We start from the raw sequence: 71,828 nt of genomic DNA, 5'->3' as shown, positions 1-71,828 counted from the left end.
CGTAGTTTTGATGTCTTCACTACTATTCGACATTGTAGAAAATAATAAAAATAAAGACAAACCCTTGAATGAGTAGGTGTGTCCAAACTTTCAACTGGTACTATATATATATATATATATATATATATATATATATATATGTTGCTTAATTATTTGCATTGATACGAATATTAAACAAAAGGGATGACAGTATAACAAATATATGGACCTTTTGGGGGATGCCTCTCATAAAAAGCAGATGTTTTTCCCAAATGAAAATATTATGAATACACCTGGCCCTAAGATGTATCACAAAAAAATATAAGAAAGAAAAAGTGAACTTCTAATACCTCACAGCTGAAGTCGAGGCTGGACAGAGAGCATTACATTAAACTGGTTGTTTGTTCTTCTTATAAGACATTATGTAAACTAAACATCCCAATATCCCAAAAGCAAAGACCTACTATTTGCTCTTGGCAGCTGTATTTACATGGTCCTAATAGTCAGTGGCTGGTTGCATGACCTATGCTTGATGGATGCAGAATACACTGAGAGCAGACTCATACTATGAATGCAATGATAACTCATTCTTACTTGGCTGGATGAAAAGCCATGAGTGGCAATGTCAAATTATTACCTCAATATGAGCATATTGAACGCATGTTTACCAAAATATGTTTGGTTTGTATCATTACTGTATCCTAAGAGTGTTTATGTGTGCTTTAAATGTAATTATGTTAATCAAGTGGATAAACTGCATGTATTTAGTGCATTCGGAAACTATTCAGACCTCTCCATCTTTTCCACATTTTGTTACGTTACAGCCTTATTTTAAAATTCATTAAATGTTTTTATTCACACAATACCACATAATGACAAAGTGAAAACAGGTTTTTAGAAATACCTTATTTACATAAGCATTCAGACCCTTTGCTCTGAGACTCGAAATTGAGCTCAGGTGCATCCTGTTTCCATTGATCATCCTTGAGATGTATTTACAAAGTGATTTGAGTCCACCTGTTCGTAAATTGAATTGACTGGACAGGATTTGGAAAGGCCCACACCTGTCTATATAAGAGGCATATTTGACAGTGCAGGTCAAAGGAATTGTCCATAGAGCTCCGAGACAGGATTGTGTCGAGGCACAGATCTGGAGAAGGGTACTAAAACATGTCTGCAGCATTGAAGTACCCCAAAAACACAGTGGCCTCCATTATTCTTAAATGGAAGAAGTTTGGAACCACCGAGACTCTTCCTAGAGCTGGCCGCTCTAGGAAGCGGCCAGAAAGAAGATTCTCTGGTCTGATGAAACCAAAATTGAACTGTTTGGCCTGAATGCCAAGCGTCATGTCTGGAGGAAACACACTGCTCATCGCCTGGCCAATACCATCCCTAAGGTGAAGCATGGTGGTGGCAGCATCATGCTGTGGAGATGTTCTTCAGTGGCAGCAACTGGGAGACTAGTCAGGATCAAGAGAAAGATGAACAAAACAAAGTACAGATATCCTTGATGAAAACCTGCTCCAGCGTGTTCAGGACCTCAGACTGGGACAAATGTTCACCTTCCAGCAGGACATCGACCCTTAAGCGCACAGCCAAGACAACGCAGGAGTGGCTTCGGGACAAGTCTCTGAATGTCCTTCAATGGCCCAGCCAAAGTCCGGACTTGAACCCGATCTAACATCTCTGGAGCGACCTGAAAATAGCTGTGCACTGATGCTCCCCATCTAACCTGACAGAGCTTGAGAGGATCTGTAGAGACGAATGGGGGAAACTCTATCCATATACAGGTGTGCCAAGCTTGTAACATCATACCCAAGAAGACTTGCGGCTGTAATCGCTGCCAGTGGTGCTTCAACAAAGTACTGAGTAAAGGTTCTGAATACTTATGTAAATGTGATATTTTCATTTTTAATTTGTAATACATTTGCTAAAAAATATAAAAACATATTTTTGCTTTGTCATTATGTGGTATTGTGTGTAGATTGATGAGGGGGAAAAACAATTTCTCCTTTATTTTGGCAGTTACATGTATGTTCCAGGTTCACTCTGCCTTTTTTATTTAACTAGGCAAGTCAGTTAAGAACCAATGCGGGCCTACCCCAGCCAAACCCTAACCCAGATGACGCTGGGCCAATTGTGCACCGCCCAATGGGATTCCCAATCATGTCTGGTTGTGATACAGCCTGGAATCGAAACAGGGTCTATAGTGTCACTTCTAGCACTGACATGCCGTGCCTTAGACCGCTGCACCACTCTTGGAACGTAGGGTGAATAGAGTTTGGTTTGAACAGAAATGGGTACATATTGAGTACCAGATGGATTGGTCCCTGGACAAACATGAAATGTTAGGGATATACAATATCAAACCCTTGTTGAAATGTATTGGGGTCAATTGGAGGATGGTATATAATCCTGTTCCACAACATTCTAGGTGATGTGTTGCTAGGCAAAGAATATAAATAACAAATTACTTTCAGTTATAAAAACAAGTTTATTTCTCCATACAAATATATTCAATCCAAAGCATAAAATAGTACATTAAATGACTGGTCTTAGAGTTTCACATCTCCATAATTACCATGGCAATAACACCATAATAACATGATCTCTTTGAATCATTCATTATTTCAGAAGAACCATCTGTTGATTCCAGTTCATTGATCATATAGGGTAGCATTGGGATCATAGGCAAGAATCTGTCAAGCTTCCTCCATTTAGCTAAGCACATAATAAAGACACAATAGGAAGAAGTACAAAACCTGTACAGACTATTTGACACATTGGCATCATTAGACATGCTAAATCCTATGCGCATGTATCCCTTAATGGGATGTTCAAAATGTAGCCAAATGTCTGCGGTCATGCACTTCTTCAACCAGGAAATACACAGCTCTCAAACATACAGTATGAGGTAATAAGTTATACATCAATATTAAATACAAGTATAAATATGCATGATATGTGTACCACTTGAGCTGAACGCATGGGTCAAGGTGTAACACGGCTCATAAAACATAGACAGTGCGCAAAACAGAGTGCAAAACAGGGGGTAATGGAACCCAGGTATACCACTTGGCAGTTCAACCACAACATTTCTTTGGATCAACAAAGTTTAAATATTACATCTCTTTTTTTCTTTCTCTCTCCATCTATTCAAAAGAATTTCATAAGTAATAGACTATTCAGTTCAACTCCTTTGCACTAAATAATAAAACATCGATCATCAGGGAATGCGGGTTCGCTCGGGTCATTACGCTCCACTTTAGTAGCATCCAATGCCGATCTCCTGCTTGTAGCGGTTGGTGAGAGTGTTGGCCTGTTGCGTCAGCTTGGACAGCACCCCGTGAAGCCCTGTCATATGGAACTGGAACTGCTTTTGCAGGTTAACCTCGTCTTCCTCGGACGACACCTCCGATTCTTCTTCCTTGGATTCAATCCGAGAGCTGGGACCCCGGCTCTCCTTGAGCTTCTCGGCGCGCATCACTCCCCACTCGATGTCGCAGCGGATGGACTTCAGGAGCTGGTAGTAGCTGTACATGTCGCCGTCCTCGATGTCGCTGTTTCCCGAGCTTTTGAGGGCGGCCATCTCCCTCTCTTCTTCCAGTGGGACGTCCCGCAGCAGGCTGGGCACCATCACGGTCTGGTCCATGTTATTGACGGCTCCAATGAAGCGATTCATGGAGTTGAACAAGGAGTTCTTCTGCAGGTGGGATTCTGAGATTTGCATCATTTTCTCGACTCTGTTGTTGATTCTCAAACTTATTTCAGAAATAACATTTATAACTGTCAATCGGAGCTGGATAGTTTGTTTATCTATTTGTGCAACCCTTCTCTAATTATTTTCTAATCGCTTTGGAAAGTGTCCCCTCCTTTTTTAATGCTGCAGCAGAGACTGATTGATGTTTTTTTCGTGTCAGTGCAGCTTTCCGTGTTCCAAGCTGTGGGAGAGTTCGGCAGTTATCTTGTTTGTTCTTGTGCCTGTTCCTTTTCGTTTTTGTTTTGACTCTCTATGGTCCTCGGTCGGATCTTTATAAAGCAGGTGGTTTCGTGTCCAAGGGCGTTCCCAGCAGCTCAGAACCTGTTTGTAAGGAGTGTTCTTCATCTACAGTTGTAACCGGACTCCAATGACCTATAATAGCACATGTTTTGCATGGTTTGCATGAAGGGGAGCGGCCTCCAAATAGAGATACTAGTCAACCCAGACCCTGCCTGTCCCCAATAGCAAAGAAATGCATCTTCTACAAACCAAATTATATGAGTTTAACTTCGTTCAATGCCCTGCGGTAAAATGTGTTAAATGTATCCAATATCTATGTGCGCGCAATTGTCAGTGTTGCCCATCAACCTATGAAACGCAACACAATGGTAGGCTATGTACTCTCTGAAAACATTCACACATCAAGCACACTAAAAACGAATTATAGTTTGCCTTGCAATCAAATGCGAACTTCATTCCAACCTGGTCTCAGAACATTTCGTCTGTATTATCCGAGACACTTCATTTTGTATATGTTACGTTTTGTATGGTATGTATTAATTTGTGGATGTCCAGCATTCAATTATTATGGTATGTTACAAATTACAATTCGTATTATATGTTAAGAATTTGGAAAATGCCAAGGAATGCCAAGCTTCCCCCAACAATTGACAAACTAAGTAATAAAAACAGACAAAAATGATTTATCTTTAATCTCGCAGTGCTTCATACATTTCCTTCAATTTGCAAGAGGCTGATTGTATCTCACCAGAGAAAGCATCCAAGTGAAGGAAACTGCGTCCCTCTGTCTCAGTATGTGTAGCTTATCTATCGAATGCTGTCTGGTCAAAATGAGTAGGACATTGTTGCCGTCAGTAGCATTGAATTCAAGGGAAGCCAGCGAGCATTTGGCCTCCCTTGATTAAAAAAGTATAAAATAACAGACAATCAGCGTTGAGCTAAACAGATGAGCTCAACTGTGAATGGTCCTGGCTCACTGTAGTAGACTAATAAGCATATGTGATTGGATGATGTTGAAATGTTGAAGTTGAAATGGTGCTGGAATAGTGGGAGCAGCGCCTGTTTTCTTTGCAACTTGTGGTAACTCTCCATGGTTCTAAATCAATAGTTTTTTAATATTCAGAAAATGTCAGAAAATGTCAGAAACATTACCTTCCTTGACCATGCTGTAGGTCAGTGGTTCCAAACCTTTTTTGGTCACTTCACAAGCAACTGAATGTTGCTTTGCCCGGATTACCCCTGAAGTACCCCCTCATGTGCATTTTACTAGTAAGCTTATGTTCTCATGAGTCCTCTCAAGTACCCTCTGTGGATAGGCCAAGGACTCCCAGGTGTTCTTGTACCCCTGGTTGAGAACCACTGCTGTAGGTCATGTAACTGTTGGTTATAAGCAATATGTTTTGTGGATCTCACCGGACAAATGTTGCTGTCTGTTTTTTTATGAAACAAATGTGTGGTTGAATTTATTCTGTCACAGTGTCTTCTTATTGTCTTGGCCTTAGGCCTATATATCACAGTGTCAAGGCATATGAACTAACAGGTTGTAGATTAAACAACACAATTAACACAACAGATTGGTTGTAATATGTTGTTCTTTGGAGGGGAGGGGGGGGGCTTCGCCGGTGATTTTACCCAAACACCGCTACTGCCCGCAGGCTGTCTCTGCACTTATGAGCTATGTTTGACAAATCAGTGAGTGACTGGGGGAAGCGAAATGATGGATTCCTGTCATTTGGACAACAGATGATTTAATTAACCCAATATATTTCACTTGACCCTTTAAGAGAGACTTTCTAGTCCCCATGGGTTGTAATGTTGGGGTATAGGACAGAGTATTGATCTGAAATCTATTCATCCATCTCCTGTGATTCTCCAGATTCCGCTCAAATCTTATGCTTCACAGTCAAATGAAGTTTAGAAACAAAGTTATTCAATTGTATTTGGTATTTTATTAAGATCCCCCATTAACTGTTGCGATAGCAGCAGCTACTCTTCCTGGGGTCCACACAAAACATGAAAGATGACTAATATACAACAACGGCTCAAGGACAGAACTACATCATTTTTTAAAAAGGCACACGTAGCCTACATATCAATACATACACACAGACTATGTAGGTCAAATAGGGGAGAGGCGTTGTGCCCAGAGGTGTTGCTTTATCTGTTTTTTTAAACCAGGTCTGCTGTTTATTTGAGCAATATGAGATGGAAGGGAGTTACATGCAATAATATCTCTATATAAAACTGTACGCTTTCTTGAATTTGTTCTGGATTTGGGGACTGTGAAAAGACCCCTGGTGGCATGTCTGATGGGATAAGTGTGTGCGTCAGAGCTGTGTGTAAGTTCCGTCTCTCCTCAACTGTAGTAAAACGCCAAATGGATCTACCTCCTGGTCCTCTTCCCCTGTCTCACCCACCAAGGGTAGAGACAGAGATGACCTCGCCTACTGAAATGCCGGATTGGCCAAAACCACCAGAAGACGACTCAAGCCAACCAACTATTGAACCTGACTGGTGTCAGGAAGAATCACCCTCTGCCTCAAGTGACACCTCTGAATGGGAACAGCTGATAGACTCATTGCTGATAGAGTAAGGGCACTGTCATAACCAGAGGCCCATATGCGCACTGTAAGAAAAGTGTTTCCTCATTGTTGCTAGAGTAATGGGCTCTGTCATAACCAGAGGCCCATATATGCACTGTAAGAAAAGTATTTCCTGTTGTAAGATATGTCATCACCCTCTCTGCTCTGAGGGAATGGGAGGAGCAGCGGATCGGGTGCAGAGAATCAAAAGGTATATAAAGAGACATCAGAGAATCTTGTTGATCCCTGCTGTAGAAGATGTGGTTATACTGTTTAGTTATTGTTTTTATTCTCTTTACGGTTTAGTTATCAATGATCTGGTCGGTCCTTTATTTCATTTTGTGAAACTGACATATATTTTTGTTTTTAACCAGACAAAACTTACAGGGTTTTGTAAACTACATTGTTATGTATATACAAGCCAAGGTTCTTGATTTTTAAGTAGCCTTGCTAAAACAACCAGAGGTATTTGTAATGAAACAAATGAAATGAAATTAAATTACAACACATTTTCCAAAAAGTAGTAGCATTAGTCACGTAAACACAGAAATAAACAAATGGCACATTGGATTCCTAATTTAAAAAATTATTTTGTCTTGCCATTACTTTGGCGCTGACTTCTTGAATTCTGAATTCATTTAGCCAACCATTTGACTTCGGGTAAATTGACACCTGACTCAAATTACTTCAAGATTCTAACTTGTTGGATCTGAGAAGGGACTTTCCAATATACCGTTTAACTATTGAACAGCTGTTTTGTCGCATATTGACCAGGTGCGTGTGTCTCAGAACCTCGGCCTTGTTGCGTGCCACGGACGCTGCGGTAGTTCAACGGGACTGAGAGTCCCTCTAGTCCTTAGTTGATCTCTTGTTTATACCTATGGTTATCTGAATTGACCCTGTAAGCATATTGACCAGGTGCGTGTGTCTCAGAACCTCGGCCTCGTTGCGTGTTACAGACTTTTTGATATTCCATTGGGGCAAGGGATCACCAACGGGTCCTCTCATCCAGTCCAAACTTGAATCTCTAAATTTAGTAAACCACCAACTTCAAGTCAACCTCTCAGCCAGTAGAGGGGAGTCGCTACTAACTAAATTCTAAAAGAACTCTGACCAATTGAAACTCTGCTCCTGATCTCGTGGGTCTCCTCGTCATCTCTCAAAGGTAATTAAATAACTATTACAAGTATTTAATATAGAGATAAGTGTTATCATTGTACCAGGCATTTTATAAGAGCATTAAGTCAATTGCATGTTTTTGATTAACGCTGTGTGTGACCGAGTAACAAATAGTGTATTTTGAAGTGTGTTTGATTATAAAAGACAAAAAACAGAGTGTTTTCAAAAATAAACGGTAGTCTTATTTTGTCTCGAGTAAAAGGTTCTCTCAAAGACAGTTAATGGCACGGGAGACAACAACTCTGACACTCCCCGCTACCGGGACACTGGAAACGGGGATCAATGCTCTATGACAGAATGAATTACCATTAAAAGACAAGGAGGAAGGTGTGTCCAGTAGTGATTCATTTAATTGTCTTATTGATCTATCTAAGTTTTATTTTCCAAGCGATACATAGCCGACGGGCAGAGTAGTGAGACTAAGTTGACTAAAGGTCTTCACACTTTAAACTAGATACATCACAGAGGGGAAATACTCAACCACAGGGAAATCATATAGAGACTGGTAAGACTAGTGCTTAATAATAACTCAAGGACCAATTAGTGGTGAAGCAAAGAGTCTAGAGGATAAAGGTGGGGTTCACACATCCCAGCTCGAGCTAGACCGTTGAGAGTGACAAGGCAAAAGACCTCTCTGTCAGGACCCGGTTACGAACCCGGGTCTCCGGAGTGAGAAACAGTCACTTAACCAACTGAGCCACGAATAGTCGGCAGAACCCAGAAGATGAGGCAGACACAGCAGTACTTGAGACGGTGTATTTAATGAAGTAAAAAGTGAAGTTCTTCAGGAAAACATGTAACTCCACAACCTCAAAAGGAATCCTGAAGGTGCTGAAGGTTTCGTATCGCGACACAACTCTTAGCCAAGAGAGACTGGCATGCATAGTATTTATATTAGCCCTTTGATTACAATGAAGAGCAAAATGTGCCACTCGTTTCTGGGCTAGCTGCAGGTTAATTAGGTCTTCCTTGCAGCAACTTGACCACATGACTGGACAATAATCAAGATTAGACAAAACTACAGCCTGCAGGATTTGCTTTTTGGAGTGTGGTGTCAAAAAAGCAGAGCATCGCTTTAATATGGACTGACCACTCCCCATCTTTACAACCATTGAATCTACAGTACCCGTCTAAAGGTTGGACACCTACTCATTCAAGGGTTTTTCTTTATTTTTACTATTTTCTACATTGTAGAATAATAGTGAAGACATCAAAACTATGAAATAACACATATGGAATCATGTAAGTAACCAAAAAGTGTTAAACAAATCAAAATATATTTTAGATTCTTCAAAGTAGCCACCCTTTACTTTGACGTCAGCTTTGCATACACTTGGCATTCTCTCAACCAGAATTCACCTGGAATGCTTTTCCAACAGATTTCCACCAGTCCATTGTCCATTGCTTGTGTTTCTAGGCCCAAACAAGTCTCTTCTTATTATTGGTGTCCTTTAGTAGTGGTTTCTTTGCAGCAATTCGAACATTAAGGCCTGATCCATGCAGTCTCCTCTGAACAGTTGATGTTGAGATGTGCCTGGAACTTGAACTGTTAAGCATTCATTTGGGCTGCAATCTGAGGTGCAGTTAACTCTGATGAACTTATCCTCTATAGCAGAGAATCTCTGGGTCTTCCTTTCCTGTGGCAGTCCTCATGAGACCCAGTTTCATCATAGCGCTTGATGGATTTTGGAACTCCACTTGTAGAAACTTTCAAAGTTCTTGAAATGTTCCAGATTGACTGACCTTCATGTCTTAAAATAATGATGGACTGTCATTAATCTTTTCTTATTTGAGCTGGTCTTGCCATAATATGGACTTGGTCTTTTACCAAATAGGGCTATCTTCTGTATAGCACCCCTACCCAACTGATTGGCTCAAATGCATTATGAAGGAAATACATTTCACAAATTCACTTTTAACAATGCACACCTGATAATTGAAATGCATTCCAGGTGATTACCTCATGGAGCTGGTTGAGAGAATGCCAAGAGTGTGCAAAGCTGTCATCAAGGCATAGGATGGCTACTTTGAAGAATCTCAAATATAACATCTATTTTGATTAGTTTAACACTTTTTTGGTTACAAAATGATTCCATATGTGATATTTCATAGTTTTTATGTCTTCAATATTATTCTACAATGTAGAAAATAGTCTAAATAAATAAAAACCCTTGTATGAGTAGGTGTCTCCAAACTTTTGCCTGGTAGTGTATATGTTTTGACCATGACAGTTTACAATCTCAGGTAACAATCTAATGGCATTTCCCTTAAATACAGTATATCTATCAGCTGCTCTGCATTTGACATGATCAGATTAGACCTACTAGAAGTTATTACAGTTAAAGCCAAACTGTTGCAATATACCTTCTGTCCTTACCACTGAGACTGATGAGAACAGCTGAAACTTCCCCACCCCCTGTAGGCCTATAGTTTCTCGTCAACAGGGGGAGTCACCAGAGACGCTGATGAGGGTTGCCCTGCGTATAGAGGACTCACTGACATGGTAAACAAAACACTACAAGCAGGCGAAAATGATCCAGCCCAGCCAGTCTGAAAGCTGACAAACACTTATGGTAAACCACTGGGACGATCAACACATGAGATGAGTTCACACTGTGAGTGAGTTAACATGACAGAAATAGCAAACAACATGTTTTGAGTCACTACAAAGTTATTATTCCGTACGACCTGGATGCTGAATCATTGTGACTATATCCTAATAGCCTAATAGATGAATTAGGCCTAATCCATGTATGGTAAACCCCCCTCTTTAAGGAATACCTAGGATAGGATAAGTAATCCCTCTCACCCCCCCCCCCTTTAAGATTTAGATGCACTATTGTAAAGTGACTGTTCCACTGGATGTCATAAGGTGAATGCACCAATTTGTAAGACGCTCTGGATAAGAGCGTCTGCTAAATGACTTAAATGTAAATGTAAATGTAAATGTTCTTATATTGTTGATTGAGTAGCTATATTTATGACGATTCTGCACCCCACTCATTAGACTCATAAAACAAATCTGTAAATCAAGAAGCCTGTCAAAGCAGTCACACCAAACAAGACTCATTCCAGATAGTGAACATTCAGTGGAAATTATTTGACCAGATAGCAATGGAAGTAATAATAGAAATATGAGTTTACACACACGTTTTAATCCTAATCCTAACCATTACCATAACCTTAAGCCTAACCCATATCCTAAACTTATCCACTAACCCCTTCCCTAATTCTCACACTAATTCTAACCCTAAACCTAACCCCTACGCTTAAATTAGCCTTGTCCTCATGGGGACGTGGGACATTTTCCTTGTTTTACTATCCTTGTGGGGACTTTAGGTGTTCTGAATAATGTATCTGAGAATGGGTGGAATGTCAACGTTGATCACAAAACCTGCTTGGTTAGTCTCTCTGTCTCACCCTCCAGTCCGTCCTCCCTCCCTCTTATTCCGAAAATTATATTTCACAACTTTTGTTCTGCTCTCCACCTTAGCCTCCCCTCTCCACCTTAGCCTCCCCTCTCCACCTTAGCCTCCCCTCTCCACCTTAGCCTCCCCTCTCCACCTTAGCCTCCCCTCTCCACCTTAGCCTCCCCTCTCCACCTTAGCCTCCCCTCCCCACCTTAGCCTCCCCTCTCCACCTTAGCCTCCCCTCTCCACCTTAGCCTCCCCTCTCCACCTTAGCCTCCCCTCTCCACCTTAGCCTCCCCTCCCCACCTGCTAGCTTTCCTGTTCCACCATTAGCCTCCCCTCTCCACCTTAGCCTCCCTCTCCACCTTCTCCTTTCCTCTCCACCTTAGCCTCCCCTCCCCACCTTAGCCTCCCTCTCCACCTTAGCCTCCCTCTCCACCTTAGCCTCCTCTCCCACCTTAGCCTCTCCTTTCTCACCTTAGCCTCCCCTCTCTCACCTTAGCCTCCCCTCTCCACCTTAGCCTCCCCTCCCCACCTTAGCCTCCCTCTCCACCTTAGCCTCCCTCTCCACCTTAGCCTCCCCTCCCACCTTAGCTCTCCCTCTCCACCTTAGCCTCCCCTCTCCACCTTAGCCTCCTTTCTCCCCACCTCTGCTAGCTTTCCTGTTCTTTTCTCATTCTTTCTCTCTCTTTAACGATTTCTCTTTTACATTCTGCCCCCCCCCTTGTACATGTGTAGGAGTAGAACACACACATACACACGCGCACAAACACACGCTCACACAAACGCTACGGGTGGTGTTTTGTGTCTTCACTCAGAATCAGGGGAATGGCAGCTAGGTGGAGCCTGCTGGAATGTCTCCAGGCTACCAATCAACACAACAACACTCCCAACAGGAGAGGGAGAGAGGGATGGATGGATGAATGGAGGGAGATGAGAGTGGTAAACTGAGTTTTACCCCCACAGGTGTCTAGAAAACTCTTTAGCTCTCTGTTAGCTCTATGACAACACACACACACACACACACACACACACACACACACACACACACACACACACACACACACACACACACACACACACACACACACACACACACACACACACACACACACACACACACACACCACACACTATCCGTTTTGGCTTGATGTGACCTACAAAACAATCTATTAATATCCTGAGAACATTCTCTTACAATGTTCTCTCACAGTCAAAACCAGGAACTAGATTGAAATGTCCCCTTCCTTTATGTTAATAGAAAGCTTTGTATTAGCTGGCACACTTGTGAGTGGTGTCAATGTGTGAATTTATGGCATGCCTGTAGATTACAGGATACATGCCTTGGTTGCATGTGAAGGGCTCAACTCCCACTGATTACAGCTGCTGTCATCATCTCACAGGCTGAAAGCGATGGGGAGAGAGCAGTAGCGGTGCATTCTGTAAAATCACTGGAGAAGCCAAGCCAGAAAAAAAGCCATATTACAACCTATTGTTGTGATAATTGTTGTTCGTTCTATAACCTGTTAGTTCATATGCCTTGCGACCATAATATATAGGCCTAAGGCCGAGACAATGAGAAGACACAGTGGCAGAATAAATTAAACCACTCCTTTGTTTCATCACAAACTGGAGAGCAACCTCTGTCCTGTGAAGTCCACAAAGCATATTGGTAAAGGGGGATACCTAGTCAGTTGTACAACTGAATGCCTTCAATTGAAATGTGTTGCCTTAATCCACATCCATGTCTTCGAGGGCCTGGGAAACGGTGGGTTAAGTGCCTTGCCCATGGATCAAATAGTTACATGACCTACAGCAGGTCAATCAAGTTAATGTTTCCAACATTTTTGGACTTCTAAACAACTATTGATTTAGAACCATGGAGAGTTACCACAAGTCACAAAGAAAACAGGAGCTGCCTCCACTATTCCAGCACCATTTCAACTTCAACATCATCAAATCACCTCTGCTTAGAGCAGAGGTGAGCATACAGCGACAACTAAAAGATACCAAAAACGATGTATTCCAATCAGCTAAATGTGGCTGTCCATGGTTCTGATTTCTGTGTGTTTGTGTGTGTGTGTGCATTCGTGAAAGTATAAAAAAACATGTTGACTCACCCTTCTTGTAGAGAAAGCCAATGCCATCCTCCTCTCATGGTTACGAAACATTCGACACTCTACAAATTAGGGATTCAACAAGTTCTTAGAAGAACCTTGGGTTCTTGGACCTGAAAATTGCACCGAGAAGGTTCTTCCAAGAACCCCATAGGAGGTGGGGTTCATCAAGGAACCTCCTTAGTTGGTGGGGGTTCTTGTAGGAACCTAACTACCCAACTGAAACATTTGTATTTTATTTTGAATGGAGAGCAGGTGCAGGCACTTAACTGAAACATTTAAAGATCTCCTCAGTTCAAGGCAAGATGTGTCCCTTGTATGAACTAAATTGATATTGATTTATGATGCCAGCTATCTTTTCATATTTTTGCAAGTCTTTCTAAAATAGAAAATGGACACAATTCAATGGATATCAATCAACAAAGAGGTAAGAATATGTAGGCTATAACAATATGTTGAAGGCTGGCTGTTTTGGGTACAGATGACTGAACTGCTCACTTTTGTGTCTGTGTCTGCAGGTATACAGACACGGAGGCATATAAAGGTATGTTAATTGGTATTGGTATATTATGCAGATCACATTTACCATCCTCCTTCCTTACCTCGTCAATGAATATCCCATAAAACTCTACATTATGGACATGATATGTGTATGAAAACTATTATCAAAACAATTGTTTTCATTCACAATCACCACAAAAATCAAGGTATGAATACTGTTGTGTGCATGTTTTGTTAATCATCTGTATAATTACACTTTTTGGGATTCACAGACTTCACCCCCTACACCTCTGATGAATATAGCAGGAAACCTGTTCGATCACCATGCACTGCAAACTCATTCTGGCTGTGGATACAGAGAACATCAACACATTAACATCAACATGCCAGAGGATATACCCATTGGAATTGGGGCTCTGCTGGGACTTTACCTCATATTTTGATTATTTTATTCTAATTTGCCACTAAAATCGTAATAAACACTGACAAATAAAATATTGTGTTATTGTTGTCATATGTATGATTATTAATAATAATAGGTGAGGGGGGGATAGTTAAAACATTTTACTCAAAAGCTTCTTCAAAAGGTTAATCAAAAGCTTCTTCAAAAGGTTCATCAAAAGGTTAATCAAAAGGTTCTTCAAAAGGTTCTTCAAAAGGTTCATCAAAAGGTTCTTCAAAAGGTTCTTCAAAAGGTTCATCAAAAGGTTCTTCAAAAAAGGTTCATCAAAAGGTTCTTCAAAAGGTTCTTTGAGGATCCATTTAAAAGGGTTCTTCTAAGAACTTATAGTGTTTCCCCCACAGTTTCAATTTGAAGAACCCCGAAAGAATAATCCAGGAACCTTTTCTTTTTGACTCAGTCATACACTACACACTCACATGTTTGGTTGTCCTAGGCTACCTGGCTAAAATAAGTGCTTGCTAGCCTAACTTCCTTTCATGGCCAACGTTAGCTAGTTAACATTAGCCTTCTACATTTATCTACATATTGAACTTCCATCCTCTCAGGCCAGCGGCACAATTCATGAATTTATGGTTGGATCAGAATCGCCTTTATAATCAGTACAGAGAATTAAGTAAAACCACAAGTCCAAATCCCGATCTCCATCTACGGCTAATTTAGGAAAGGGCCAATGCTAGCTAGCCAGCCAGCCAGCCACCGGAGGACAACAACACAACGAGATGCAACAATTCAACTTGTTTCTGTCAATAACGTATTGCTCTCGATGTGATGTGATTGGAGACAAATCCAAATTGGCTTCCCTTGACACTGTTTATTGATGCGCCAGGATCATTTACAGTTGAGCTCATTCAGTTTAACTCAACGCTGATTGGCTATTATTTTGTACATTTAAGGGAGGCCAAATACTCGCTAGCTTCCCTTGCATTCAGTGCTACGGGTGGCAACAATGTCATACTCTTTTTGACCAGACAGTATAAGATAGATGGCCTACACATACTGAGACAGAGGGCGCTGTTTCACTCACGCTTTTTCCTTTTATGGTGAGATACTTTCAGCCTCTTACGAATTGAAGGGAAATTGTGAAACACAGAGAGACGAAAGATAAATTATTATTCTATATTCTTTCTTGGTCAATTTTTGCTGGAAGCCTGGCTTACCTTGGCATCCAAAAATACACGTCACTGTAGATAGAGTAGGTTGAGTAGGTTAAGAATAACAACTTAGAAATAAATATGTTAACTTACATTACAGTAGCCAAGCTAGAAAGCATAATCATAGAACAACAGTAGCTAGCGTTAGCTCATAACTGTAAAAATAATGCCACAAACTGTCAACAAAAAATGTATTTAATTGTATTATATATAACAATGTTATGATAATTACAATACTATGCTTGCAAATGGCATAAATTAAGATAGCTAGAGGAAAATAAACTAAATGTAACAATTTCTGTTTTGACAATATAGCAAGCTCTGTTTGATGGTTGACAGAGCTGTTTGTTTATGTCGGGCATCATAATAACCACATGACCCAAGGCTGCCTGCTAGCAAGGAATCTCTTGTTCTACTTACTAATAAAAACATTGGGTCTATGACACAGAGGGACAGCGGAGACAGAGAGAGAGAGAGAGAGAGAGAGAGAGAGAGAGAGAGAGAGAGAGAGAGAGAGAGAGAGAGAGAGAGAGAGAGAGAGAGAGAGAGAGAAAGAGAGAGAGAGAGAGAGAGAGAGAGAGAGAGAGAGAGAGAGAGAGAGAGAGAGAGAGAGAGAGAGAGAGAGAGAGAGAGAGAGAGAGAGAGAGAGAGAGAGAGAGAGTTTAGAGACACAGGAGAAAGAAGGAGAGGTAGAGACAGAGAGAGAGAGTTTAGAGACACAGGAGAGAGAAGGAGAGGTAGAGACAGAGAGAGAGAGAGTTTAGAGACACAGGAGAGAGAAGGAGAGGTAGAGACACGAGAGAGAGAGAGTTTAGAGACACAGGAGAGAGAAGGAGAGGTAGAGACACGAGAGAGAGAGAGTTTAGAGACACAGGAGAGAGAAGGAGAGGTAGAGACACGAGAGAGAGAGTTTAGAGACACAGGAGAGAGAAGGAGAGGTAGAGACACGAGAGAGAGAGAGTTTAGAGACACAGGAGAGAGAAGGAGAGGTAGAGACACGAGAGAGAGAGAGTTTAGAGACACAGGAGAGAGAAGGAGACGTAGAGACACAGGAGAGAGAGTTTAGAGACACAGGAGAGAGAAGGAGACGTAGAGACACGAGAGAGAGAGTTTAGAGACACAGGAGAGAGAAGGAGACGTAGAGACACAGGAGAGAGAAGGAGAGGTAGAGACACAAGAGAGAGAGAGCGAGAGAGAGAGAGAGAGAGAGAGAGAGAGAGAGAGAGAGAGAGAGAGAGAGAGAGAGAGAGAGAGAGAGAGAGAGAGAGAGAGAGAGAGAGAGAGAGAGAGAGAGAGAGAGAGAGAGAGAGAGAGAGAGAGAGAGAAGCGAGCATCAGATGAAAGAAAATGGAAGAGAGTTCGTTTACTGTTTATACTCAGACAGAACCCCCAAAATATTTTGTTTGGAGGAGGAAGTCAAATTGGGAAAACCCTGTAAAATCAGAACCCTCCTCAAACTTACTGGCACAACTGCCTTGCTCTCTTCTGTGTGTGTGTGTGTGCGCAGTAACGGCGCATTCCCTCTTCACGAATGACAGAACACATAATACCCCCCACCCATTAAGCCACGCAGAGAGGGGTTGGCTCGGTGCCAAGAGCTGACGGCACGCATGTTCCATTAGGGACGCACTGCCATACTGATATGCCAGTGATTTGCGTAACGAGATAAGAACTTCTCGGTTAGCTGTCTCCCTGGATAACGGCCTCCTCATCTCTCAGACACAGATGTCAGTTCTGGAGAGACTCGCAGTGTTCAGCTGCTGTCACATGGTTGACCCAAAGCCAAGGGTCAAGGTTGACCAAAAGCCTATATAACCTATAAAACAATGGTTTTATTGGAGTTTTCAATTAAATGAAGGTGGTTGATGTAGGAGGATGGAGGGAGATGATCGGTCCAGAACATGCTTACTGCCTACATTTGACGAAACAGTATGTTCTAAATAGTGTAGTGTGGATTGAAGTAAATAGTACATCATTTAGCAAGCAGTAGCCTAGACTAGAACAGTAGCCTAGACTAGAGCAGTAGCCTAGACTAGAGCAGTAGCCTAGACTAGAACAGTAGCCAGTAGCCTAGACTAGAGCAGTAGCCTAGACTAGAACAGTAGCCTAGACTAGAGCAGTAGCCTAGACTAGAACAGTAGCCTAGACTAGAGCAGTAGCCTAGACTAGAACAGTAGCCTAGACTAGAACAGTAGCCTAGACTAGAACAGTAGCCTAGACTAGAACAGTAGCCTAGACTAGAACAGTAGCCTAGACTAGAGCAGTAGCCTAGACTAGAACAGTAGCCTAGACTAGAACAGTAGCCTAGACTAGAGCAGTAGCCTAGACTAGAACAGTAGCCTAGACTAGAGCAGTAGCCTAGACTAGAACAGTAGCCTAGACTAGAACAGTAGCCTAGACTAGAGCAGTAGCCTAGACTAGAACAGTAGCCTAGACTAGAACAGTAGCCTAGACTAGAACAGTAGCCTAGAGACTAGAGCAGTAGCCTAGACTAGAACAGTAGCCTAGACTAGAACAGTAGCCTAGACTAGAGCAGTAGCCTAGACTAGAGCAGTAGCCTAGACTAGAACAGTAGCCTAGACTAGAACAGTAGCCTAGACTAGAACAGTAGCCTAGACTAGAGCAGTAGCCTAGACTAGAACAGTAGCCTAGACTAGAACAGTAGCCTAGACTAGAACAGTAGCCTAGACTAGAACAGTAGCCTAGACTAGAGCAGTAGCCTAGACTAGAACAGTAGCCTAGACTAGAACAGTAGCCTATTTGGTCATGGCCAATGATTAGAATCAATCGCTCTTCTTTCAGCGCTATTTGGAAATCCACTATCTGCAATTGTTTGAATCTTTGCCTTAGGCTCTGATCTGACGAGGAGTTGCCGATGCCATGCATTACTATCTGAATATTTGGCAGGTTGTTTATGTAGTTGTTGCGTGCTCCTGCCATACAGCCTACATACTGTGTCTGACATGGAGGGATTAAGAACTGAAACTAAATTGGTCAGGGGCATCATTTCCAAATTGTTGTAGTTTGAGGGGGGGGGTTATGAATGAAGTAGACTAAAACAGAAGAGGCCTGTTGTGTTTTGTGTTTTTCTGGCCTGTAGAGAAAGCAGTGGCCTGGGTCATTACAGTAAAGGCCCTCAGACACATAGAATAACTCTGGTGGTGACGGCCTACACCGGCCAAACCCGAACAACACTGGGCTAATTGTGTACCATATGGGACTCCCAATCACAGCCAGTTGTGATACAGCCTGGATTCGAACCAGGGTGTCTGTAGTGACACCTCTAGCATTGAGATGCAGTGCCTTAGACCGCAGTGCTACTCAGGTAGCTGGAGATCAACATGCACCTTCATGTTGTTACAGTTCGTACTGATACCTAAACGCCATCTTGTTGTTAGGCAACAACTACTTACTGGCTAACAACAGTAAGTAGTGTCACCTTGTATTTTTGACTTTAAAGGTTCAATGCAGCCATTTTTAACTCAATATCAAATAACTTATTGGGTAACAATTAAGTACCTTACTGTGATTGCTTTCAATTAAAATGGTCAACAATAAACAATAATAGCTTCTTAGCAAAGAGCAGTTTCTCAAGGATGACATTTTCTAGGACTGTTTAGGAGTGGTCTGAGTGGGGAGGGGAAAATTGAAAACTAGCTGTTATTGGCAGAGCTTTGGAACTCTATTTCTTATTGGTCTATTAACTAATTTACCGACTGGTGATGTCAGCAGGCAGGCCAAAACTCCCTCCCACCAAAACAGGCTGAAATTTCAGGCATCCTTTTAAAACAGCTCTTACACTAAAAGGGCATTATCATAATTTTTACAATTTCACAGTATTATTCCATCCACATAGTGTGGAAATATATATACAACACAGGTAAACCATGATTTTTGATTGCACTGGGCCTTTTTTACGTTGAAAAAACCTCTGTGGTCTATGAACTCAAAGATACTTCACTCCAAATAAAATATATTTGCTTCAAAATTACACTACTTTCCTCTAAATAAAGTATATTTGCTTCAATGTGGAAACAAATGTAAAAATGTGTTTCTCTCTCTCTCACACTCACTCTCTCACTCACTCACTCTCAGTGTAAACACTCCACTGTAGTGCAGCAGGGGGCTTGGTAACTACAGTAGAGTATGTAATGACTGTCATTTTCTGCCGGATCCCCACTAGCAAACACACTCCTGCTGTGTTGGACAAAGAATAGAGCCCACAGACAGATGCACAAACACACACACACACACACACACACACACACACACACACACACACACACACACACACACACACACACACACACACACACACACACACACACACACACACACACACACACACACACACACACACACACACACACACACACACACACGCACACACACACACACACACACACACACACACGCACACACAAACATACACACAAACAAACCATCAGCAAGTGACAATTAATATTTTTTAAATGTTAGATCCCTTACTTCAAAGGCAATTATAGTCAATGAACTAATCACTGATCATAATCTTGATGTGATTGGCCTGACTGAAACATGGCTTAAGCCTGATGAATTTACTGTGTTAAATGAGGCCTCACCTCCTGGCTACACTAGTGACCATATCCCCCGTGCATCCCGCAAAGGCGGAGGTGTTGCTAACATTTACGATAGCAAATTTCAATTTACAAAAAAAAAATAAGTTTTCGTCTTTTGAGCTTCTAGTCATGAAATCTATGCAGCCTACTCAATCACTTTTTATAGCTACTGTTTACAGGCCTCCTGGGCCATATACAGCGTTCCTCACTGAGTTCCCTGAATTCCTATCGGACCTTGTAGTCATAGCAGATAATATTCTAATCTTTGGTGACTTTAATATTCACATGGAAAAGTCCACAGACCCACTCCAAAAGGCTTTCGGAGCCATCATCGACTCAGTGGGTTTTGTCCAATGTCTCTGGACCCACTCATTGTCACAGTCATACGCTGGACCTAGTTTTGTCCCATGGAATAAATGTTGTGGATCTTAATGTTTTTCCTCATAATCCTGGACTATCGGACCACCATTTTATTACGTTTGCAATTGCAACAAATAATCTGCTCAGACCCCAACCAAGGAACATCAAAAGTCATGCTATAAATTCACAGACAACACAAAGATTCCTTGATGTCCTTCCAGATTCCCTCTGTCTACCCAAGGACGCCAGAGGACAAAAATCAGTTGTTCCATCTAACTGAGGAACTCAATTTAACCTTGCACAATACCCTAGATGCAGTCGCACCACCAAAAAACTAAAAACATTTGTCATAAGAAACTAGCTCCCTGGTATACAGAAAATACCCGAGCTCTGAAGCAAGCTTCCAGAAAATTGGAACGGAAATGGCGCCGTACCGTGCAGTACCGAAGAGCCCTTACTGCTGCTCGATCATCCTATTTTTCCAACTTAATTGAGGAAAATAAGAACAATCCGAAATTCCTTTTTGATACTGTCGCAAAGTTAACTAAAAAGCAGCATTCCCCAAGAGAGGATGACTTTCACTTTAGCAGTGATAAATTCATGAACTTCTTTGAGGAAAAGATTCTGATTACTAGAAAGCAAATTACGGACTCCTCTTTAAATCTGCGTATTCCTTCAAAGCTCAGTTGTCCTGAGTCTGCACAACACTCCCAGGACCAAGAGAGACGCTCAAGTGTTTTAGTACTATATCTCTTGACACAATGATGAAAATAATCATGGCCTCTTAACCTTCATGCTGCATACTGGACCCTATTCCAACTAAACTCCTGAAAGTGCTGCTTCCTGTGCTTGGCCCTCCTATGTTGAACATAATAAACGGCTCTCTATCCACCGGATGTGTACCAAACTCACTAAAAGTGGCAGTAATAAAGCCTCTCTTGAAAAAGCCAAACCTTGACCCAGAAAATATAAAAAACTGTCGGCCTATATCGAATCTTCCATTCAAGAGCGTCTGCTAAATGACTTAAATGTAAATGTTTAGAAAAGGCTGTTGCGCAGCAACTCACTGCCTTCCTGAAGACAAACAATGTATACGAAATGCTTCAGTCTGACCCCATCATAGCACTGAGACGGCACTTGTGAAGGTGGTAAATTACCTTTTAATGGCATCGGACCGAGGCTCTGCATCTGTCCTCGTGCTCCTAGACCTTAGTGCTGCATTTGATACCATCGATCACCACATTCTTTTGGAGAGATTGGAAACCCAAATTGGTCTACACGGACAAGTTCTGGCCTGGTTTAGATCTTATCTGTCGGAAAGATATCAGTTTGTCTCTGTGAATGGTTTGTCTTCTGACAAATCAACTGTAAATTTCGGTGTTCCTCAAGGTTCCGTTTTAGGACCCCTATTGTTTTCACTATATATTTTACCTCTTAGGGATGTTATTCGAAAACATAATGTTAACTTTCACTGCTATGCGGATGACACACAGCTGTACATTTCAATGAAACATGGTGAAGCCCCAAAATTGCCCTTGCTAGAAGCATGTGTTTCAGACATAAGGAAGTGGATGGCTGCAAACGTTCTACTTTTAAACTCGGACAAAACAGAGATGCTTGTTCTAGGTCCCAAGAAACAAAGAGATCTTCTGTTGAATCTGACAATTAATCTCAATGGTTGTACAGTCGTCTCAAATAAAACTGTGAAGGACCTCGGCGTTACTCTGGACCCTGATCTCTCTTTCGAAGAACATATCAAGACCATTTCAAGGACAGCTTTTTTCCATCTACGTAACATTGCAAAAATCTGAAACTTTCTGTCCAAAAATTATGCAGAAAAATTAATCCATGCTTTTGTCACTTCTAGGTTAGACTACTGCAATGCTCTACTTTCCGGCTACCCGGATAAAGCACTAAATAAACTTCAGTTAGTGCTAAATGCGGCTGCTAGAATCCTGACTAGAACCAAAATTTTTTATCATATTACTCCAGTGCTAGCCTGTCAAAGCAAGGGCTGATTTCAAGGTTTTACTGCTAACCTACAAAGCATTACATGGGCTTGCTCCTACCTATCTCTCTGATTTGGTCCTGCCGTACATACCTACACGTACGCTACGGTCACAAGACGCAGGCCTCCTAATTGTCCCTAGAATTTCTAAGCAAACAGCTGGAGGCAGGGCTTTCTCTTATATAGCTCCATTTTTATGGAACGGTCTGCCTACCCATGTCAGAGACGCAAACTCGGTCTCAACCTTTAAGTCTTTACTGAAGACTCATCTCTTCAGTGGGTCATATGATTGAGTGTAGTCTGGCCCAGGAGTGGGAGGTGAACGGAAAGGCTCTGGAGCAACGAACCGCCCTTGCTGTCTCTGCCTGGCCGGTTCCCCTCTTTCCACTGGGATTCTCTGCCTCTAACCCTATTACAGGGGCTGAGTCACTGGCTTGCTGGTGCTCTCTCATGCCGTCCCTGGAAGGGGTACGTCACCTGAGTGGGTTGATTCACTGATGTGGTCATCCTGTCTGGGTTGGCGCCCCCCCTTGGGTTGTGCCATGGCGGAGATCTTTGTGGGCTATACTCAGCCTTGTCTCAGGATGGTAAGTTGGTGGTTGAAGATATCCCTCTAGTGGTGTGGGGGCTGTGCTTTGGCAAAGTGGGTGGGGTTATATCCTTCCTGTTTGGCCCTGTCCGGGGGTGTCCTCGGATGGGGCCACAGTGTCTCTGACCCCTCCTGTCTCAGCCTCCAGTATTTATGCTGCAGTAGTTTATGTGTTGGGGGGCTAGGGTCAGTTTGTTATATCTGGAGTACTTCTCCTGTCCTATTCGGTGTCCTGTGTGAATCTAAGTGTGCGTTCTCTAATTCTCTCCTTCTCTCTTTCTTTCTCTCTCTCGGAGGACCTGAGCCCTAGGACCATGCCCCAGGACTACCTGACATGATGACTCCTTGCTGTCCCCAGTCCACCTGACTGTGCTGCTGCTCCAGTTTCAACTGTTCTGCCTTATTATTATTCGACCATGCTGGTAATTTATGAACATTTGAACATCTTGGCCTTGTTCTGTTATAATCTCCACCCGGCACAGCCAGAAGAGGACTGGCCACCCCACATAGCCTGGTTCCTCTCTAGGTTTCTTCCTAGGTTTTGTCCTTTCTAGGAGTTTTTCATAGCCACCGTGCTTCTACACCTGCATTGCTTGCTGTTTGGGGTTTTAGGCTGGGTTTCTGTACAGCACTTTGAGATATCAGCTGATGTACGAAGGGCTATATAAATAAATACATTTGATTTTGATTTGAATTTGAGTTATCTGCTTTGGACAGTCTGAAATGTCAGGTACTATAGGCTAAAATATATACATTAAAAAACACATTTAAAATGAAATAAAAAAGACTTTCCTTTGGGGACACATCTGTTTATTGAATTGAAGTGAAATGAAACATCCTGATGAGAAATGCATCATTCTTGTTCACTTTATTTGTCAGTAAGCCCTCCTGTCTTCCTAGACACTTTGCGAACCTAAAATGTAAGACATGTAGAAAACAAAATAATGTCAGCTCTATTCATTCAATTTCTACCTGGAACATTCAGGACTATTCTACATCACAGAGGAGTTCTGAAGAGGTTTGACCATCCTTTGTGTAGACTTAGCAGTCCTGAAAGGACTTGGGTTTGTTTGTGTAGCAATAGCGCCACCTAGTGTTCAGATATGTGACAAATACAGGGCAGAAGGAAGGGTGCGAAATGCATCGGTGACGTCCTCTCTAGCTTAGTATTCATGTCTCCTGCTTTTGTTTCATGCTAATATGATTAATGGCAGAGGTCTTTAACACAGGGAAGTAGAGACTGGGAGGGAAGTAGAGAGGGAGGGAGGGACGTAGAGAGGGAGGGAGGGAGGGAAGCAGGGAGGGAGGGAGGGAAGCAGAGAGGGAGGGAGGGAAGTAGAGAGGGAGGGAGGGAAGCAGAGAGGGAGGGAGGGAAGTAGAGAGGGAGGGAGGGAGGGAAGTGGGAGGGAGGGAGGGAGGAGGGAGGGGGAGGGAGGGAGGGAGGGAGGGAGGGAGGGAGGGAGGGAGGGAGAAGGGAGGGGAATGTGGGAAGAGAGAGACAGCAACGGGGGGATGGTGAAGGTGAAAAGTGGAGGGGAAGGAGAGAATAAGTGAAAGGCAGAAGGGGAAGGAGAGAGAAAGAGAGTGTCGAGAATACACTTCAAGACACAGCAATTCAGCTGTAAAGTTATGAGGATCGTTTATTAATACAGATATCACTGATAGTTACAATATCAACAACAGAACAGACTGTATTGGCATGCTACAGGAGCTGGTGTAGTTATTAAAAAGGTTGGCTTATGTACAAAACGTTTAATCTTTTCATTAATGCTGCAACTGTAGATTGAGATATTTATTGACTGGTCTTCTACAGGTTTGCATTTGTGTTAGTTTAGTTATATTTAATGATCTACTTAATAACAGTAAACTGTCTTTCTACTCTGCTGGAGGTGAGAACCCCCTATGTTTGCTGGATTTCAATACAAATTGGCATTTCAGTAGTTTCACATTTCTAAATCCATCCGTTTTAGGAAAGTCATTTCAATACACTGGGAGTTCTTAGTAGCACTTTATTTGAAGGTTTAAGGTTATTTGCCTTGTATATGAAGTGGTGCTCCATTTTAGTCCCCAAAATGTGTTCCATAGGTTTTTGTCATGTACTGTAAATACCATTTTACCATGCAGTTTCTAAGTATTCAACAGGGTTGGGTACAATTCGAATTGAAGGCAGTTAATTCAGGAGTTAAACTGAAATTCCAGTTCAATGATTGAAAAAGAGCATCTAATTTTTAATGACTTCTCAATAAGCTGAAACGGAGAAGCTATTTATGTTTTTCAATTTTAAATTCAAATCAATTCCTGAATTGACTGCCTTCAATTCAAATTGTACCCAACCCTGTTCTGTAAAAGGATTTAATGCAAAAAGGTTTTGTAAATCTGAGTGATTAGAGAAAACAGCATACACGTGAAAGCCCCAAAAACAGGTTTGAGATCCTCTGTATAGCAGAGGTCACAGCTGCCTCCATCATGACTTTGAGACATGAACATACATATACAACACAATATGAAACACCAGTCTGAGTGTTGCATCATATCATTGGCCTTACAAGAATATGAGCATTGACTACATCTCAAATAACACGCTATTCCCACCCAATTCCCACCCAATTCCCACTCAATACCCATCCTATTCCCACCCAATTCCCACTCAATTCCCACCCAATTCCCACCCAATTCCCACTCAATTCCCACTCAATTCCCATCCTATTCCCACCCAATTCCCACCCAATTCCCACTCAATTCCCATCCTATTCCCACCCAATTCCCACTCAATTCCCACCCAATTCCCACCCAATTCCCACTCAATTGCCATCCTATTCCCACCCAATTCCCACCCAATTCCCACCCAATTCCCACCCAATTCCCACCCAATTCCCACTCAATTCCCACCCTATTCCCACCCAATTCCAGTAGACGACTCTACCCACTTGTAACCACCTCAACTCTTTCTCACTCGTAAGTGTGCAGACATACTATTAAAACAACATGAAATAAACAGAAGCCTATACATCTCAACGTGTGCCACAAAAACACAACAGCCATCAAATCAATAAAGAATATATTTATCCGTCAAAATTCGAGGCTCATATATATTAAAATAAACTACGCTCATAATATATTAAATCGGAAAAGCTCAGTGTTCCGAACCAAACTTGACACACACTTCATTAATTGTTATAATAATAAATAATAAATGATTAAGACATCTACACATCCAGAGACCAAATTGATTACACAGTTAGTTCATTGTAAGCTAACATCATAGATATGGACACAAAAGTCTGAGATATCATCCATGAAGCAGTGAAATAGCAGGGATGCAAATGAAAGGCTAAAAGTTAGCTCTAAATGCTCTCTCAATGTTATATCAACATATCTTCTCTATATGTGTGTAGCTTGGGTATTTACAACGGTGATCAAAAACATGATGAAAATACAGTGTGTGCTGGCCACTGTTTTATCTTTAAATATGGTTTAATCATTTCATACAAATCTGTGCATTGCTTTTTAAATGCTAGGCCCTGTATGGAGCATGCCAGACCACAAGGGGGTGCTGTGAAAGGACAGTGAGACAAAGACTGCTAAGGGGCAGGATGATGTTGGCGCTTAGCACTGATGCAGGGTCAGATATCCATTCATCACCCTAATAGTTAAGTTTAGCATCAAGGCTTCGTGTGACCTGTTCCTAGATATGTCCCTAAGGACAACTTCTACCCAAAGTGTTAGAGATGGCTAAACTTGTAATATGGAGCAGGATTAAGTTGCCCATAGATGCTTAACCAAGGTCAGTGTTGCATTGGGGAGGGTAAGCTGATTTGACATAAGTGCTTACTAGAAACTTCCAACTGCAGCCTGAGTCCCTCAGTGGAGTTGAAGGTACTGTGCGAAAGTCTTCATGGCACAATATCAAGTTAAGGAATGGTACTTCTTTACGAGAGAGAGAGAGAGAGAGAGAGAGAGAGAGAGAGAGAGAGAGAGAGAGAGAGAGAGAGAGAGAGAGAGAGAGAGAGAGAGAGAGAGAGAGAGAGAGAGAGAGAGAGAGAGAGAGAGAGAGAGAAGAGTTTTAGTGATGCAGTGTGCTAGTGTTGTGGGGATCTTCTGTCCCAGTCTACCAAGGTGCTGTTCGCCCTCTCCTCTTCATCTCCCTACAAACAAACAACCACCACACAGGCTCTTAGACAACTATAGATATGTCTGCATATATAATGTGTGTGTGTGTGTGGTCCTCTGTAGCTCAGTTGGCAGAGCATGGCCCAGGATAGTGTGTTTGATTCCCGGGACCAACTGTGCATATGCACGCATGACTATAAGTTGCTTTGGATAGAGATATCTGCTGTATTTGACAGTGTGTGTGTGTGTGTGTGTGTGTGTGTGTGTGTGTGTGTGTGTGTGTGTGTGTGTGTGTGTGTGTGTGTGTGTGTGTGTGTGTGTGTGTGTGTGTGTGTGTGTGTGTGTGTGTGTGTGTGTGTGTGTGTGTGTGTGTGTGTGTGTGAGTGTGTCCGCGTGTGTGTGTGTGCGTGATAGAGTAGCCACTTACCTGCTCTCCCTGCTACACCATCTCATACTGATTAGCAGTAATGATCCTGGACAGACAGCAGGCCAGCAACATGCCAATCAACTGAGAGAGAGAGAGAGAGAGAGACAGAGAGAGAGAGAGAGAGAGAGAGAGAGAGAGAGAGAGAGAGAGAGAGAGAGAGAGAGAGAGAGAGAGAGAGAGAGAGAGAGAGAGAGAGAAGAAAGGGGGGTGATAGATGTGTAGAGACGTGAGATAATTGAACTTTAGATTATAGTGAACCTTAGACACAGCACTCCTATCATCAGACAACACATTCTCTATCTCACCTGTGAGAAGGCAATTCCAAATGTTACTCCCGCGATGATGGCCATGTTGGTCTCAAGGAAGGAGGTTACCAGTTCATAACAGCCCTAAAACACAAAAAACACAGGGGATTGGTTAGTATGTAACATATGGGGACGGGAGAGTGTGTAACACAGTGGACGCGTTAGTGTGTACCTGCTGGTAGACCTTGGTGTGGTTTATGGTGGTGTTGCGGAGGTCCTGAGGGCTGCAGTCAGAGGAGTTGGAGCAGCAGCTCAGGGGAAAACCGTTAGCAGGGTAGTACACACTGCCCAACCAGCTGGTGTAGTTGTTCACCCCACAGCAACGCAGCTGGAGAGAGACACACATAGACGTGATTGAATTTTTGTATTGTTGTGACAATAGTAGTTTTGTTGATGTTGTCGTTGTTGATGTTGTTGTTGTGACTCACGCTGCTTTGGACGTTGTCCACAGCCAGGCTCTTCTCATCCTCAGCATCATAATTCAACACGGCGTCAGTATATGTCCTCAGGAAGGTACCTTTTATCTGTGGACACACACAGCATATGTTTTACTATCCACTAAAAGTCCTATTTTCCCTAACCGTAAACCTAATTGTAACCCTAACCCAATAGCCTTTGTCCTCGTGTGGACCTGGGAAATGTCCCCACAAGGGAACATTTTCCTGGTTTTACTATCCTTGTAGGGACTGTTGGGGTACGCACAAGGATAGTAATAAAAGCCCCCCCACACATACAGTCTTGTAGAACTAACCTTGTGTGGACACAAAATTCTGTCCCATTCCAAATCCTATTTTCCCTAACCCCTAAACCTAACTCTTACCCTAACCTTAACCTTAACCTTAACCCCAAAACCTAACCTTAACCCTAAACCTAACACTAATTCTAACCCAAATCTTAACCCTAAACCAAGTAGAAATAGAATTTGACCTTGTGGGGACTTGGTCAAATTTTGTGAAATATATATATATATATATATATATATATATATATATATATATATATATATATATATATTTTTTGTAGGGACTTCTGGTCCCAACATGTATAGTTAAACACGTCCACACACACACACACACATACACACGTGATGTATCTCTACTGGCAGGTACTCAGCTGAGATGGGTCCAGATGAACTGTGGGTAATGTAGTTCAAATAGAAAAACTGACCTCATGACGAAAAACAAAGCCAGAGATCCCAGCCACCAACTCAGCTAGAAACACCAGGGACAAGAACATTACATACTGCAGAGAGATAAAGAGAAAGAGAGAGAAGGGGGAGAGAGAAGTGGAAATAAAAAAGAAATAAGCTACATATACAGAGAGGTTGTGTGTGATGGGGACAGGCTAGTGATGGGGACAGTGATGGGGACAGGCTAGTGATGGGGACAGGCTAGTGATGGGGACAGGCTAGTTATGGGGACAGGCTAGTGATGGGGACAGGCTAGTTATGGGGACAGGCTAGTGATGGGGACAGGCTAGTGATGGTGACAGGCTAGTTATGGGGACAGGCTAGTGATGGGGACAGGCTAGTGATGGGGACAGGCTAGTGATGGGGACAGGCTAGTGATGGGGACAGGCTAGTTATGGGGACAGGCTAGTGATGGGGACAGGCTAGTGATGGGGACAGGCTAGTGATGGGGACAGGCTAGTGATGGGGACAGGCTAGTGATGGTGACAGGGTTATGGGGACAGGCTAGTGATGGGGACAGGCTAGTGATGGGGACAGGCTAGTGATGGGGACAGGCTAGTGATGGGGACAGGCTAGTGATGGTGACAGGCTAGTGATGGGGACAGGCTAGTGATGGGGACAGGCTAGTGATGGTGACAGGCTAGTGATGGGGACAGGCTAGTGATGGGGACAGGCTAGTGATGGGGACAGGCTAGTGATGGGGACAGGCTAGTGATGGGGACATGGGGACAGGCTAGTGATGGTGACAGGCTGATGGGGACAGGCTAGTGATGGGGACAGGCTAGTGATGGGGACAGGCTAGTGGGGACAGGCTAGTGATGGGGACAGGCTAGTGATGGGGACAGGCTAGTGATGGGGACAGGAGTGATGGGGACAGGCTAGTGATGGTGACAGGCTAGTGATGGGGACAGGCTAGTGATGGGGACAGGCTAGTGATGGGGACAGGCTAGTGATGGGGACAGGCTGGTGATGGGGACAGGCTAGTGATGGCTAGTGATGGGGACAGGCTAGTGATGGTGACAGGCTAGTGATGGGGACAGGCTAGTTATGGCTAGTGATGGGGACAGGCTAGTGATGGGGACAGGCTAGTGATGGTGACAGGCTAGTGATGGAGACAGGCTAGTGATGGGGACAGGCTAGTGATGGGGACAGGCTAGTGATGGGGACAGGCTAGTGATGGTGACAGGCTAGTGATGGGGCCAGGCTAGTGATGGGGACAGGCTAGTGATGGGGACAGGCTAGTTATGGCTAGTGATGGGGACAGGCTAGTGATGGGGACAGGCTAGTGATGGTGACAGGCTAGTGATGGAGACAGGCTAGTGATGGGGACAGGCTAGTGATGGGGACAGGCTAGTGATGGGGACAGGCTAGTGATGGTGACAGGCTAGTGATGGGGCCAGGCTAGTGATGGGGACAGGCTAGTGATGGGGACAGGCTAGTTATGGCTAGTGATGGTGACAGGCTGGTGATGGGGACAGGCTAGTGATGGTGACAGGCTAGTGATGGGGACAGGCTAGTTATGGCTAGTGATGGGGACAGGCTAGTGATGGAGACAGGCTAGTTATGGCTAGTGATGGGGACAGGCTAGTGATGGTGACAGGCTAGTGATGGGGACAGGCTAGTGATGGTGACAGGCTAGTGATGGGGACAGGCTGGTGATGGCTAGTGATGGGGACAGGCTAGTGATGGTGACAGGCTAGTGATGGGGACAGGCTAGTTATGGCTAGTGATGGGGACAGGCTAGTGATGGTGACAGGCTAGTGATGGGGACAGGCTAGTGATGGGGACAGGCTAGTGATGGGGACAGGCTAGTGATGGGGACAGGCTAGTGATGGGAACAGGCTAGTGATGGGACAGGCTAGTGATGGGGACAGGCTAGTTATGGCTAGTGATGGGGACAGGCTAGTGATGGTGACAGGCTAGTGATGGTGACAGGCTAGTGATGGGGACAGGCTAGTGATGGGGACAGGCTAGTGATGGTGACAGGCTAGTGATGGGACAGGCTAGTGATGGGGACAGGCTAGTGATGGGAACAGGCTAGTGATGGGGACAGGCTAGTGATTGGACAGGCTTGTGATGGGGACAGGCTAGTGATGGGGACAGGCTAGTGATGGTGACAGGCTAGTGATGGGACAGGCTAGTGATGGGGACAGGCTAGTGATGGGGACAGGCTAGTGATGGGACAGGCTAGTGAGAAGTATGTGTTATGTCGATAATTAGCACTGTGTTTCTCTAACGACACTCTACTAATCAGCATTAAACAATTCTGTGTGTGTGTGTGTGTGTGTGTGTGTGTGTGTGTGTGTGTGTGTGTGTGTGTGTGTGTGTGTGTGTGTGTGTGTGTGTGTGTGTGTGTGTGTGTGTGTGTTTGCCTGTACACTCCTCTTCCTCTCCTCACCAGTTTGAGCATCCATGGGCTCCCCCTGCAGGTGGCGAAGCATCCGAACAGGCCAAAGACGATGATGACAGTCCCAGTGCCGATGAGGACGTACGGAGCGTTGGTGGTGTTCTCAGCTATCAGAGAGATATACGGGCCGATCATAAACTTCCCCCATACTCCCACTGCCAAGAGGATCGCTCCTGTGATCTGGAGAAGAGAAGGAAGGAGCGAGAGAGAGAGAGAGAGAGAGAGGGAAAGGGAGCAAAGGGAGATGATGGTGGGGGAGAAGAGATAGGAGAGAATATGAGAGAGAGATGTTGGTATCCAGAGGTACACTATTCAGCCAGCAGAATGCAGTGTTGCTTAGGTCTACCGATGGTGCGGAATGAACATTAGAGAACACCACCATGTTGCTCAACAATGCAGAGCCCTCTTGCCTCTCTGTAGTATGGGAGAATAAAGTTGCCGTTAGACTCAGATATAAGATCAGTTGAGTGTAATGGATCACTAGATCAACCTTTCAGATTGTCCTCTCTGACTAAGGAGTAAACCGTGGTTGTTTCTAAGTGTGAGAACAGAAAGGGGAGGGCAGAGAGAGAGAGAGAGAGAGAGAGAGAGAGAGAGAGAGAGAGAGAGAGAGAGAGAGAGAGAGAGAGAGAGGGATGGGGAAGAGTTCGAAGGCAAATGGATATGTTGATACTTTCTTGTACCCCCCACACACACACACACACACACACACACACACACACACACACACACACACACACACACACACACACACACACACACACACACACACACACACACACACACACACACACACACACACACACACACACACACACACACACACACACACACACACACACACACACACGGAGCGAATCAAAAGGACCCATTGATCCATAGTGGGCCGCTTCCTTCTGTTACTCTGCTCTTAGCATTTGTAATGAAGGCCTGTCATAAAGGAGTGTTGTGTGAGCCAGCTAAAAGCCCCTGTTCACCAGCTGGGGGGGGCTGCTTTTTTGTGACGGGTACAGTTGAGGGGCCGATCTGTCAAAGACACTCTACTAGCAGAGTCTCTGCTGCCTGGTGCTGCCATACTGCCGGACTGCACACACACGGCATGTAATCAGACCCACATGTACACACACGCACAGCACACAAATACACAAAAACAATGTGACATAGTTTATTGGCAGGTGTATGGGCCCAATTGTGATCTAAATTAATTACCATTACCTGAATGAGGTGCAGTGCTGGGCCCGGTTTCCCGATACTGATTGAACTTAAGGTTCCGAGTGTTTTAACGATGCATCTTTCCTACAACTGCCGAAGATGTAACATACGTTTCCCAAAACACCACACACAGAGAACGTTTGCTAAAAGGGGCTGCATGGTCAATCCGAAGTCTTCATTGGCATTGCAGCATTTATGGTGATACGGCCTCTGCAGAAATCAGGGCATTCACACTTCACGGAGCAGCACAGAGCTGTTGTGAAGGAAGTTGTCAAGGAAGTGAGTTTGTGTTTATACAGGACCTCCCACGCCCACCTACCGTCAACCAATCATGTCAATGCAGAGACATAAGGAGCCCTCCGCATTGTTCCAAAATTTGGGAGGCGCACGGCAATGCGTTAGTGCTAGGCTGGGCCAAACACGTTTCAATTTGTATTGGTGGTATGTACAGGATACACACGGTATACACAGTCCAACGAAATGCTTACTTGCACCAGTGGAGGCTGCTGATGGGAGGATGGCTCATAATAATGGCTGGAATGGAGCAAATGGAATCGCATCAAACACATGGAACTATGTGATGGGTGTATTTGATACCATTCCACTAATTCCGCTCCAGTCATTACCACGAGCCCGTGCTCCCCAATTAAGATGCCACCAACCTCCTGTGACTTGCAGGTTCCTTCTCGACAATGCAACAACAATACGAAATAATGAAATATAAGAATACTACGATTATAAAGAAAATGTCTCAGTATTTTGGGTTGGAAGAACACTGGGAGAGGAGTCAGAGACAGAGAATGCTTGGCTGACAGGGCCAGAGTTAGACTGTCTCCATGGTAACAGACATTTATCTCTGAGGTGCTGCAGTATCCAAGCAGAGCTCAGCCTGAACATAGAGAAACCCTCCCTCTCCTCCTCCTCTCTTTCTCACTCCAACCTTGTATGAACAGCAGGTGGCAAAGCCCCTCCCCCCCATAAGTCTAGATGCACTTACTGCCGACCAAACCTGGACTGTTCTTTACTAATTAAAAGACTGAGGTCTTTAGAGACTGAGGTCCCTGAACTAAATCAATAACATTTCCCTCTTATCTTGGAATATGTTTATAACTTAAGCATTCATAAGTAATGACTCCAGTCCAGTCCAGAGAGCTCATCCTAGTAATGACTCCAGTCCAGAGAGCCCAGTCTAGTAATGACTCCAGTCCAGTCCAGAGAGCTCAGCCTAGTAATGACTCCAGTCCAGTCCAGAGAGCTCAGTCTAGTAATGACTCCAGTCCAGTCCGGAGTGCTCAGTCTAGTAATGACTCCAGTCCAGAGTGCTCAGTCTAGTAATGACTCCAGTCCAGTCCAGAGTGCTCAGTCTAGTAATGACTCCAGTCCAGTCCAGAGTGCTCAGTCTAGTAATGACTCCAGTACAGAGTGCTCAGTCTAGTAATGACTCCAGTCCAGAGTGCTCAGTCTAGTAATGACTCCAGTCCAGAGTGCTCAGTCTAGTAATGACTCCAGTCCAGAGTGCTCAGTCTAGTAATGACTCCAGTCCAGAGAGCTCAGTCGAGTAATGACTCCAGTCCAGAGAGCTCAGTCTAGTAATGACTCCAGTCCAGTCCAGAGAGCTCAGTCTAGTAATGACTCCAGTCCAGAGAGCTCAGCCTAGTAATGACTCCAGTCCAGAGAGCTCAGTCTAGTAATGACTCCAGTCCAGTGAGCTCAGTCTAGTAATGACTCCAGTCCAGTCCAGAGAGCTCAGTCTAGTAATGACTCCAGTCCAGTCCAGAGAGCTCAGCCTAGTAATGACTTCACTACAGTCCAGAGTGATCAGCCTAGTAATGACTCCAGTCCAGTCCGGAGGGTTCTGTATGGAAATTAGTTGAAACTAACACGAACACTGCATTAAATGATTCGATATCAGATGTCCCTCTGTACTGTAGCTGGTATTACATACTGTACCGTATTTTGCCAATCCATCACTGTTAGAGGCCTTGCTGTTCTGTGGTCCTTCTGTAGCTCAGTTGGTAGAGCATGGCGCTTGTAACACCAGGGTAGTGGGTTCGATTCCCGGGACCACCCATACGTAGAATGTATGCACACATGACTGTAAGTCGCTTTGGATAAAAGTGTCTGCTAAATGGCATATATTATTATATATATTATTATTATATGTTCTCTGAGTGTAGGGAACTTAACAGATAATCAATTAGGCAAATCTCCTGGCCTGTGTGTGGGCCGGTACTAATGGCCATGCAGAAGAGCCTGAACTGTCTGGCATCATTATAAGAACACTGCCTAGATAATGGTTTATTCCTCAAACCAATTATTGCTGATATTCACCTAATATCTTATTTACCAAGAAAAACTTGGGTATTTCTATAAACAGAAAAAATGTAGTTAGCAGATTATCATACATTACCATATTACCAAGGGATTTTGAAGTAAACTTTTTACTGGAAAAGCTTTTAGAAATTTCTGATGAATTATAATATCTTCATCATGAGTTATAAGGTTAGCATGTGTGTACACACACACACACACACACACACACACACACACACACACACACACACACACACACACACACACACACACACACACACACACACACACACACACACACACACACACACACACACACACACACACACACACACACACACACACACACACACACACACACACACACACACACACACACACACACACTACAGTTATGCCTACACATTGAGACATAGTCACGTGTTCATGACAGCGTTTCTGTGGTGAGGTGACAACAGGACGTTGTATGTGTGCCCTTCTCCAAGAGCCCTGAGAGGTCAGTTCTGCAGTGTGGCGTTTGCAGACATACTTTTAAATTGTGTTTTTTATTTCAATGTCTAGCAATCTATATTTCCATCTATCTATCTACAGGGCCTTCAGAAAGTATTCATACCCCTTGATTTATTCCACATTCAAAATGAATTAAATATACTTTTTTTCTCACCCATCTACACACAATACTCCAGTGTTTCCCAACTCCAGTCCTCCAGTACCACCAACAGCACACATTTTTGTTGTAGCCCCAGACAAGCACACCTGATTCAACGTGTCAACATAACATCAAGCCCTAAATGAGTTGAATAAGGTTTTTTAGTCCAGGGCTACAGCAAAAATGTGTTCTGTTGGGAATACTCCAGGACCAGAGTTGGGAAACACTGCAATATCCTATAATGACAAAGTGAAAACATGTTTTTAGAAGTGTTTGAACATTTTTTGAAAATGAAATACAGAAATATCTTGTTTACATAAGTATTCAAACCCCTGATTCAATATATGCAGAGGTGGAAAAAATACCAAATTGTAAATTTTGAGTAAAGGTAAAGATACAGTAATAGAAAATGACTCAAGTAAAAGAGAAAGTCACCCAGTAAAATTCTACTTGAGTAAAAGTCTAAAAGTATTTGGTTTTAAATATACTTACTTAAGTATCAAAAATAATTGTAATTGCTAAAATATACTTAAGTATCAAAAGTATAAGTATAAATCATTTCAAATGACTTATATTAAGCAAACCATACAGCATCCTTTTATTTAGATTTGGTTATTTACGGATAGCGAAGGGCATGCTCCAACACTTACAGTATAGACATCATTTAGAAACGAAGCATGTGTTTAGTGTGTCCACCAGATCAGAGGCAGTAGGGATGACCAAGGATGTTCTCTTGATAAGACCATTTTCATGTCCTGATAAGCATTCAGAATGTAACGAGTACTTTTGGGTGTCAGGGAAAATGTATGGAGTAATAAGCACAGCATTTTATTTAGGAATGTAGTGAATTAAAATTAAAACTGGCAAAAAAATATAAATTCTAAAGTACAGATAGCCCAAACGACTTAAGTAGTATTTTCAAGTATTTTTACTTAAAGACTTTACACCACTGAATACATATTAGAATCACCTTTGGCAGCAAATACAGCTGCGAGGCTTTCTGGGTAATTAAGAGTTTTCCACACCTGCATTGTACAATATTTGCCAATTATATTCTTCAAAATTCTTCAAGCACTGTCAAATTGGTTGTTGATCATTGCTTGACAACCATTTTCAAGTCTTTTGCCATAGATTTTCAAGCCAATTGAAGTCAAAACTGTAACTCGGCCGCTCAGGAACATTCACTGTCTGATTGGTAAGCAACTACAGTGTAGATTTGGCCTTGTGTTTTCGGTTATTGTCCTTGTTACGACTTCCGCCGGCTCCTCTCCTTGTTCGGCGGCGTTCAGCGGTCGACGTCACCGGCTTTCTAGCCATCGCCGCTCCATTTTTCATTGATCCATTTGTTTTGTCTTGTTCCCTGCACACCTGGTTTACATTCCCAAATCACACTGCATGTATTTATTCCTCTGTTCCCCCTCATGTCTTTGTGTGAAACTGTTTGTGTTACGTGTTATTTTCTGACGCGCCAGACGGGTGTTCTGTTATTCCGTGTTGTTCACAAGGCATGTTTATTTGTTAAACATAAGTTTTGTGACTGTTTGCACGTTTTTTTTACGTTTGCCAATTGGCTGGAGGTTTTAAAGCAGTTGCTTTTGGTTTCTTCTGCCTCAATAAAGTGTGCGACTGTTCACAACCCTCTACAGAGCAGGTGTAACTGAGTTAGGTTTGTTGGCCTCCTTGCGGGCACACACTTTTTCAGTTCTGCCCACAAATTGTCTATGGGATTGAGGTCAAGGTTTTGTGGTGGCCACTCCAATACATTTTGGCACAACTTTGGAAGTATGCTTGGGGTCATTGTCCATTTGGAAGAACCCATTTGCGACCAAGCTTTAACTTCCTGACTGATGTCTGGAGATTTTGCTTCAATATATCCATATAATTTTCCTGCCTCATGATGCCATTCTATTTTGAGAAGTCCTCCAGTCCTTCCTGCAGCAAAGCACCCCCACAACATGTTGCTGCCACCCCCACAGCATGATGCTGCCACCCCCACAACATGATGCTGCCACCCCCACAGCATGATGCTGCCACCCCCACGCTTCACAGTTGGGATTGTGTTCTTCGGCTTGCAAGCCTCCCCATTTTTCCTCCAAACATAATGATGGTCATTATGGCCGAGCAGTTCTATTTTTGTTTCATCAGATCAGAGAACATTTCTCCAAAAAGTATGATATTTGTCCCCATGTGCAGTTGTAAACCGTAGTCTGGCTTTTTTATGGCGGTTTTGGAGCTGTGGCTTCTTCCTTGATGAGCGGTATAGGACTCATTTTTACTGTGGATAGAGATACTTTTGTACCTGTTTCCTCCAGCATCTTCACAATGTCCTTTGCTGTTGTTCTGGGATTGATTTGCATTTTCCGCAGCAAAGTACCTTCATCTCTAGGAGACAGAACGCATCTCCTTCCTGAGCGGTATGACGGCTGTGTGGTTCCATGGTGTTTATACTTGCGTACTATTGTTTGTACAGATGAACGTGGTACGTTCAGGCATTTGGACATTGCTGCCAAGGATGTACCAGACTTGTGGAGGTCTACAATTTTTTCTGATTGCTTTTGATTTTCCCATGATGTCAAGCAAAGAGGCACTGAGTTTGAAGTTAGGCCTTGAAATACATCCACAGGTACACCCCCAATTGACTCAAATTATTTAAAATCGACTATCAGAAGCTTCTAAAGCCATGACATAATTTTCTGGAGTTTTCCAAGCTGTTTAAAGGCACAGTCAACTTAGTATATGTAAACTTCTGCCCCACTGGAAATGTGATATAGTGAATTATAAGTGAAATATTCCGTCTGTAAACAATTGTTGGAAAAATTACTTGTGTCATGCACAAAGTAGATGTCCTAACCGACTTGCCAAAACTATAGTTTGTGAACAAGAAATGTGTGGAGTGGTTGAAAAACGAGTTTTAATGACTCCAACCTAAGTGTATGTAAACTTCAACTGTATCCCCCAGCATCTTGTGGAAAGCAGAACGAACCAGGTTTTCTAGGATTTTGCCTGTGCTTAGTTCCATTCCGTTTATTTTTTATGCTGAAAAACTCCCCAGTCCATAACGATTACAAGCATTACCATAACATGATGCAGCCACTACTGTGCTTGAAAACCTGGAGAATGGTACTCAGTAATCTGTTGTATTGGATTTTCCCCAAACATAACACTTTTTATTCAGGAAAAAATGTAATTGCTTTGCCACATTTTTAGCAGTATTACTTTAGTGCCTTGTTGCAAACAGGTATTCTGCACAGGCTTCCTTCTTTTCACTCTATCAATTAGGTTAGTATTGTGGAGTAACTCAAATGTTGTTGATCCAACCTCAGTTTTGTCCTATCACAGCCATTAAGCTCTAACTGTTTTAAAGACACACATGGACTGAGCAGTTTCCTTCCTCTCCGGCAACTGAGTTAGGAAGGATGCCTGTATCTTTGTAGTGACTGGGTGTATTGATACACCATCCAAAGTGTAATTAATAACTTAACCATGCTCAAATGAATATTCAATGCCTGCTTTTTTATTTTTACCCATCTACCAATGGGTGCCCTTCTTTGCAAGGCATTGAAAAATCTCCCTGGTCTTTGTGGTTGCGTCTGTGTTTGAAATTCACTGCTCCACTGATGGAGCTTACAGATAATTAATTGTATGTGTGGTGTACAGAGATGAGGTAGTCATTAAAATATCCCTTTAAACACTATTATTGCACACAGAGTGCAACTTGTTAAGCAAATTCTGACTCCTGAGCTTATTTAGGCTTGCCATAACAAAGGGGTTGAATACTTATTGACTCTAGATTTTTTCAGCTTTTCATTTTTTATTAATTTGTAAAAGTGTCTAAAAGCATAATTCCACTTTGACATTATGGGGAATTATGTGTAGGCCAGAGACAAAAAAAATCTCAATTTAAACCATTTAAAATTCAGACTGTAACACAACAAAATGTGGAAAAAGTCAAAGGGTGTGAATACTTTCTGAAAGCACAGTCTAGCCTTGTCTTTATATTATAAACATCCTTCCATCTATTGTATCGATATTCAGGCCAGAAGCTAGATTAGATTGTGGGTTTGTCTGCTTACAATATAACTGATGTCATCTGTTTAAATCAAAACCCAGGGTCAGGTAGGAGGAAGTGATGATGTTGCTATTGTGACGCATCGACCGATGTAGAAGGTTGCCCTTAGTCCCAGATCTAGGATCAGATGACACTAACAATCGGAACCATTACCTAGGATGATGAAGAAAACATTGGATTCTGTATCAGTGGAAACAAGGCAATATCTAACTAATAAAGTCCAATGCAATCTGAGAGATTACACAGAAACCAGCAGCCATGACAACACTGACAAAACCAGTCCCCAATACAATAGGACCCAAAACGGATGACCCCTTTCCCACCAGTCCCTAAAAAAGAAATCATGAGTTCTATTTTTAACAGGAACATTAAAACATGTCAGTGTCTCACATACCTCACTGGCATAGGCACCACTTCAAACCAAACCGTGTGAACTGGAGTCTGAACCACTCGCCGGAAGACATTAGAGGTCATGACAAGCTGACGACAGAGAAACTCAGGAGCGAAACTATCTGAAGAATTTCAAACGACCACCCCTCTGACAGCCCCTCCCTAGTTCCCCTGACCCCAGTCGGCTGCTCCTTCCTGCTGGGGAGATGTGATCATAAACAGAGTAGGGTGTGGAAGCGTTAAGGCTGCTCTGACTGACCGGACTAAATATAAATGTTAGTATCTATGACAGGCACTAAATGCTTGCTGAGAGAGACATGTACAGCCTCTGATTTTCTTGTCTCACATGTAAATGCTGATCCGAGGCCAGATTTGAGTTATACTGTATGTCCTTGGGAGTTCAGGTTAGGGGACAGGGTCGACTGAGGGACAGGGTCGACTGGGGACAGGGTCGACTGATCCCAGACCTGAAGGTCTAGGAGGAGCACTGGGAGAAAAGGGTCCATATCAGGGAATATCTTTACATGAAACATTTTTGATATTCTAGAGAATACAAACCATTTCCTATACATATTTAGAGTTTTGTGGATATGCACCATCTCTTTTAGACATATATGACATTGGGATTACTCCAAATATCACACATGGCATATGGACTCATTCAATATCCTGAGATATGTGACATCCTATTTTCGCTCTTCATGTTGACAAATACTGACTGTATAAATCACATATCTGTGTTTCCAAGATATGAAGCTATATTGATTCCAGATCTGCTTCTCTTGGCTGAGGTCCATATCCGGATCTTGATATGCTTTTTTATCTGCTGAAAATAAGGACAATTTCTGATGCATTTCTATGTTTTCAGCACATGCTCAATAATTTGGCGAATATAAAATCCATATTTTTATTTCATGCAATCCCTCTGGATATCATACAGGGTATTGCCTTGACTCATTAGATATCCTGGGATAGGCCAATCTGGACATCTTTTTGTTTGATATGTTGACAAATACTAACAGAAGGCATACATAGTGTATGTTCTCAGCACATAATGCATATGCTCTTGACTGAGGTCCATATCAGGATCTTGATATGCTTTTTGATATGCTAAATGACAATCTCTGATGCTTATTTGAGTTTTGAGGACATGCTCAATAATTTGACAAATATTCAATCCATATCATTCCATATCATTCTTTCAGTCGAATGGACAACTGGAGAAACAAAGTGAGAAGCTCTCCAGAAAATATGTCAAAGAAGTTAACGCTAAAGAATAGCACATTTGAGCTATTTTATTTATATTGGTAACTAGAATAAAGAATGTTAGCTAATTTGGCCAGCAGCCATTAGGGTGAGTTAGCTATAGTTCGCTAGGCTTGATGGCTGGTAAAAGCTAACTGGCTAAAAGCTAACTCCCTTCAGGGAAACATATTTGTACCCAATATCAAACCTCAAGGTGACAGCTAACGTTTTAAAACAATATTTAGGCATATTTTGTATTACTGATATCAAGCAAACGCATGTAATTAGCTAGCTAACTTTAGCTTGTTTCGGTTCGTTTTGTTATGAATGAAGCAGGTATAGTAGCTACCTTGTGGTATGGTTATGTGAAATGACAATATTTTCTTGCAATATTGACACAATTTTGATTTTATGCATTGGCAGTTTGGAGTAGATCTCAACCCAACACCACAGTGCCGGTTTGCACTGCGCGGGACCGCTTTTGACCATGTCGCATCCATGTCCACAACAAACAGGGCAGGGTATTGAGGGTGTACACGTTTTATTTTCTGTAAAATAAATACAATTGTTTTTTTAGCAAAGGTTGGTCTACGTTTGCTTCTTTACAGAAAACTTTTTGTGGTTGGAGCTCTGGATTTGATCGCATTTTTTAAAACATAAATAGCAGAGATGTGCTTTGGAAATAGCAACTTGGATTAAATATGACGATGTCCTCCTTTCCGTGCCCTGTAGTCTACTATTGAATATTGTGTAAATGGATGCTCAGATATGTCACCTTCGTGTGAAGAAGCACAATGATTTTCAGCGCCTGAACAGGGCAAATAATTTTGGCGCTGGACATGGATCATGAGTCGGATTGAGCTCATTTTTGAATCAGATACACGAGGATGAATTACATATAATGTACGGATATCTATTGAGAACGTGGGGTAATGTGGATTCGTTCATGCCTACGTATAAAGGCGTAGATATGACAAATATGCAAACGGGTGCATGCGCATCAGGTGCATGTCTTGAATTTATCTCATGGCACTCCCGATATCTCCCTGGACTCATGGTTGAAGGGAGATGTCTTGAGATCAGGACTGGATGCGTGTAGAAACTCCCATTACGGAGAATACCCTAGCTCCGTATATGAAATTAAGGAGACGCGTATCTGAAGCATGTCTACTCCTTATATCGAATGAAATGCCAGGTGTCCAGAAACAGATAAAGATATCCCCTGATATTGACCCCTTTCGCCCAGTGGAGCATACCTCCATCCTTGTCTGACAGAAAGATATCTCAGGATAAGAGCTGCAAATACACCAGATGAGTTTGTTTACCTTAGGATAGCCTATAGAGGGATTGCTTATGTTTTCCTTAGTTCCCCATCTGACTTGATGCCCATGCATCTGTAGGCTACTGTTTTTCATTTAGCCTAATAATATACAGAGGAGTTGGCTAAAGAAACACGTGCTATGGTATGACAATGATAGAGAAGTCTCAGGAGACATATAACAACAGTACAGAGCTTGTATAAGAGTGAGTCAGTCAAGACAAACAACTTATCAGGATGCAGACAAATCATTTGAAATGCGCTGTTTACAAAACATCAGGTGCACATCCATCTCGGGATTTTATAGTGCGACCTATGGTCGAACGCTAAAGCAATGACTAAACAATTGACTGCAACCTATGCATGCCGTAGACTCGACATTGACGAGTGCACTTTCATGCTGCTTCGCACCAAACGATGGACCGACAGAAACCGTTACATGATAACCTCGACTGCTAACCTCTACCCGTCTCTGACTACAGAGCTACTGCGCTCTATATAGCCTGAGCATGAGCATGGCATGTAATTGCGGTCAGTGACAACTTCGAAATACAGAGCAACATATCGAGACTTCCTCACGCTGGAGTAAGTGACAATGTACAAAATAAGCCAAACGTTACAGCCGAGGATGTCGCATTTCTCCAAGCGTGTGGGCTTGTTGGAAACATGACCCTGGTAAGAAGTCATTATCACAAAGGCACAGATTAATACAAAGGCACAGATGAATCTGTACCACAAAGGCAGAGGTTGTCTACAAGAATACATATTTAAAAAACATAAGTACACCCTCGAATTAACTGAATTCCTCGAATTAACTGAATTCATCAAACACATGGAAAAATAACGGTACTTACGGGTAGCCTACAGCTCTGCATCTACAACGTCGGAAAAGATCTCCCCAAGGCTTTCATTGGGGCAAGGATAAAACAAGGGTAACGTTAACTTACCCAAAACACGAAGGAGTAAACGATGAGGAGGGTTTTGAGAAAGGTTATCACTGGTTTGGTCTCCATTCTGCCCAATGCCCATACAACAGTAAACTGAAAGGACTGTTTCTGCAAGCCTTGCGCTTCCACGACTCTCCGCTGGAGGTCTTTCGGCTGCTGCACCACAGACATTCACAGCGCAGCCGCTAATATATTTTTGCTCCATAAGTAGAATTTGATTACCCCCCTAACCACTGATACAGGCTCAGAAATTATTTCTCCGTGATATTATGTAGGATTTGTTTTGATAATCTGTTCCTAGACCTGGTCTGTGGTTAGGAACAAATACCCGAGAAAATAATACAGCTCGATTATCCCCTCTGGCGGACCTTTCAAGCAGGTGGGTTTCCAAGGGCAGTAGTATAGAGTTTGAATAATATGTTTTGTATAACTAACCCAAGATAGACCACAGCCTGTTGTTTACAATGAGAGCAAATTAATCATAGTGGGCAGAACAAAAAGGAGGTGGGCCGAACCAAGCACGAGATAGCAAGATCCTATTGGCGCGTTCTACTATATATTTGCATATTTCCGTTAAGTAACGCCTGCTCGGTGAAGTGTACAGACGCAATAACTAATGCCCTTGAACTCCTTCTAAATAACGCTTCCCCCCCTTTTTTTTCCTTTGGCAAAGGGTCAAGTCTAAAAAAAATCGTACATTCTATTCGGAACAGTTTATAGTCTTGGGAACAGAAAACTGTATTGAGATCAAATGTTTCATCATAGAGAAAATTAGCAACATTTCGGCCAAAATACAACTCGTGCGATCTTCTCAAATTCACACTTTGTTTGTTATATTATCTTATCATCATCTTGAGGATTCGGGAATGTATCATGTGTTGGAATACACCTCACAGCTGAAGTCGAGGCTGGACAGAGAGCATTATACACCTGGCCAATTAAACAGGATAAGAGTACTACAATAACTGCCTCACCGAAGTACAGTACAGGGTCCCTAACGTAAACTGGATCTCTTCCCTCCATTGTAAAATCCTATAAGACTCCATGCTGCCCTACATTATCTAGCTATTGTTGCTAAAGTGGGACATCAACAAAAATGACTGAATTACAAAATGTAAACAAAATATTGTGAACTTTTTATTTTATTTTGATGCACTAGTACATAGTATGCACATTTACAACCCAATTTGGCACAGTGTATTATTTATGACAGATTTATGACCATAACATTACCAAACCAGAAATGGTGGATTGATGGCATTCGTGCAAAACTGAAAGCACAAACCACTGCTTTTAATCAGAGCAAGGTGACCGGAAACATGACCGAATACAAACAGCTATTCCCTCCGCAAGGCAATCAAACAAGCTAAGTGTCAGTATAGAGACAAAGTAGAGTCACAATTCAACAGCTCAGACACGAGAGGTATGTGGCAAGGTCTACAGTCAATCACAGACTATAAAAGGAAAACCAGCCTCGTCACAGACCAGGATGTCTTGCTCCCAGGCAGACTAAACAACTTCTTTGCTCGCTTTGAGGACAATACAGTGCCACTGACACGACCCGCTACCAAGTCCTGCGGGATCTCCTACACTGCAGCCGACGTGAGCAAAACATTAAAAAGTGTCAACCCTCGCAAGGCTGCAGGCCCTGACGGCATCCCCAGCCGAATCCTCAGAGCATACGCAGACCACCTGGCTGGTGTGTCTACGGACATATTCAATCAATCCTTATCCCAGTCGGCTGTCCCCACATGCTTCAAGAGGGCCACCATTGTTCCTGTTCCCAAGAAAGCTAAGGTAACTGAGCTAAATGACTACTGCCCCGTAGCACTCACTTCCGTCATCATGAAGTGCTTTAAGAGACTAGTCAAGGACCATATCACCTCCACCCTACCTGACAACCTAGACCCACTCCTTTGCTTACCGCCCCAATAGGTCCACAGACGACGCAATCGCAATCACACTGCACATTTCCCTAACCCATCTGGACAAGAGGAATACCTACAGTATGTGAGAATGCTGTTCATCGACTACAGCTCAGCATTTAACACCATAGTACCCTCCAAACTCTTCATCAAGCTCGAGACCCTGGGTCTCGACCCCGCCCTGTGCAACTGGGTCCTGGACTTCCTGGCTGGCCGCCCTCAGGTGGTGAGGGTAGGTAACAAGATCTCCACCCCGCTGATCCTCAACACTGGGACCCCGCAAGGGTGCGTTCTCAGCCCTCTCCTGTACTCCCTGTTCACCCACGACTTCGTGGCAATGCACGCCTCCAAATATTTTTTTTATCTGTACTCTTCAATAGGTTACAATTGTATGATACTTTTTTTGACAGCGGGGTTTAAATCGGCGCGGGAAAAGAGGGAGAAATACCTCACGGGTAGTTGTGTCGGAGCATACGTGCCCTGTCCCAGCATAGAGTATGACATGCTAACTATATAGCGAACTGTTGACAGAAGGCTGATTCATGTAGGCCTATTTGTCAGAAGTCATTGGATTTGCCTGTTATTTTCACAAATTCAGTACTTTCAGGAAAGGTGCACCCCATACTCAGGGAAATAACCCTGTTGAAAGTAAAAACAAACAGATATTAAGGGTTGTGTTTTTTTGCTGTTGCTATTTATAGCCTAGCGTATGTAGATTCAGAAATTCTTGTGTAAATATAATCTGTCTATATTATGTTTATTGTCAATATTCTGTTTGTTGATGCTGTTTACTATGGCAGCACCATTTCACCAAATCACATTCCGGTATATGTGATCGTACTTGCCAAATAAAGGTGATTCTGATGGATCAACTCACAATTGGATGCATAGCTCTTTGCAATGACATTGGACAAAAATATCTGCCTTTGTAACTTTTTACATACTAAGATTTTGTATTTTTTTTAACTAGGCAAGTCAGTTAAGAACAAATTCTTATTTTCAATGACGGCCTAGGAACAGTGGGTTAACTCCCTGTTCAGGGGCAGAACGATACTCAGTATGTATGAAAGACAATGGGTTGCAGCCTATATTGAGCTAAGGTAGGTCCTAACAACCACATATCACAGACAGGCTATTTTGATTGTGATTTCAGTATGTGCATGGCTTCTGCATAAATATGTGTACCGCTTACTGCTAAGAAAAACGTTTCTCCCACTATTACTGTAGCTTAGCCTACTACTCTGTCTTGTGGATGACGTAGCAAGTATACTTTAGCTGTGTTCAAAGACTCATAGTAACCGCACTAACCATACTATTTGTGATGTAAATCGAGTATATAGTATGCTTATTAGTCATAGTATGGATATAGTTGGTATGCCAAACGTTTGAATGTGGCCAGTGTCAGTAAATGTCAGGAAAAAAAGCATCATTAAAATGTTGCCAGCAGCACAGTTACAGTCACCAACACTCCGAATAACATGAAAACAGCCTAATCAGCTGTGCTAGGGCGAGTAATATGGTCAGAGTGAGGTACTCTCTCATTGGTGTCGAAGTAGCTAGCAAGTTAGCCAGTTAGCTTAGGTACTTGACTGCCGTTGTGAGGTCAAGAGCGTCCAGTGTGCGCTCTGAACGTTCCAAAAGCGAAAGCTCTGAATTTACAAACAGACAATCTGACAACGCCCTGAATTTACAACCGCACTCTGGCACTCCAGATTGAATTTACGAACACACTCGAAGTCTACGTAATGATTTGTAATGCTAACAAGCTAGCAAGAGGTTGCATAGCAACAACATCAACTTCCAGTAGACAGGTGAAGCGCTAGTACGCTCAACTGAAAAGGATACCGTTCTTTTACAGTATATTAAAATTAACAAATACTATATACTCATTAACCCTTGTGTGGGTAATGTTTATCTGAAACAAATATAAATTAAACAAGGTTTTCATCACTATTGATGTTTATTGCTTTGAACTGAACAAATTGGAAGGAGAAAATGTACATACAGTATTTAATGGAAATGATAAATGAGCCCCATCTCAGGGTAGTAAGTTGGTGGTTTGAAGATATCCCTCTAGTGGTGTGTGGGCTGTGCTTTGGCAAAGTGGGTCAGGTTATATCCTGCCTGGTCGGCCCTGTCCGGGAGTATAGTCGGACGGGACAACAGTGTCTCCTGACCCCTCCTGTCTCAGCCTCCATTATTTATGCTGCAATAGTTTAAGTGTCGGGGGCTAGGGTCAGTCAGTCTGTTATATCTGGAGTATTTCTCCGGTCTTATCAGGATTCCTGTGTGAATTTTTAAGTATGCTCCCTCTAATTCTTTCTCTCGGAGGACCTGAGCCCTAGGACCATGCCTCAGGATTACCTGGCCTGGTGACTGCTTGCTGTCCCCAGTTTCAACTGTTCTGCCGAACCCTGACCTTTTCACTGGACATGCTACCTTGTCCCGGACCTGCTGTTTTCTCTCTCTTCCGCACCTGCTGCCTCCTAACTCTGGATGATCGGCTATGAAAAGCCAAATGACATTTACTCCTGAGGTGCTGACCTGTTGCACCCTCTACAACCACTGTGATTAATATTATTTGACCATGCGGGTCATCTGCTGCCAATGACTGGAACGAACTACACAAATCTCTGAAACTGGAAACACTTATCTCCCTCACTAGCTTTAAGCACCAGCTGTCAGAGCAGCTCAGATTACTGCACCTGTACATAGGCTAGTGGTTAGCGCGTTGGCCATGTACTGTTATAATCTCCACCCGGCACAGCCAGAAGACGACTGGCCACCCCTCACAGCCTGGTTCCTCTCTAGGTTTCTTCCTAGGTTCCTGCTTTTCTATGGAGTTTTTCCTAGCCACCGTACTTCTACACCTGCATTGCTTGCTGTTTGGGGTTTTAGGCTGAGTTTCTGTATGGCCCTTTGTGACATCGGCTGATGTAAAAAGGCCTTTATAAATACATTTGATTGAAATTTGATTGATTGAACACAAATGAATGCCGGTCTACACACCAGAGGGACAGAGTTTTACTTTGTGTGTGTTACAAATGTATTTCTTGCACTTGATGCATGTGTACTGTGTCTTCCTGTCCTTCTTGGGTCCGCACACATCACAGCGCTTCTTCTTGTTGCTACGACTGCAATCTAGAATGATGAAAACACTTAGTTCAGGATATTTTTCGAAAATCTCACTCACATATATAGTTACAGCTGGCCAAGGTAGGGGAGTCAGACACATGCATGCAACAACATCACTCACACTTACTTACGGTTTTGGAGTTGTTGGTTCTGTGGGTCGGACGGATGAAGCACCAGCATCCTCCTCCTGAATCCTCCTCACGATGGCTGCAGAAGCTGGGGTCCTTGGGATATGTTGCCTCCTCTGGATTTGCCACAGGGTTCTTCTTTTGCAGCTGTAGCCAGTCACCAGCTTGTCTAAATTGTCCACCTCTCCTTTTGCGGCATTGTAATCCATTATGATTTCTGTTTTTTTATGTTCCTGGCCACAGATTCTCCCATCCCTATACAGCGTACTCATGAGTACCACATTTTTGCCTTTCTTTGGCACGTAGGACACTAGGGACATGTCGGCCATGAACACAAACTTAAGAGTAATTGATAGGCCTGTTCTGTGTCTTCAACAGCTGAGGTGGGAGCTCTGGCTTGTTTTTCCTACCATCATCAGCTTCCTCTTGAGGAGCTCCTGACCCAGCTTGTTCTAATTTTTAAAAGTTATTGCATGGGATGGGTTGGCCACGGAGTCCTTGTGTCACATCCAGGACAACCCGCTTCCCCATATACACTTGCAAGTTCTACCCATATGATGAAGCAGCATCACAGGCAGAGATTCTGTGGATACCCCCATTGGATCTGAAAACACCAGCAAGGATACGAACCCCAAAATATGCATGTGGTCCATCTCCTTCTATTTCTCTCCAAAAGCATGCCTTCCCTCCAAATGAGTGCAGTCCAGAATTATTCAGTTCAAAAGAAGACTTTGTCTTGCGCATGAGTAACAACCATCCGCGTCGGCCCTGGTTGTGTCCTTATCACATTGGCAGCCATGCTTGGTGGCTCATTCCTTGGGCAGGAAGGCCATTCAATGTCACAATTTTTTTTACATCCATATTTTCACTCCTGCAGGCTGCTGATGAGCTGGTTGCTGACGGGCTGGCCCGCTGGTCCTGGGGCAGGCTGCTGACGGGCTGGTCCTGGGGCTGGCTGCTGACGGGCTGGTCCTGGGGCAGGCTGCTGACGGGCTGGTCCTGGGGCTGGCTGCTGATGGGCTGGTCCTGGGGCTGGCTGCTGACGGGCTGGCCCGCTGGTCCTGGGGCAGGCTGGTGACGGGCTGGCCCGCTGGTCCTGGGGCAGGCTGCTGACGGGCTGGTCCTGGGACAGGCTGCTGACGGGCTGGCCCGCTGGTCCTGGGGGGCTGGCTGCTGGGGCAGGCTGCTGACGGGCTGGTCCTGGGGCAGGCTGCTGACGGGCTGGTCCTGGGGCAGGGCTGGCTGTCCTGGGGATGGGCTGGTCCTGGGGCGGGCTGCTGACGGGCTGGTCCTGGGCTGGCTGCTGACGGGCTGGCTCGCTAGTCCTGGGGCAGGGCTGACGGGCTGGTCCTGGGGCTGGCTGCTGATGGGCTGGTCCTGGGGCTGGCTGCTGACGGGCTGGCCCGCTGGTCCTGGGGCAGGCTGGTGACGGGCTGGCCCGCTGGTCCTGGGGCAGGCTGCTGACGGGCTGGTCCTGGGACAGGCTGCTGACGGGCTGGCCCGCTGGTCCTGGGGCAGGCTGCTGACGGGCTGGTCCTGGGGCAGGCTGCTGACGGGCTGGTCCTGGGGCAGGCTGCTGACGGGCTGGTCCTGGGGCAGGCTGCTGACGGGCTGGTCCTGGGGCAGGCGGCTGACGGGCTGGTCCTGGGGCAGGCGGCTGACGGGCTGGTCCTGGGGCAGGCTGCTGACGGGCTGGTCCTGGGGCAGGCTGCTGACGGGCTGGTCCTGGGACAGGCTGCTGACGGGCTGGCCCGCTGGTCCTGGGGCAGGCTGCTGACGGGCTGGTCCTGGGGCGGGCTGCTGACGGGCTGGTCCTGGGGCAGGGTGCTGACGGGCTGGTCCTGGGGCAGGCTGAGGGTCAATATCATCCTATTCTTCCAACTCACTGTCAGACTCTGAATGGACAGAGACATGATCCTCATATTCTGAAAATTCTTCATCTTCCAAAGTGGAAGACACTCTTTCCACACTAGCTTCTCTCTCTGCAAACATGATTTGTAAGGCCCTCTGAGCATAGATTATTTTTTGCCATACTGATTGATTGTGTTAAGGAACCACACATGCAAAGCTATTTATTTGTTGTGTCCCTCCCCCAACTTGTACCTGGCTGGGGTAGAGTGTGGAAAAATACCGCATTTTCCCACACTCTATAGAAATAATGTATTGTAATAACATTGTGAAGGTTCCTGCAAGACATTGGGTAGTGTCACACACTACAAAGGGTAAAGAGTGTGAGAAAAGCAGGAGCCTGGCAGAGAGGAGGAAGACAGAGTGAAGGCACACAGCAAACCTTTTTGATTCATTTTGACTTGTTTTCACCTACACACTTTTATTGCCCTCGTGTTCAGTGGAACCGAACACCACATATGTAATATAAATGTGTATGGTTGAAAAAATAATTAATTATATCATTTTTCTTTTAGTAAACATTGAAAATGGGTCCCACAGACCCGAACACCACACAAGGGTTAAGTATATAGTATACAGTATGTTAGTATGGGTATTCGAACACAGCTTTTGTCTCTCCCGCATATCTGGGGGTCGTTTACCACCCTGTGGTCGATGGTGTAATTGCAACATATTTTACTGAGTGCAGACACAAGCGCGAGGAAACGGCCTGGAATGCTACGAAACACCAGAAATAGTTGTTGTCATTTCTTTGGCTGTGTGCACAAACGTGATTTCAGCATTCAGAAACATCGCCTATTGTGTTATATCAGTCAGACGTTTAGAAAGTCAACGTATGTGATAACTGTCAACCGAAAAGTTTCGACCGGAATGAAAAGTTTCGACTTGACATCCACCGACTTGTAAAAGTTAACTCATACTTACCTGGCAAAGGAGATAATGTGATCAGCAAGGCGGTTCTCCCAGCTAATGTATTCAAAATGTGAAGAGTGACTGCATACATTGTGGTAGTGGGGGACTGCATTCGTTCTGTTTGATCTTGTTGTTCAAGTAGTGTTGGTTTGAAATAAAACAGCCACCATGTTATGGGCCCAGTTTTGATTCTGATATATGTTGAGTTTAGTGTTGAGAAGGAAATTTGTAAGCATTTATTTTCGCTTTACTTTAGTTATAGTCATCGGATGAATGGTTTAGCATCTATTTCAAAGTGAACGAGGCCTAGCTAACGTTACTACTGTAGATTCATTTTCTCTTTTGGATTTTCCCAATACGTGTAATCTGTTATTGTAGCACGTGTAACGGATGTGAAACGGCTAGCTTAGTTAGCGGTGTGCGCTAAATAGCGTTTCAATCGGTTACGTCACTTGCTCAGAGCCTTGAAGTAGTAGTTCCCCTTGCTCTGCAAGGGCCGCGGCTTTTGTGGAGCGATGGGTAACGACGCTTCGTGGGTGACTGTTGTCGTTGTGTGCAGAAGGTCCCTGGTTCGCACCCGGGTATGGGCGAGGGGACTGTTTAAAATTATACTGTTACACACAGATACTTATTCCTATCATGTATAGGCCTACTTGTGAATGGATTGTCTTGTGCAGGTGCTTCTACACCTGCATTGCTTGCTGTTTGGGGTTTTAAGGCTGTGTTTCTGTACAGCACTTTGAGATATCAGCTGATGTACGAAGGGCTATATAAATACATTTGAATTGATTTGTCCTCAGACAGAATGGATTGAGGTGTTTCATTTGCTAGATAATAAAGTCAACAGTTATAGATTACTGCTCATTGTAACATACATAAATTACACAATTGTATGATGCAATGGTTAGTTCATTTTGTTAAAATTAATAGGAAATTGATTGACTTTTGGAGGAACACATAACTTGAAAAGTTTGCGTAAAGTTTAAATGTCCAGCATCTGACAGATGTACACTACCATTCAAAAGTTTGGGGTCACTTAGAGATGTCCTTGTTTTTTAAAGAAAAGCACAATTTCAGTCCATTAAAATAACATCAGATCAGAAATACAGTGTAGACATTGTTAGTGGTGTAAATTACTATTGTAGCTGGAAACGGCTGATTTTTAATGGAATATCTACAGAGGCCCATTATCAGCAACCATCACTCCTGTGTTCCAATGGCACGTTGTGTTACTAATCCAAGTGTATCATTTTAAAAGGCTAATTGATCATTAGACAACTATTTTGCAATTATGTTAGCACAGCTGAAAACTGTTGTACTGATTAAAGAAGCAATAAAACTGGCCTTTAGACTATTTGAGTATCTGGAGCTTCAGCATTTGTGGGTTTGATTACAGGCTCAAAATGGCCAGAAACAAAGCACTTTCTTCTGAAACTTGTCATTCTATTCATGTTTTGAGAAATGAAGGCTATTCCATGCAAGAAATTCAGAGAACAGCGCAAACTGGCTCTAACCAGAATAGAAAGAGGAGTGGGAGGCCCCGGTGCACAACTGAGCAAGAGGACAAGTACATTAGAGTGTCTAGTTTGAGAAACAGACGCCTCAAAAGTCCTCAACTGGCAGCTTCATTAAATGGTACCCGCAAAACACCAGTCTCAACGTCAACAGTGAAGAGGCGACTCCGGGATGCTGGCCTTCTAGGCAGAGTGACAAAGAAAAAGCCATTTCTCAGACTGGCCAATAAAAAGAAAAGATTAAGATAGGCAAAAGAACAAAGACACTGGACAGAGGAACTCTGCCTAGAAGGCCAGCATCCCGGAGTCGCCTCTTCACTGTTGGCGTTGAGACTGGTGTTTTGTGGGTACTATTTAACGGAGCCGCCTATGTAGATATTCCATAAAAAATCATCCGATTCCAGCTACAATAGTCATTTACAACATTAACAATGTCTACACTGTATTTCCGATCAATTTTATGTTCTTTTATTAGATGAAAAATGAACTTTTCTTTCAAAACCAGGGACATTTCTAAGTGACCCCAAACTTTTGAACGGTAGTGTATAATGCGTAAATTGGCCTGCTTTGCTTTCTGTTGTTGGGAATTGATTAGGTCTATGTCGCCAAGGCTCATCGACTTTTTATAGTCTACCCAAATCACCTTTCGCCGCTTAGCCTGAATACGCCCGATCTCGCAAAGCAGGGTCGGGCCTGGTAGTACTTGAATGGGAGACCACTTGGGAATACCAGGTGTTGTCAGCCAGCCCTGTATGGTGTACTATTGTATTATTTAGTCAGAGGCAACTGTCTTATATTGATTAACAATATAATTATGTATGTTAATGTTACATTTTTCTTTTTGGGACTGAATGGCTGTAAATGTCTATTTAAAGTTCAGAATATAGAATGTTAGGAATACTGCTACTAGTTACTTCAACTGAGTGTGTTGCAAAATTTCACTTCACCCGCAATAACATCTGCTAAATATGAGAATGTGACCAATACAATTTGATTTAATTTGAATAATGTTTTTTTCACCATACACTTTTGTCCAGAGATATGAACTTCAAATAGTCGATCCAACCAATATTACTTTTCTTACGGGCAAATCAGCCTAAATGCGCCTGTTACGTTCTCCAGTTTCTGTGTTGTGGTTTTGTCTGTATGTGTGTGTTTCAGGATGGCTTCCTGGATTACCCCAAGCAGCTGTTTGGTCGGCCCCATTGATGATTGGAGAGTTGACCTCGTCCCCTCGTCAGGATACAGCTGTAGTCCATTAGACTCCTTCTCCAGCTATATAAGCCAGGTGTTCTGTTGCGCAGAAGAGAGATGATGAGTGTGTCCTGTGTTGGTTGTTAAGAGAGATGATGAGTGTGTCCTGTGTTGGTTGTTAAGAGAGATGATGAGTGTGTCCTGTGTTGGTTGTTAAGAGAGATGATGAGTGTGTTCTGTGTTGGTTGTTAAGAGAGATGATGAGTGTGTTCTGTGTTGGTTGTTAAGAGAGATGATGAGTGTGTTCTGTGTTGGTTGTTAAGAGAGATGATGAGTGTGTTCTGTGTTGGTTGTTATTAAGAGAGATGATGAGTGTGTTCTGTGTTGGTTGTTATTAAGAGAGATGATGAGTGTGTTCTGTGTTGGTTGTTATTAAGAGAGATGATGAGTGTGTTCTGTGTTGGTTGTTATTAAGAGAGATGATGAGTGTGTTCTGTGTTGGTTGTTATTAAGAGAGATGATGAGTGTGTCCTGTGTTGGTTGTTATTAAGAGAGATGATGAGTGTGTCCTGTGTTGGTTGTTATTAAGAGAGATGATGAGTGTGTCCTGTGTTGGTTGTTATTAAGAGAGATGATGAGTGTGTCCTGTGTTGGTTGTTATTAAGAGAGATGATGAGTGTGTCCTGTGTTGGTTGTTAAGAGAGATGATGAGTGTGTTCTGTGTTGGTTGTTATTAAGAGAGATGATGAGTGTGTCCTGTGTTGGTTGTTATTAAGAGAGATGATGAGTGTGTTCTGTGTTGGTTGTTGTTAAGAGAGATGATGAGTGTGTCCTGTGTTGGTTGTTGTTAAGAGAGATGATGAGTGTGTTCTGTGTTGGTTGTTGTTAAGAGAGATGATGAGTGTGTCCTGTGTTGGTTGTTGTTAAGAGAGATGATGAGTGTGTTCTGTGTTGGTTGTTGTTAAGAGAGATGATGAGTGTATCCTGTGTTGGTTGTTGTTAAGAGAGATGATGAGTGTGTTCTGTGTTGGTTGTTGTTAAGAGAGATGATGAGTGTGTTCTGTGTTGGTTGTTATTAAGAGAGATGATGAGTGTGTTCTGTGTTGGTTGTTGTTAAGAGAGATGATGAGTGTGTTCTGTGTTGGTTGTTATTAAGATGAGATGATGAGTGTGTTCTGTGTTGGTTGTTGTTAAGAGAGATGATGAGTGTGTTCTGTGTTGGTTGTTATTAAGAGAGATGATGAGTGTGTTCTGTGTTGGTTGTTGTTAAGAGAGATGATGAGTGTGTTCTGTGTTGGTTGTTATTAAGAGAGATGATGAGTGTGTTCTGTGTTGGTTGTTGTTAAGAGAGATGATGAGTGTGTTCTGTGTTGGTTGTTATTAAGAGAGATGATGAGTGTGTTCTGTGTTGGTTGTTGTTAAGAGAGATGATGAGTGTGTTCTGTGTTGGTTGTTAAGAGAGATGATGAGTGTGTCCTGTGTTGGTTGTTATTAAGAGAGATGATGAGTGTGTTCTGTGTTGGTTGTTGTTAAGAGAGATGATGAGTGTGTTCTGTGTTGGTTGTTGTTAAGAGAGATGATGAGTGTGTCCTGTGTTGGTTGTTATTAAGAGATATGATGAGTGTGTTCTGTGTTGGTTGTTATTAAGAGAGATGATGAGTGTGTTCTGTGTTGGTTGTTGTTAAGAGAGATGATGAGTGTGTCCTGTGTTGGTTGTTAAGAGAGATGATGAGTGTGTTCTGTGTTGGTTGTTAAGAGAGATGATGAGTGTGTTCTGTGTTGGTTGTTATTAAGAGAGATGATGAGTGTGTTCTGTGTTGGTTGTTAAGAGAGATGATGAGTGTGTCCTGTGTTGGTTGTTAAGAGAGATGATGAGTGTGTTCTGTGTTGGTTGTTAAGAGAGATGATGAGTGTGTTCTGTGTTGGTTGTTATTAAGAGAGATGATGAGTGTGTTCTGTGTTGGTTGTTGTTAAGAGAGATGATGAGTGTGTTCTGTGTTGGTTGTTAAGAGAGATGATGAGTGTGTCCTGTGTTGGTTGTTAAGAGAGATGATGAGTGTGTTCTGTGTTGGTTGTTAAGAGAGATGATGAGTGTGTTCTGTGTTGGTTGTTATTAAGAGAGATGATGAGTGTGTTCTGTGTTGGTTGTTAAGAGAGATGATGAGTGTGTTCTGTGTTGGTTGTTATTAAGAGAGATGATGAGTGTGTTCTGTGTTGGTTGTTAAGAGAGATGATGAGTGTGTTCTGTGTTGGTTGTTAAGAGAGATGATGAGTGTGTTCTGTGTTGGTTGTTAAGAGAGATGATGAGTGTGTCCTGTGTTGGTTGTTAAGAGAGATGATGAGTGTGTCCTGTGTTGGTTGTTATTAAGAGAGATGATGAGTGTGTTCTGTGTTGGTTGTTTCTCAGAGAGGGTGGAAGGTTATGTTCTGTGTTGGTTGTTTCTCAGAGAGGGCGAAAGGTTATGTTCTGTGTTGGTTGTTTCTCAGAGAGGGCGGAAGGTTATGTTCTGTGTTGGTTGTTTCTCAGAGAGGGCGGAAGGTTATGTTCTGTGTTGGTTGTTTCTCAGAGTGGGCGGAAGGTTATGTTCTGTGTTGGTTGTTTCTCAGAGAGGGTGGAAGGTTATGTTCTGTGTTGGTTGTTATTAAGAGAGATGATGAGTGTGTTCTGTGTTGGTTGTTTCTCAGAGAGGGTGGAAGGTTATGTTCTGTGTTGGTTGTTATTAAGAGAGATGATGAGTGTGTTCTGTGTTGGTTGTTTCTCAGAGAGGGTGGAGGGTTATGTTCTGTGGTTGTTTCTCAGACAGAGAGCTTATTAATATGTCCTGTTTTTGCTGAGACAGGTTTTTGTTAAGTACTTTGTAGCCGCTGCTTCTAAGGTATATGTCGCCATAGGATGTAATGTTTTTGATTATTGAAATTGTTTACTCACATTTGTATTTTTCTTTTTAATTTGTTCCCAGGGGGGGAAGGGGAAGGCACCTAGGGAGTGCTTAGGCAAGAGGCCCGCGGGCATACATAACCCATAGTATATTCACTGTCTAGGCACACTAGGTAAGACTTGGGCAGACCACCCCCTGTATTTTGCTTAGGGCACCAGGTGGTGCTAAGTAGTGGGTAGGCAGGTAAGGTAGAGGAGGGTAGGTTAGGTAAGTAGTGGGTAGGCAGGTAAGGTAGGAGAGGGTAGGTTAGGTAAGTACTGGGTGGATAGGCAGGTAAGGTAGGAGAGGTTAGGTAAGTAGTGGGTAGGCAGGTAAGGTAGGAGAGGGTAGGTTAGGTAAGTAGTGGGTAGGCAGGTAAGGTAGGAGAGGGTAGGTTAGGTAAGTAGTGGGTAGGCAGGTAAGGTAGGAGAGGGTAGGTTAGGTAAGTAGTGGGTAGGCAGGTAAGGTAGGAGAGGGTAGGATAGGTAAGTAGTGGGTAGGCAGGTAAGGTAGGAGAGGGTAGGATAGGTAAGTAGTGGGTAGGCAGGTAAGGTAGGAGAGGGTAGGATAGGTAAGTAGTGGGTAGGCAGGTAAGGTAGGAGAGGGTAGGTTAGGTAAGTAGTGGGTAGGCAGGTAAGGTAGGAGCGGGTAGGTTAGGTAAGTAGTGGGTAGGCAGGTAAGGTAGGAGAGGGTAGGTTAGGTAAGTAGTGGGTAGGCAGGTAAGGTAGGAGAGGGTAGGTTAGGTAAGTAGTGGGTAGGCAGGTAAGGTAGGAGAGGGTAGGTTAGGTAAGTAGTGGGTAGGCAGGTAAGGTAGGAGCGGGTAGGTTAGGTAAGTAGTGGGTAGGCAGGTAAGGTAGGAGCGGGTAGGTTAGGTAAGTAGTGGGTAGGCAGGTAAGGTAGGAGAGGGTAGGTTAGGTAAGTAGTGAGTAGGCAGGTAAGGTAGGAGCGGTTGGTTAGGTAAGTAGTGGGTAGGCAGGTAAGGTAGGAGAGGGTAGGTTAGGTAAGTAGTGGGTAGGCAGGTAAGGTAGGAGAGGGTAGGTTAGGGAAGTAGTGGGTAGGCAGGTAAGGTAGGAGAGGGTAGGTTAGGTAAGTAGTGGGTAGTCAGGTAAGGTAGGAGCGGGTAGGTTAGGTAAGTAGTGGGTAGGCAGGTAAGGTAGGAGAGGGTAGGTTAGGTAAGTAGTGGGTAGGCAGGTAAGGTAGGAGTGGGTAGGTTAGGTAAGTAGTGGGTAGGCAGGTAAGGTAGGAAAGGGTAGGTTAGGTAAGTAGTGGGTGGGTAGGCAGGTAAGGTAAGAGAGGGTAGGTTAGGTAAGTAGTGGGTAGGCAGGTAAGGTAGGAGAGGGTAGGTTAGGTAAGTATTGAGTGGGTAGGCAGGTAAGGTAGGATATGTAAGTAGTGGGTAGAAAGGTAAGGTAGGAGTGGGTAGGTTAGGTAAGTAGTGGGTAGAAAGGAAAGGTAGGAGAGGGTAGGTTAGGTAAGTAGTGGGTAGGCAGGTAAGGTAGGAGAGGGTAGGTTAGGTAAGTAGTGGGTAGGCAGGTAAGGTAGGATATGTAAGTAGTGGGTAGGCAGGTAAGGTAGGAGAGGGTAGGTTAGGTAAGTAGTGGGGAGAAAGGAAAGGTAGGAGAGGGTAGGTTAGGTAAGTAGTGGGTAGGCAGGTAAGGTAGGAGCGGGTAGGTTAGGTAAGTAGTGGGTAGGCAGGTAAGGTAGGAGAGGGTAGGTTAGGTAAGTAGTGGGTAGGCAGGTAAGGTAGGAGTGGGTAGGCAGGGTAGGTTAGGTAAGTAGTGGGTAGGCAGGTAAGGTAGGAGAGGGTAGGTTAGGTAAGTAGTGGGTAGGCAGGTAAGGTAGGAGAGGGTAGGTTAGGTAAGTAGTGGGTAGGCAGGTAAGGTAGGAGAGGGTAGGTTAGGTAAGTAGTGGGTAGGCAGGTAAGGTAGGAGAGGGTAGGTTAGGTAAGTAGTGGGTAGGCAGGTAAGGTAGGAGCGGGTAGGTTAGGTAAGTAGTGGGTAGGCAGGTAAGGTAGGAGAGGGTAGGTTAGGTAAGTAGTGGGTAGGCAGGTAAGGTAGGAGAGGGTAGGTTAGGTAAGTAGTGGGTAGGCAGGTAAGGTAGGAGAGGGTAGGTTAGGTAAGTAGTGGGTAGGCAGGTAAGGTAGGAGAGGGTAGGTTAGGTAAGTAGTGGGTAGGCAGGTAAGGTAGGAGAGGGTAGGTTAGGTAAGTAGTGGGTAGGCAGGTAAGGTAAGGAGAGGGTAGGTTAGGTAAGTAGTGGGTAGGCAGGTAAGGTAGGAGCGGGTAGGTTAGGTAAGTAGTGGGTAGGCAGGTAAGGTAGGAGAGGGTAGGTTAGGTAAGTAGTGGGTAGGCAGGTAAGGTAGGAGCGGGTAGGTTAGGTAAGTAGTGGGTAGGCAGGTAAGGTAGTGGGAGGCGGTTGGTTAGGTAAGTAGTGGGTAGGCAGGTAAGGTAGGAGAGGGTAGGTTAGGTAAGTAGTGGGTAGGCAGGTAAGGTAGGAAAGGGTAGGTTAGGTAAGTAGTGGGTAGGCAGGTAAGGTAGGAGAGGGTAGGTTAGGTAAGTAGTGGGTAGGCAGGTAAGGTAGGAGAAGGTAGGTTAGGTAAGTAGTGGGTAGGCAGGTAAGGTAGGAGCGGGTAGGTTAGGTAAGTAGTGGGTAGGCAGGTAAGGTAGAAGAGGGTAGGTTAGGTAAGTAGTGGGTAGGCAGGTAACGTAGGAGAGGGTAGGTTAGGTAAGTAGTGGGTAGGCAGGTAAGGTAGGAGAGGGTAGGTTAGGTAAGTAGTGGGTAGGCAGGTAAGGTAGGAGAGGGTAGGTTAGGTAAGTAGTGGGTAGGCAGGTAAGGTAGGAGAGGGTAGGTTAGGTAAGTAGTGGGTGGGTAGGCAGGTAAGGTAGGAGAGGGTAGGTTAGGTAAGTAGTGGGTAGGCAGGTAAGGTAGGAGAGGGTAGGTTAGGTAAGTAGTGAGTAGGCAGGTAAGGTAGGAGCGGGTAGGTTAGGTAAGTAGTGGGTAGGCAGGTAAGGTAGGAGAGGGTAGGTTAGGTAAGGAGTGGATAGGCAGGTAAGGTAGAAGAGGGTAGGTTAGGTAAGTAGTGGGTAGGCAGGTAAGGTAGGAGAGGGTAGGTTAGGTAAGTAGTGGGTAGGCAGGTAAGGTAGGAGCGGGTAGGTTAGGTAAGGAGTGGATAGGCAGGTAAGGTAGAAGAGGGTAGGTTAGGTAAGTAGTGGGTAGGCAGGTAAGGTAGGAGAGGGTAGGTTAGGTAAGTAGTGGGTAGGCAGGTAAGGTAGGAGAGGGTAGGTTAGGTAAGTAGTGGGTGGGTAGGCAGGTAAGGTAGGAGAGGGTAGGTTAGGTAAGTAGTGGGTAGGCAGGTAAGGTAGGAGCGGGTAGGTTAGGTAAGTAGTGGGTAGGCAGGTAAGGTAGGAGAGGGTAGGTTAGGTAAGTAGTGGGTAGGCAGGTAAGGTAGGAGAGGGTAGGTTAGGTAAGTAGTGGGTAGGCAGGTAAGGTAGGAGAGGGTAGGTTAGGTAAGTAGTGGGTAGGCAGGTAAGGTAGGAGGGGGTAGGTTAGGTAAGTAGTGGGTAGGCAGGTAAGGTAGGAGCGGGTAGGTTAGGTAAGTAGTGGGTAGGCAGGTAAGGTAGGAGCGGGTAGGTTAGGTAAGTAGTGGGTAGGCAGGTAAGGTAGGAGCGGTTGGTTAGGTAAGTAGTGGGTAGGCAGGTAAGGTAGGAGCGGGTAGGTTAGGTAAGTAGTGGGTAGGCAGGTAAGGTAGGAGCGGGTAGGTTAGGTAAGTAGTGGGTAGGCAGGTAAGGTAGGAGCGGGTAGGTTAGGTAAGTAGTGGGTAGGCAGGTAAGGTAGGAGCGGTTGGTTAGGTAAGTAGTGGGTAGGCAGGTAAGGTAGGAGAGGGTAGGTTAGGTAAGTAGTGGGTAGGCAGGTAAGGTAGGAGCGGGTAGGTTAGGTAAGTAGTGGGTAGGCAGGTAAGGTAGGAGCGGTTGGTTAGGTAAGTAGTGGGTAGGCAGGTAAGGTAGGAGCGGTTGGTTAGGTAAGTAGTGGGTAGGCAGGTAAGGTAGGAGTGGGTAGGTTAGGTAGGTTAGGTAAGTAGTGGGTAGGCAGGTAAGGTAGGAGCGGGTAGGTTAGGTAAGTAGTGGGTAGGCAGGTAAGGTAGGAGCGGGTAGGTTAGGTAAGTAGTGGGTAGGCAGGTAAGGTAGGAGCGGGTAGGTTAGGTAAGTAGTGGGTAGGCAGGTAAGGTAGGAGCGGGTAGGTTAGGTAAGTAGTGGGTAGGCAGGTAAGGTAGGAGAGGGTAGGTTAGGTAAGTAGTGGGTAGGCAGGTAAGGTAGGAGAGGGTAGGTTAGGTAAGTAGTGGGTAGGCAGGTAAGGTAGGAGAGGGTAGGTTAGGTAAGTAGTGGGTAGGCAGGTAAGGTAGGAGAGGGTAGGTTAGGTAAGTAGTGGGTAGGCAGGTAAGGTAGGAGCAGGTAGGTTAGGTAAGTAGTGGGTAGGCAGGTAAGGTAGGAGCGGTTGGTTAGGTAAGTAGTGGGTAGGCAGGTAAGGTAGGAGAGGGTAGGTTAGGTAAGTAGTGGGTAGGCAGGTAAGGTAGGAAAGGGTAGGTTAGGTAAGTAGTGGGTAGGCAGGTAAGGTAGGAGCGGGTAGGTTAGGTAAGTAGTGGGTAGGCAGGTAAGGTAGGAGCGGTTGGTTAGGTAAGTAGTGGGTAGGCAGGTAAGGTAGGAGAGGGTAGGTTAGGTAAGTAGTGGGTAGGCAGGTAAGGTAGGAGCGGGTAGGTTAGGTAAGTAGTGGGTAGGCAGGTAAGGTAGGAGCGGTTGGTTAGGTAAGTAGTGGGTAGGCAGGTAAGGTAGGAGCGGTTGGTTAGGTAAGTAGTGGGTAGGCAGGTAAGGTAGGAGCGGGTAGGTTAGGTAAGTAGTGGGTAGGCAGGTAAGGTAGGAGCGGGTAGGTTAGGTAAGTAGTGGGTAGGCAGGTAAGGTAGGAGCGGGTAGGTTAGGTAAGTAGTGGGTAGGCAGGTAAGGTAGGAGCGGGTAGGTTAGGTAAGTAGTGGGTAGGCAGGTAAGGTAGGAGCGGGTAGGTTAGGTAAGTAGTGGGTAGGCAGGTAAGGTAGGAGAGGGTAGGTTAGGTAAGTAGTGGGTAGGCGGGTAAGGTAGGAGAGGGTAGGTTAGGTAAGTAGTGGGTAGGCAGGTAAGGTAGGAGAGGGTAGGTTAGGTAAGTAGTGGGTAGGCAGGTAAGGTAGGAGAGGGTAGGTTAGGTAAGTAGTGGGTAGGCAGGCAGGTAAGGTAGGAGAGGGTAGGTTAGGTAAGTAGTGGGTAGGCAGGTAAGGTAGGAGAGGGTAGGTTAGGTAAGTAGTGGGTAGGCAGGTAAGGTAGGAGAGGGTAGGTTAGGTAAGTAGTGGGTAGGCAGGTAAGGTAGGAGAGGGTAGGTTAGGTAAGTAGTGGGTAGGCAGGTAAGGTAGGAGAGGGTAGGTTAGGTAAGTAGTGGGTAGGCAGGTAAGGTAGGAGAGGGTAGGTTAGGTAAGTAGTGGGTAGGCAGGTAAGGTAGGAGAGGGTAGGTTAGGTAAGTAGTGGGTAGGCAGGTAAGGTAGGAGAGGGTAGGTTAGGTAAGTAGTGGGTAGGCAGGTAAGGTAGGAGAGGGTAGGTTAGGTAAGTAGTGGTTAGGCAGGTAAGATAGGAGAGGGTAGGTTAGGGAAGGTAGGTTAGGTGGGTAGGCAGGTAAGGTAGGAGAGATCAGGTAAGTAGTGGGTACGCAGGTAAGATAGGATAGGGTAGGTTAGGTAAGTAGTGGGTAGGCAGGTAAGATAGGAGAGGGTAGGTTAGGTAAGTAGTGGGTAGGCAGGTAAGGTAGGAGAGGGTAGGTTAGGTAAGTAGTGGGTAGGCAGGTAAGGTAGGAGAGGGTAGGTTAGGTAAGTAGTGGGTAGGCAGGTAAGGTAGGAGAGGGTAGGTTAGGTAAGTAGTGGGTAGGCAGGTAAGGTAGGAGAGGGTAGGTTAGGTAAGTAGTGGGTAGGCAGGTAAGGTAGGAGAGGGTAGGTTAGGTAAGGTAAGTAGTGGGTAGGCAGGTAAGGTAGGAGAGGGTAGGTTAGGTAAGTAGTGGGTAGGCAGGTAAGGTAGGAGAGGGTAGGTTAGGTAAGTAGTGGGTAGGCAGGTAAGGTAGGAGAGGGTAGGTTAGGTAAGTAGTGGGTAGGCAGGTAAGGTAGGAGAGGGTAGGTTAGGTATGTAGTGGGTAGGCAGGTAAGGTAGGAGAGGGTAGGCAGGTAAGGTAGGAGAGGGTAGGTTAGGTAAGTAGTGGGTAGGCAGGTAAGGTAGGAGCGGGAGGCTTTGACATTTACTTTCTTTTCTTTTGTTCCGTTCAGCCCCTTTTCCCCAAATTTACTGTGTGAAGGAAGCAATAAATTCCCAGTAAATGGTCCATTCTCTACCTTTGTCATCCTTACTCGAACCTACAGTCCCATACCTCTTTCACTCCACAGGGAGTTGAGTTGTAGCAGGGTGTTGCGTTCCTTCTTCCTAGAGGTGTACATAACAGTGCCCTATCTCCGAAACTAAGTAGTCGGCCAGGTTAGTACTTGGATGGGAATACTGTGCTGTAAACTTTTCTCAATTTGACCAGTAGAGGTCGCTCTAAAGAGTAGTTCTCACATTTTATCAGACCATCTCATGTTATTTATTATATTAACAGATATGTGCATTCTATACATGCCTTTCTGGTTCCCTTGATCTGTTCAAAGCTAATGATTTTGTCATGTTGCCAGTGTTTTGCCAATGTTGGTGCCGATCTCTTAAATGAACAGGTTTTGTTTTAGGTTTGTTCTATCCTTGCAGTCCGAACAACATATCAGAACTGTTGACTATGAAATCGATTGTATAATGGAGTAGGAATAAGAGCTGTGTGGTGCGGTGCCTATGAGTCACATCAAATGTGTACTGAACTGCTGTGCTCCATTGTTTACGCAGCCATACCACCCAGGGTTGCTGTAAGCTTTTTGGTTTATAGATGGCGCCCTTGTACTGTATTACATTATCCCAAGTGAAGATTAAGATCATGTAAAGAGGTAATTGGATGTGTGTATGTCCAGTTGCTCCACTGAATGAAGGTACTGTATTTCTTTACTCATCCATTTATGTTGCGAAAGTTCTATTGTCCCAGTAGGTTAGCCTAATGCAATATATTCTAAAAGCTTTGCACAACTTGCAATTCTACATCTGCAATAATTAGATTTAGATCTGTAATGGGCTCTCTGTCAGAATAAAGGACGCAATGTTCAGTGTTCTGGTGTCAGGACGTCTACGGAGTGTAAGCCTACTAAACCTCTGAGGTGCCTCCTGGGTCCAGGCAGGGCATGGGAATAGGGTGAGGAATGCAGGGAATGTTAATGAGCCCAGTGGAAGTGCGTCAGCCCGGGTTTATTATGATCACGTAATGACTTCACTGCAGAGAGAGTGAGACCACCTAACTGAATCTCCAATGGGCCGTGTTTCATTCCAATCTGTTATCCCCTCATCACTTCTGCCCTCGCTCACTCTCCTTCATGAGTTATTGAATTGGACTGAATAGATGAAAGCAGCTGCATCTGCCTGTTGAGTATTGCTGCTGTAGTGGTATTCATGACCTAGACAGTGGATGTGTTCTGTAGTAGTACTCATGACCTAGACAGTGGATGTGTTCTGTAGTAGTACTCATGACCTAGACAGTGGATGTGTTCTGTAGGGCTGCTGTAGTGGTACTCATGACCTAGACAGTGGATGCGTTCTGTAGGGCTGCTGTAGTGGTACTCATGACCTAGACAGTAGATGTGTTCTGTAGTGGTACTCATGACCTAGACAGTGGATGTGTTCTGTAGTGGTACTCATGACCTAGACAGTGGATGTGTTCTGTAGGGCTGCTGTAGTGGTACTCATGACCTAGACAGTGGATGCGTTCTGTAGTGGTACTCATGACCTAGACAGTGGATGTGTTCTGTAGTGGTACTCATGACCTAGACAGTGGATGCGTTCTGTAGTGGTACTCATGACCTAGACAGTGGATGCGTTCTGTAGGGCTGCTGTAGTGGTACTCATGACCTAGACAGTGGATGCGTTCTGTAGTGGTACTCATGACCTAGACAGTGGATGTGTTCTGTAGTGGTACTCATGACCTAGACAGTGGATGCGTTCTGTAGTGGTACTCATGACCTAGACAGTGGATGTGTTCTGTAGGGCTGCTGTAGTGGTACTCATGACCTAGACAGTGGATGCGTTCTGTAGTGGTACTCATGACCTAGACAGCGGATGCGTTCTGTAGGGCTGCTGTAGTGGTACTCATGACCTAGACAGTGGATGCGTTCTGTAGGGCTGCTGTAGTGGTACTCATGACCTAGACAGTGGATGTGTTCTGTAGGGCTGCTGTAGTGGTACTCATGACCTAGACAGTGGATGTGTTCTGTAGTGGTACTCATGACCTAGACAGTGGATGTGTTCTGTAGTGGTACTCATGACCTAGACAGTGGATGCGTTCTGTAGGGCTGCTGTAGTGGTACTCATGACCTAGACAGTGGATGCGTTCTGTAGGGCTGCTGTAGTGGTACTCATGACCTAGACAGTGGATCAGATAGCATCTCACTAAGCACTAGGCCTCCAGTCTTGCTCACTTCATGTTTATCTGTTGCCATTGGTTTCCCACTTGTGGGTCTGCGTATATGCATGTCTACATGAAAAGAGGGATGGGTGGAGGGAAGGAGGGAGGCAGTAGGAGAACAAGCTAAACAACAAATGTTGCTGATGGAGGTGTGCTGTGCTGACCATCCCAACATCATTCATGACTGCACAGTGTCCATCACTGTCCGTCTCTGACCTCGCCTGACCTGTAGACAGTAGTAGTCATAGACCTATTGTATTACTCCCTTCCTTCCTGTATATCATCACTACACTCTTAGAAGAAAAAGCTATCAAGAACCTAAGTGTTCCTCTGCTGTCCCCATAGTATAAGCCTTTGAATAACCCTTTTTGGTTCCAGGTAGAACCTTTTAGGGTTCTACATGGAACCCAAAAGAGTTCTACTTGGAACCAAAAAGGGTTCTCTAAGAGTGTACGGCCAGGAGTTTTGTGGCACTTTTTGAGGCACTGCGTGTTTACCAGTATTCCAGCATGATCCACTAGGTATGCTGCAGGGAGAACATCCTAGGAAAGGTTCTATAACCCCCTAGCGTCAATTTCCCCACCCTCGTGGAAATCGAATTAGCATAATAAAGAAATCCCCATTAAAAATCTGTCAGTTTAAGCTAGCGATATTGTGGTGTTTTTTTGCATTGGATGCGTCTCAATCCACCACGTCAGCTTATGTCGCACTGCCGGATCTGCGGTGAAAGAGCTGGAGCGTTGTTTGTCAGACCATGAGACATACAGAAATCATCTGTAGCGTTCGAACGGTTTGGCCTAGAAACTCTGGGCTATACACTTATCTCCCCTCTGTGCAAAGGTGAGACTCTCTCAAACATGTACATCTTATTTTTATTCAATGCATTTATATGGGCTAATAACAGTAAGCTAAAAGTAATTATTTATAAAAATATATATATATTTTTTTACTTCAATGGGTTTTAAAAATCTTAATCAAATAGCTAAATGATCCTTGGTATGACATTCTTAAAACAATTCCATATATCTCAGTAGAAACCCCCCCCCCCTCCTACATGAAAAGAGGGATGGGTGGAGGGAAGGAGGGAGGCAGTAGGAGAACAAGCTAAACAACAAATGTTGCTGATGGAGGTGTGCTGTGCTGACCATCCCAACATCATTCATGACTGCACAGTGTCCATCACTGTCCGTCTCTGACCTCGCCTGACCTGTAGACAGTAGTAGTCATAGACCTATTGTATTACTCCCTTCCTTCCTGTATGTCATCACTACACTCTTAGAAAAAATACCTTCTTAAAACAACTCCATATAGCTTAGTAGAACCCCGCCGCTGCCTCCACCCACGTAGACAGGGCTTAGGCTCTGATGGGTTAATTAACACAAGCTCTCTCCAATCAATCAATCAATGTCTGGTTGCATGTGTGTGTTTGGTGTGGGGGATCGCCTAAGCCATGTGAAGCGTAGCTCTGCAAATCTTAATCACACAAAGCCTATTATTTGGCAGGGAGTACTATTTGTAGATCAGTGATTCTACACATGACTTTGCTCAAGCTGATCCTCTCCAATGGACTCAGAAGTCGATCCCAGATCCAGAGTCTGTCAAACGCCAAAAGGACCTAACTAAAATTCTTCCTCTTACATTTACATTTACATTTAAGTCATTTAGCAGACGCTCTTATCCAGAGCGACTTACAAATTGGTGCATTCACCTTATGACATCCAGTGGGACAGTCACTTAACAATAGTGCATCTAAAACTTAAGGGGGGGGGGCATTTCCCAAATGACCCCACGATGAATGCAAGAACCAAATATAGAACCAAAATATTTTTGTCACACTAACCACATTTCCATCTACAGATTTTCTGCGAGTGAACTCGTACAGTACTGTCTACAAAATCATGACAGCTGTATTGGCAACAGGACGTTTCAGTACTATTTTATAAATGCAGACAGATAATTTGTTAGTTCAACAAGGTGGGATCTTTTTTGTGGAAATGTATAATGTGAGAAATGGCGGTGGGAATGTCTTTATGTGCAGATATTGATATAATAACCATCCTATCGTAGTGAACTTGGAGTCACGTGACGCCATGTTGTGTGGTCCTTATTCTGGTGATATGATGATCAATGCTTGACTGCCAGTTGACAAATACAAATATTCTTGCTTTTATCCATAATACTCGCATCATGTAGACTAGCTTACCCGCACAGCCTAGCCACACTGTAGGCCTATCTGCAAGCTATTAGCTGGAGCCCACATGCCAAGACCAGAGTGGGAACACTTGCTATTTAACGCAGCAGTTTTTGTGACAAAACTATTGGTAGAGTTTAAAGTGTAATGGAAACACATTGAGCTTCAGATGTTTATTTGGTACATGAAAACTTATGTACCAAAAAGTACATTCTGTGTCCACTATGTCATCACACACTGATTTTATTCAGCAACAAGTCAAAGACGTATAGCTTGCTTTACAGGCACACACACTCTCATATCTTCAGCCACTGGTTGGTATGTGTGCTGTGTCCCAGTCCTCCCAGTCATGAGCCTCCTCTGACACATCTAATCACTTCACTATATCATATCAATGAGTGTTCCTGTCCAGACTGACTCACCTGAGAGACTAATACCTCCCATCTGACACCTCACTGCCCTTATAGACGGGTTGGTTGTTTAACAACAAATCCAACACTAATGCAACTATGAGGCAAAACAGACAGGGTTGGCTTAGATTGTTGACATAAATACATTTGCACAATGAGCACTTCTCTCAATTACATCATTACATTTGTTGATTAGCTAGCTGGCAATTTCTTTGCCATATTAACATAGACGTGACATCAGTCAAGACACCTCAAAACAAGACATGATATCAAGAACAAGATAGAACTAGCTGAAATGAGCCACCTACGATTCCCCACATGGAAGCTATTTGTCATTTGTTGCTAGCTATGTGGCCATCCAGAATCACTACACACGGACTTCTGCCCCATTGAAGCGTGTGCATCGTTTTCATGACGTTGTCAGCAAAACCATCTAGCAGTTTGTTTTCCACCTTTTTCTCTCCTTTTTTTTATGACAATGTCCTTTCTTTCCCTACATCACTTCTTGTCTTTCTCTCTTTAAATGTGTCCTTTTTAATATTTTAAACCTTTCCATATTTTTCTCTCTCTTTCTTGAGTGATGTCATGTCTGTGACTTGTCTGTCATCTCCGGCTCTATTCCTCTATAACCACCCCTGACAAACAGCCGGAAGATGACAGAGACACAAACTCTACAGAATTATCATTGAAGGTGTGTGTGTTTGTGTGTGTCCAGGGTCACATTGCCTCTATAATCTATAGTAATCTCCCAAACATGATGGTCGGCAGCAGGAGATTTAATGCTCTTAAAGTTGATCAGACCTTATCTCCGTCTCACGCTTTCGCTCTCCCTCTCTCCAATCTCTCTCTTGTCCAATACGATTACTAATTCTTAGTCACCTTTGGTCTTACCTTGGAGCAGAAATGTTCTTCCAACCAAAAGCTATGGACTATCTCCCATAAGAAGCTTTTGTGTGTGCGTGTGTGTGTGTGTGCGTGTATGTGTGTGTGCGCGCGTGTGTGTGCGTGTATGTGTGCGTGACCTACAGTGAGGTCCAAAAGTATTTTGACAGTGACACATTTTTAAATGGTTTTGTCTCTGTACTCCCGTACTATTGAAATGGTTTTGTCTCTGTACTCCAATACAATTGAAATGGTTTTGGCTCTGTACTCCAGTCCTATTGAAATGGTTTTGGCTCTGTACTCCAGTACTATTGAAATGGTTTTGGCTCTGTACTCCAGTACTATTGAAATGGTTTTGGCTCTGTACTCCAGTACTATTGAAATGGTTTTGGCTCTGTACTCCAGTACTATTGAAATGGTTTTGGCTCTGTACTCCAGTACTATTGAAATGGTTTTGGCTCTGTACTCCAGTACTATTGAAATGGTTTTGGCTCTGTACTCCAGTACTATTGAAATGGTTTTGGCTCTGTACTCCAGTACTATTGAAATGGTTTTGGCTCTGTACTCCAGTACTATTGAAATGGTTTTGGCTCTGTACTCCAGTACTATTGAAATGGTTTTGGCTCTGTACTCCAGTACTATTGAAATGGTGTTGGCTCTGTACTCCAGTCCTATTGAAATGGTTTTGGCTCTGTACTCCAGCACTATTGAAATGGTTTTAGCTCTGTACTCCAGTACTATTGAAATGGTTTTGGCTCTGTACTCCAGCACTATTGAAATGGTTTTGGCTCTGTACTCCAGCACTATTGAAATGGTTTTAGCTCTGTACTCCAGTACTATTGAAATGGTTTTGGCTCTGTACTCCAGCACTATTGAAATGGTTTTAGCTCTGTACTCCAGTACTATTGAAATGGTTTTAGCTCTGTACTCCAGCACTATTGAAATGGTTTTAGCTCTGTACTCCAGCACTATTGAAATGGTTTTAGCTCTGTACTCCAGCACTATTGAAATGGTTTTAGCTCTGTACTCCAGCACTATTGAAATGGTTTTAGCTCTGTACTCCAGTACTATTGAAATGGTTTTAGCTCTGTACTCCAGTACTATTGAAATGGTGTTGGCTCTGTACTCCAGCACTATTGAAATGGTTTTAGCTCTGTACTCCAGCACTATTGAAATGGTTTTAGCTCTGTACTCCAGCACTATTGAAATGGTTTTAGCTCTGTACTCCAGTACTATTGAAATGGTTTTAGCTCTGTACTCCAGTCCTATTGAAATGGTTTTGGCTCTGTACTCCAGTCCTATTGAAATGGTTTTGGCTCTGTACTCCAGTCCTATTGAAATGGTTTTAGCTCTGTACTCCAGCACTATTGAAATGGTTTTAGCTCTGTACTCCAGCACTATTGAAATGGTTTTAGCTCTGCACTATTGAAATGGTTTTACTACTCCAGTACTATTGAAATGGTTTTAGCTCTGTACTCCAGTCCTATTGAAATGGTTTTAGCTCTGTACTCCAGTCCTATTGAAATGGTTTTAGCTCTGTACTCCAGCACTATTGAAATGGTTTTAGCTCTGTACTCCAGTCCTATTGAAATGGTTTTAGCTCTGTACTCCAGTCCTATTGAAATGGTTTTAGCTCTGTACTCCAGTCCTATTGAAATGGTTTTGGCTCTGTACTCCAGCACTATTGAAATGGTTTTAGCTCTGTACTCCAGCACTATTGAAATGGTTTTAGCTCTGTACTCCAGCACTATTGAAATGGTTTTAGCTCTGTACTCCAGTACTATTGAAATGGTTTTAGCTCTGTACTCCAGTACTATTGAAATGGTTTTAGCTCTGTACTCCAGTCCTATTGAAATGGTTTTAGCTCTGTACTCCAGTACTATTGAAATGGTTTTAGCTCTGTACTCCAGTACTATTGAAATGTGCAGACTGTCAGCTTTAATGTGAAGATATTTTCATCCATATCGGGTGAACCATTTAGAAATTACAGCACTTTTTGTACATTGTCCACCATTTTAGGGAACCAAAAGTATTTGGACATATTCTCTTATGTGTATTAAAGTAGTCAAACGTGTAGTATTTGGTGCCATATTCATAGCACATAATGACTACATTAAGCTTGTGACTCTACACGTTTGATGGACGCATTTACTCTTTGTTTTGTTTGTGTTTCAGATTATTTTGTGCCCAATAGAAATGAATGGTGAATCATGTATTGTCATTTTGAAGTCACTTTTATTGTAAATAACTATTTATTTCTAAACACTTCTACATGAATGTGGATGCTACCATGGTTACGGATAATCCTGAAGGAATCTTGAATGATGATGAGTGAGAAAGTTGCCTAGGCATAAATATCATATCCCCAAAAATGCTAACATCCCCTGTTATTGGTAATGGTGGAGGTTAGCATGCCTCTGTAACTTTCTCACTCATCATTATGCAGGATTCATTCAGGATTATCCGTAATCATGGTAGCATCCACATTCATGTAAAAGTTTATTCAATTCTTATTTACAATAAAGGTGACTCCAAAATGACACTACATTAATTATCATTCATTTCTATTGGGCCCAAACTAATTTGAAACACAACCTTAACAAACTGCAA

General features: G+C 43.7%; 2 protein-coding genes and 1 pseudogene across 4 annotated transcripts; 1 reads left to right on the top strand and 2 right to left on the bottom strand.

Moving 5' to 3' along the window:
- Positions 1 to 2,453: 2,453 nt before the first annotated feature.
- LOC124044170 (mid1-interacting protein 1-B-like) lies at positions 2,454 to 4,067 on the bottom strand. Its single transcript, XM_046363674.1, has one exon. It carries the CDS (start codon positions 3,710 to 3,712, stop codon positions 3,245 to 3,247), a length of 468 nt encoding a protein of 155 aa, XP_046219630.1. The 5' UTR covers positions 3,713 to 4,067; the 3' UTR covers positions 2,454 to 3,244.
- Positions 4,068 to 25,842: 21,775 nt separating this feature from the next.
- On the bottom strand, positions 25,843 to 43,927 carry LOC124042990 (tetraspanin-7-like). Of its 3 annotated transcripts, none has more exons than XM_046361158.1 (8): positions 43,519 to 43,922; positions 31,367 to 31,555; positions 28,947 to 29,021; positions 28,208 to 28,303; positions 27,952 to 28,107; positions 27,780 to 27,863; positions 27,475 to 27,555; positions 25,843 to 26,864 (listed from the first exon to the last, which is right to left on the bottom strand). In XM_046361158.1, the coding sequence occupies exons 1-7, from the start codon at positions 43,687 to 43,689 to the stop codon at positions 27,487 to 27,489; spliced, it is 840 nt and encodes a 279-aa protein (XP_046217114.1). In that variant the 5' UTR covers positions 43,690 to 43,922; the 3' UTR covers positions 25,843 to 26,864; positions 27,475 to 27,486. The 3 variants fall into 3 exon arrangements, with proteins under 3 accessions (XP_046217114.1, XP_046217113.1, XP_046217115.1); XM_046361157.1 differs by lacking the exon at positions 25,843 to 26,864 and adding an exon at positions 26,914 to 27,082 and having other exon boundaries at positions 43,519 to 43,920; XM_046361159.1 differs by lacking the exons at positions 25,843 to 26,864; positions 28,947 to 29,021 and adding an exon at positions 26,914 to 27,082 and having other exon boundaries at positions 43,519 to 43,927.
- Positions 43,928 to 51,530: 7,603 nt separating this feature from the next.
- Positions 51,531 to 51,653, top strand: LOC124044776 (annotated as a pseudogene).
- The last annotated feature ends 20,175 nt before the right edge of the window (positions 51,654 to 71,828 follow it).

Source organism: Oncorhynchus gorbuscha, linkage group LG09 (genome assembly GCF_021184085.1).
Source record: "Oncorhynchus gorbuscha isolate QuinsamMale2020 ecotype Even-year linkage group LG09, OgorEven_v1.0, whole genome shotgun sequence".
NCBI classification, from domain to species: domain Eukaryota; kingdom Metazoa; phylum Chordata; class Actinopteri; order Salmoniformes; family Salmonidae; genus Oncorhynchus; species Oncorhynchus gorbuscha.
This window is presented reverse-complemented; position numbering and strand designations above follow the sequence as displayed.

Excerpts from the sequence above, each read along its gene's own strand:
- LOC124044170 (XM_046363674.1), bottom strand. The coding sequence starts at position 3,712 with ATGATGCAAATCTCAGAATCCCACCTGCAGAAGAACTCCTTGTTCAAC.
- LOC124042990 (XM_046361158.1), bottom strand. The coding sequence starts at position 43,689 with ATGTCTGTGGTGCAGCAGCCGAAAGACCTCCAGCGGAGAGTCGTGGAA. Across the intron at positions 27,864-27,951 it reads ACACCAAGGTCTACCAGCAG|GGCTGTTATGAACTGGTAAC; the intron begins GTACACACTAAC and ends TTTGTGTTTTAG. Across the intron at positions 27,556-27,779 it reads TTGGAATTGCCTTCTCACAG|TTGATTGGCATGTTGCTGGC; the intron begins GTGAGATAGAGA and ends TCTCTCTCTCAG.